The sequence below is a fragment of the Numida meleagris genome, chromosome 22, assembly GCF_002078875.1.
Source record: "Numida meleagris isolate 19003 breed g44 Domestic line chromosome 22, NumMel1.0, whole genome shotgun sequence".
Taxonomy (NCBI): domain Eukaryota; kingdom Metazoa; phylum Chordata; class Aves; order Galliformes; family Numididae; genus Numida; species Numida meleagris.
In genome coordinates this window covers 3,518,857-3,579,804 of record NC_034430.1, presented here as the reverse complement: position 1 = coordinate 3,579,804, position 60,948 = coordinate 3,518,857, and the positions used below count along the sequence as shown (strand labels likewise).

Below are 60,948 nucleotides of genomic sequence, written 5' to 3'. Positions count from 1 at the left end.
CTTTGCAGCTATAAAATAAGCTGCTTTCCTCCTCTGCTCTGTGAAACATTTGTCAGAAGGAATTTTTTCCACCTGCTGAGCTGAGCACGGTGCAGCCCCATGGAAATGGAGGTGTCCGAGGACCCATCTGGCCAGAGCCCCCTGAACCCAAAGCTCCAGGCTCCACCCTTGGGTCTGTACCAGGTTGGGGTCAGGCTCTGCAGGCTGAGAGGAAGAGCATCAGCGCAGCATCCATGCAGCTCAATGCACTGCTCACCCAGCAGTGATTGCATGGCAAAGGAGCCAAGGAACAGCATGAGCCTCACCATACAGGGCCTGGGGAGAAGTGGGGGGGTGCCCCTGGCAGCCTCCACCCCACATCCCTGAACGAAGCCATTGCGTGGGGATTTTCTTCCTTAGGAAGTGATGGAGCTTTTGCAAAAAGCTGAGACTTCCCCCCGTGGCCCTTGTGCTGGTGCTGGCAGGCACCATGTTGGAAGCAATACATCATCAATGGAAGGTACCTAATGATATATTGCCCTAATACATCACCATAGCAACAGGGCTCTAATAATGTATTATTCTAATGCGTTACCCAAGCGCACGTTCCTCCCGATGATGTATGGCCGGGATCGCCGCGCTCCGCCAAGCCCAGACGCAGCACTGCTCCCCTGGGTGCCACGTGCTGTCCCCAGAGCAGTGCCACCACCGCAGGGACAAGCCAAGAAGCTGCAGGGAGCTCAGCCTCCTCCACGGGTCACCTCTCACTGGGACGGGGGCTGCTGGGTGCTGCTGTCATCCTGCACAGCGAGGCACAGCAATGCGTCTGGAAATAACACAGAGCTTTCTCCCACCCCCGTGTGCACCCCTGGGTGGAGGTGGGGACAGGCAGCGCTCACCTGGACCGCCACCGACGGGTCCCCAAAGCCAAGTGACATTGCAGCTGCAATGTGCCCCTTCCTGGCGCTTGGGGAGTTCAGTGAGGAGATGCCGGCAGCTGTGAGCTCCTCCAGCCCCATCCAAGGTAGCATGGCCAGCCAGCACCCCGGGCTTGCTCCTTCGCAAGGAAAATGCCAGCTGGAATTCTCCTGCCACCCCTCACAGGGACAGCATTGTTCCCGATTCACACTATCTTTTTGACCATTCAAATGCCATTCATTCAGTCACCCCGATGCGTAGGACAGTTATCCGAAATGTTTTCCCAAACAGCGTCGTGACTATAGAGCAACAATTCATGGAATTGCTCGGGGACATCTGCGCGGAGCGGGGCGCAGCGCGGGGCTTGAATGCGCTCAGTGTGGAGCCCGGATTCCGCGGCCGTGGCTGAATGAAGGGCAGGAGGAGCAGCTCCAGCCGTGCCCATCCCCGCCGAGCTCCCTGCAGCGCTGTCCGACCGACGCGGGGAAGGCTGCATCGTGCTCCCTCTGCTCCTCTCGCTGTGCGGGGACCACGGGCGAAGCCCTCGCAGAAGCCACTGGAGAGTGAAAGCCAATTAGCGGCTTAACACTAATTACAGCTACGGCTTATTCCTTCCTCGGCCATCAAAGGAGCAGCAGTGCTGCCTGCACCGATCCGTGCGGGGATGCTCTGGGGATACGGAGAGAGCCCCGCACGGGGCTGGGCGTCCCCGTGGATGGGAAGCAGAAGGGAAAGCACGGCCCGAGAGCAGGGATCTGCAGCCTCCAGTCCCACACAGGTGCCCCAGCGAGGGGACAACGTGCTCCAAGGTGCTGTCCCACATGGTGCAGAGGCAGATGTGGGGTCAGCCCAAAGCCAGTCTGGGACATGGCAACAGCATTGGAGAGGTCAGACTGGGGCATTCCAAGCATCCCACCCAGGAGCCATCCCACCCAGCACAGCCCAGCAGTGTCCCTGTCACCCCATCTGGCCAGCACGGGCCTTGGGGTGGCTCACGGCCATTCCCTGCCATGCCCCCACTGCTGGGGGTACAGGAGCCCTCCCTGTGCCACGGTGCTCCAGCACAGCCTCCAGCATTTCAGGGGGACGGCAGTGACAAATTGCAGCGTCTGCAGCAGAGAAAAAGGGAAACAGAGGGACCAAAGGGGAAATGATTGCGTTATCGATAGAGCTTCCAGCAGGTGATGGATGAGGACACCCAAATGACTGCTTAAGGTTTCAGGAGAAGCCTTCCAAACAGCAGCGTGAGAGCAAAGCGGGGATTAACCAGAGTTCCCGAGGGAGTCCTGCAGGGATGCGCCCGCATTGTGCTGCACCACAGGCAGGGGACCTTCCCCTTGTCCTCAATGGGGACAGGAACAACCCTCGGGGATGCACACACTGACACACAGCTCGCTGGGACCCTTCCAAATTTCTGAGATTTTCACCACCTGAATGGTTTCTGGAGTCACCAAAATGAGAAGTAGAGAACGTCACCTTCTAGTCGGGGGAGCTGGGTTTACAGAGCACCAGCCAGCCCTGTCCTAAGGAAATGGGAATGCCCCCCCAAGGCAGGACAGGAGGGGTGGCCACGGCCCTGGAAGCCAGCAGGCAGCTCTGCGCTGGGATCTGGCACAGCTCCAGGCTGGGGTTCCAAGGGATAATTTGTAGATCGAATGTTAATGAATATTATTGCTGTTATCTGCAAAGGCTGCGCTGACTTCACTCTGCTGCCAATTGCACTTCGTGATTTTTACCCCCACCCCCACCCCGTAACAGAGCAATTCCAGCACAGCTGACAATTCAGGAGAAGCAACCAAAGGTAGATGGGAACAGGTGACCCCCACCACACCCAGCCCTAACACTTCCAACACCACTTGCTCAGAGATCTTCATTGCACCTGGATGCCATCTGCCCTTCCTCCTGCAAACTCATCGTGCCCCATGACCATCCCCAGCCCTGCTACCCCGGAGGGCCAAGAGCATCAATGGGATCTCTAACCGCATAAATCACACGACAGCTCTGTGGGGAAAGAGGCAGCCTGGGACTGCCATGACTGCCATGTAACCATGCCCTGTGCTTGGGATGGGGTTCTGCTGGTGGAGCCTCCTGGGAGAGCAGCAGGGAGGGAGGGTGCTGCAGCCGCCCCGAGGGGACCCCCACCCTCCCCTACCCTCCCCCACTGGAGCATCCCACCGTGATTTATGTGGCACTTGTGCAATTGATGTGCTTTGTGCCTGGGGACAGCTAAATGGTAGCTCTGTCATTAGTTTAAGCAGAGGTTAAAGGTGATCAATAACAAGGGTTTCATGCCCAATTGATCACCCCTTGCTATTTCTTTCTGGCTTTTGCTTTCCATCCCGGGCTGCTTTTAGAAATAGTAATTAAAGACATAACAAGCGTCCCACTAAGCGGAATATCAAATGCTCTCGGTATCGATCCCATTCTCTCCCTCTCAGTGCTGCTGCCCTGTGCCCATCCCTGGCTGCAGCTGGGGGCCGGGGGCATTCCCCCGTGGAGCTGGTTTGGCCACCACATCCCTACAGCACCCAGATGCAGCCCACGCTGCACCCAAATACATCTCCCAGAGATGACCTGAGCGCATGGGATCTGCTATCTGCACTGGAAAAGGAACAGCTGAGAACGTAACGCAGCATGGGATCAGCAAAAGCAACTGTGTGACTTTGGGAAGGGTTTCGGGTTGTGTGTTTCTGGTGGGTTTCTGGGGTGCAGCCGATGGCCCTGGCAAGGAGATGCTGGGTGGTGGGACAGGGCTGCTGCTGGGCCCCGGGTGGAGCAGAGCATGGCACTACACAGCCAGAAGAGCCCCGTAACCTGAAGGAGCAACGGAGTGAGAGCCAACGAAGGGATGCTTCCAAAGCTGGGAAACTCATTTCTTCAGCTCACCAAGTTACGGAGCAAAGTTGTTACACGTTCTCATTGCAAAAGCAAACGGCGCGTTGCTGCTGGGAGTCAATGAAGTCACGTTAGGAAAACAAAGAGCTAAGAGTCCTTCTATCAGGAGCAAAGCCCCTTTGTGCTGCATTGCCCACGGATGAGAACACGGCTCTCCCACCTACCTCTGCTCCACACGGGGCAGAAGGGACCGAGGGGACCCAATGCTGCGGCCGCCTGATGTGGTTGCAGGAGATGCTCCCTGGGAAGGCAGCGGGATTCCTCGGCGCGGCAGCGTGAGGTGACTCCAGCTTTGCTCTGTGATAACGTTTAAAGAAAGACAAAGCAGAAATCCCCCGACCCCACGGGAACGCACCCCCCCAGCGGTTCCCCTGGCTCTGCAGCGACGCGGGCCCTCTGCACGCCAGGGAGCTCGCCTTTGCGACTTAACACTGATGACACCGTGGAGAATAGAATCACCAGAAAAAAAGGCATTTCCTGCTGTCCGCGGGGAAGCGAGCAGGAGAACTGGGAGGAAAGCCCCACGGCTCCAGCGTGATCTGGAGGAAAGTCTCTGCTGCTGTCACCGTCGTATCGCTGCCCTCAGCACTGCAGTTCTGGGTCTGAAAAGCCATTGCCTGTCTCTACCTCGGTTTGTCGTAAAATTAACAGCAAAAAGCTTCTCCATTTTCAAACGAGACATACACGCAATTAAAGGACACCTGACGCAGCGGCCGGGCTCCGTGAAACCAATGTGCTTGCAGCAAACGTGGGAATGAGAACGCCGCTCTGATGGCCCGGAGTTTTGGCCAGCTGCAGATTTACAGCTCAGCGTCAGCTCAAAGCTGAGAGGCGCGACGCGCGGGGCTCGAGGTGAGGAAAAACCACCAGATAAATCTCCAGGCACGCAAGAAATAGGCGAAGAAACGAAGAAGGGAACGGGCTGCAAAGCTTCAGCCCCCAGCAGCCCTCCCCGAGCACGGGGACAGAGCAGCCAGATTGGAAACACCGCAGAAAGATGCTGCTGCTCCTCGCGAGCGTTGACTGCTGTCCTTTTTGGCCTCGTAGGGAATGAAAAGCAAAGAGACCCGGGGGTCAGGAGCAGGCAGGGGATCGGGAATGGGCTGACGTGATCCAACAGGAGCAGCAAAGAGGAAAATTAATAAAAATCCCTTGAAAGTTTGGACTGGACAGCACTCCCCTCTACATCAGGCGCTACCACAGGTGCACAGCTGGGGCACCGTGCGCTGGCAGCCCTTCCCTGCACCGTGACAAGTGACACCCAGCCCGACCAACAGCAGCGATAGGGATAGGGAGATACCCACAAGCTCTGAGCCATCGCACCTCCACCCGCCTTCACAGCCCCCTACCTCCCACAGCCAGGAGACACCAGGGCTCGTTGGTCCTCCCCAAGAGGAGGGGAAACTTTCACGGGTGAGTTTACACGGACCCCAAAGGCAGATGCCCGCTGTGGGTGCGCTGCGTGCATGGCTGCAGCAGGGGAAGGCTGCATGCAGCAGCAATGGGAGCGATGCTGAGCGCCCATGCAGCAGCTGTGCAGCGCTCCGTGGGCTTTGCATGAAGGACTTAGCGAGCGCTGCATTCCCCGTTTACACGCACAAGGAAAACAGGTGATGCTGAGCAGCTCCAGCCAAACAACAGCAGCACTGGCACTGAGTGAAAACGCATGCAAACAACGGTGGCATTAGCATAGAATTAAAATAGCTGCTCAACCGGACGGTGCTGAATCTCCTCGCAGGAGAGGCAGCGAGCAGGGCTGGGAACTGGCCCGGTGCTAACAGCGATGCTCCCAGTTTCCAAGCAAATCGATGAGAGTTTCTGCTGCTGTGTTTGGCAGTGAGGGGCTGCGGGCACCGGGCAGGAACCAGGGTGAGCAGGAGACCGGGTTCTGCTGGAAACATGGAGGGATGCAGCATCAGTGGCTCTGCCCAGACAGGTGCACTGCTGCAGGACAAGCACGCCCCGCTCTCCCAGTGGCAGCGGTCACGTTCTAAGGTAGGAAATCTCAGAAGGGAGTTGGATTTTGGCACCGCACAGCCTTGTCCCAAGCACAGAGAAAGCTGAGCAGCACCTCTCCGCCTTCGCCTTTTAAAAACTTAACATAATTTGGAAAAAAAAAAAACAAACGACGGCTTGCTGAATATTCCTCCAATTGCCAACAGCCAGCATAAAACAGAGCAGCGCGTGGACAGTTCCCAGCCCTGTCCTGTGCACCGAGAGCTCCGTGCCAGCGGGGACAGGGCACAGTGCTGTGCTCAGAGCATGAGGCCGAGCAGCCCCTGCTCTGAGGGGGCACAGAACTGCTCCCTGCCCGTATCTGCACCCCGTACCCTGAATGCTCCGCTGTCTGTTTGTTGGCGCATCGCTCGGCACTTCCACGCCTGCTTCTCCTTCATGTACCAACACCACCGTCCTGCGCTCCTGTGCCGCGCTCCCACTACAACCACAGCAGCTCCAGCTCCCACTTGAGAACAAAAAACAAATATAAGAAGTAAAACAAACCAACAGCAACAACAACAAAAAAAAGCAACCGTCCCCGCGGTAATCGCTGTTTAATCCCTGACCAAGAAGACGACAAGACCTCAGCGAGGCGACCCTGGGGGGCACCGCTTTGCAGCAGCCATCAGACGCCCCGAGCGGGGTTTCTTTTTGCTGCTCGGCAGCACGGGAGGCCTCGGTGCAGCTCACGCAGCGGCGCTGCCGGCGCCTGATCCGAGCTGACACCGCTCAACCCGGGGCCGCGCGCCCTCCCCCCGGCGCTCGCAGCGCATCTCATCCGTTCCAGCAACGCGATGTGAGCGCTGCCCCTTCCTCCCCAGCCGCGCTGCCTCAGAGGGCAGGAGATGCTGCACTCGTTCCTGGTATCGGAAAGCAGCGCAGGGAAGCGCTCAGCGCAACCAAGAGTTGCTTTCTAAAGAAGTAAAAAAAAAAACCGCCGCCTTCGCTGGTTCATTTCCCCTTTGTTTCCTCCTCCCGTGCACACGGAGAGCCCTGAGGAAGGCAGCAGAGCGGCAGCGGAGCACAATGGTACGTGTGTGTGAGACGCACAAAAGAACAGAGAGGAGAGAGTGCGGAGTTTGATAATCAATTTAAATTCCTCCACGACATGTTGGCTCAAACTCCTGCTTCCAAGAATTCATCGTCATCACGCTCCTCCACTTTTCTTTTTAAAGCAGAACACGCGACCCGAACCACCGCGGATTTCCCATGCTCTAAATTGCAGCGTGCAATTCAGCAAATCCCAGTGCACACAGCAAAACTTCTGCAATCCAAGACCTCGCTACCCCACGATTCTGAGCTTTCAGATCAAGTCATGCCTCCAAGAGAAGGCATCTCAGCCCACATTGCACCTGACAACACACAGCCCGGCACCTGAGCCCCTTCTCTGCTCCCTGTGCAGGGGAAGCCAGCACTGCCCCGTGCTGCAGCACTCCCAGCACCGCAGCGGGAGCTGCTCCATTGCACTGCGAAACCTCTGCTCCGAGTCAACTTTATTTTAAAGTCTCAGAAAACCGCTTGCTGGAACTCGGGATGAGCAACACTGAGCTATTTCTCTATGTGCTAACATAGAGCGCCTACGCGGAGATGTTGGGAATGCAGTGATTTATAGTGTGATTATTGCCAACGTGTTGTTGCTTTGGGAAGCGCTGCACGCGTGCACACCCCAAAAGCACAAGGCGCAACGAAATCAAGCTGCAAGAAGTGCAAGAGTTTTCATGTGCGAGTTTCCGAGCCTGAGTTACATTTAATATGTAAAAAAATACACATAACCAAATTTACCTGCAGGGCTATCCCTAGAATATGCCCTCCTCATCCCTAGAAAATCCCCTCTGAAGCAGCTGGGTCGTGGGATGGAATTGATGCCAGGACTCCAGCGGGGACAGCAGCAAGTGCCGCACCAGGAGGCGAGACCACGGGAAGTTCTCAGCCAAATTAAAAGGAAATCGGGCGCTTTACCCTCCGGCTCTCAACCGCGCATCCGAGCATTGCACCCGAGCAGTGCAGGCGCACATGGCACCGTTCCCTCCGCACAAAACCCCGCCGGACCCGAAGGACGCGCAGCGGCGGCCGCAGCCCTCGCGGTGCCGGAAGAGCGTTAGGAGACGGGTTCGGTCCTTCTCCACAGCACGGAGGAACTCAGTTCGCAGCCTTTCCCGGGGCAACCGCAACCCACGGGGGCACGAAGCCGTGAGAACCGAGAGGCAGCAGAACACCTCCGAGCAAAGCAAGTGCGGCGTCTCGAGCTCTGCCCCACGGACGTCGGTTCTTTCTGCGAGAAGCGGGGAGAAGTTCGATTTTTCCCACTCGCGCTGCAAAGCAGAAGTTCGGCGCAGTGTAACGAACACGCGGCGCGGCGGGACGCTCCTCCGACGCTCCTGGGGCGGACGGGGCACGGAGTGGGACCGAGCGGCCGCGGGGAGCGCAACGGGGGAAAGGGGGGAGAGGGAGGGGGGTGTCCCCGCGGTACCGTCGCTCCCGGTCCGGCCCGGGGCCGCCCCGCTCCCGAAAGACGACACGAGACCGGTTCCTGGGTAAATGGTTTATGTAAGTAATAAAATATTTACTATAACATAAATAGAAACGTACCCTCGCAGTCTACATTGGTTTTGCAATAAAGATACAAACAAAACAAACAAACAAAAAAAAAAAACAACCGAAACCAAAGGGGAAAGGGAGGGGCGGGGGGGTGAACCGAACCGAACCTACCAACGGGAGGGAGAGAGCTCCGCGCACGGTTAGAAAATAAATAGAAAGGGGCCGGGGCGGGCAGCGCCGCGTCCTGCGGCCGGGCCGGAGCCGGGGGCCCCGCGGGAGGGAATAAATTAGAGATCGCAAACCTTTGGCTACTTCTGCTGCGGCCACGAGCGGCTCCGGCGCCCGAATAAATAGGGCTGGGGCGGGCGGCCGGGCCGGGCCAGTCCGAGGAAAGAAGGAAGGAACCGGGGCGCGTCCCGCCGCCCGCGCCCGCTCCGCCGCCGCCGTCGGGGCCCAGCGGCGGGGCCGGCGGTCACGGCACGGCGCCGGGCAGCGCGTGGTGCAGCGGCGAAGTGTCCGCCTGTGCGTAAACGTCCTCCATGGGCGGGTGAGGGAGCCCGGCCGGCGTCATGCGCTTCTCCTTCTGCCGCCGGTTGCAGAACCAGACCCGCACCACCTCCTTCTCCAGCTGCAGGGAGTCCGCCAGGGAGGTGATCTCGTGCGCCGAGGGCTTGGGGCACTTGAGGAAGTGGTTCTCCAGGGCGCCCTTGACGCCCACCTCGATGGAGGTGCGCTTCTTGCGCTTCCTGCCCTGCGCCGCGATCTTGTCCAGGTTGGTGGGGCTGCCCGTGCTGGAGTCCGTCTCCTCCAGCCACTTGTTGAGCAGCGGCTTCAGCTTGCACATGTTCTTGAAGCTCAGCTGCAGCGCCTCGAAGCGGCAGATGGTGGTCTGCGAGAAGACGTTCCCGTAGAGGGTGCCGAGCGCCAGCCCCACGTCGGCCTGCGTGAAGCCCAGCTTGATCCGCCGCTGCTTGAACTGCTTGGCGAACTGCTCCAGGTCGTCGGAGCTCGGCGCGTCCTCGTCCGACGGCTCGGGCGGCCCCAGCGGCGGCGGGGGGGAGGCCGCCAGCTCGTGGCCCGCCGCCTCCTCGGCGCCCAGCGGGTCGCGCAGCCCGTGCCCGTGGTGCAGCGCGGGGCCGGGCGGGCCCAGCATCCCGTTGAGACCGCCGTAAGGCTGCCCGTAAAGCAGCGGCTGCCCCGACGGCGGCGACATGGGGGGCAGGTGGGGGGGCGGCCCCGCGCCCTGCGCCCAGCCGCCGGCCTGCGGCACCAGGTGCGGCCGCGGGTGGAAGGCGGCGGCTGGGGGGGGCAGCTCCTCGCGGGGTCCGCCCGGGCCGCCCTTGCCGTGCTCGGCCGCCGGCGGGAGGTGCGCGCCGCCTCCTCCTCCGCCGCCGCTGCCCCAGTCCGTGCCGGCGCTGGGCAGCCACTGGTGGTGCGCCAACCCGACGGCGTGCCCGGCGGCGGCGGGGGCCAGGCCCTGCAGGTACTCGTGGTGCATCATCTTCTGCACCTCGCGGTACGTGGTGCCCTGGTGCAGGCGGTCGCCGTCGGGGTGCAGCAGCGCGGCTGAGCGCGGGAGGTACTGCGCGGCGGCGGCCATGGCCGTCTGCGGGACGCGGCGCCGCGCCGCGCTTTAGAGCCCCGCGCCCGGGTGCCGCGCCGCCGCGCGCCGGCCACGCCCCCGCGCCCCATTGGCCCGCCCGCCGCCACCGCCGGCCCGCGCCGCTCCGCCATTGGGCGCCGCCGGCTCGGGGCGCCGCCCAGCGCTCGCCCTCCCCATTGGCTGCGGGCGGGCGGCCGCCGCCGCGGGATTGGCCGAGGACGCGCTCGTCGGGGCGGCCCGCGTGCGGCCGGCGGCGAGGCGGGCGCCGATTGGAGGAGGGCGTTTCATTCATGCCGGGCGGCGGGCGGCCACGTGGGCCGGGCGCGGGCGAGGGGCGCGGGCCGGGGAGGTGGCGGGAGAGGGGCACGTGGCTGGGACTGTGTGGCTGTGTATGGCAACTGTGTGGCTGTGTATGGCACAGTACGGTCCTGTATGGCACAGTATGGTCCTGTATGGCACGGTGTGGTACTATATGGCATGGTGTGGTACTATATGGCACGGTGTGGTACTGTATGGCGCTGTACGGTGCAGTGCATGGTGTGGTACTGTCACGTTTGGCATCATGCAGCCCAATAAAGCACAGTACAGTCCTGTACAGTACAGTGTGTTATGGCACAGTATGGCGTTGTATGGCACTGTACAGCATGTGTACATCCTGCACTGTACGGCACTGTATGGCTGCAGGGGCACAAAGAGCCACGGGTTGCTGCTTTCAGGCCTGGCAGACATGTACTGCAGTGCACATCTGTCTGTCATCTCCAATACATCCCACTTCCCCGGCCCCTTTTTGCAGCTCCCAGGGTTGGGAGGGAGCTCCTTGTTCTGGAGATACGCTTCGCTGCTCTCGCTCTGTCAGAAAGCATTCCTGTTCTGATGCTGCACTTGAACAAAGTGCAATTTGGCTCTATAACAGTTACTTGGTGCTGGGAGAAACTTCCCCCGCAGCTGCTTTGTCTGACTGTTGTTTAGTGACGCCCGGCCCATGGTGAAGTGGAGGCGAAGGGCAGCAGCTGCCCCGAACCGTGGGGAGGTGGGAGCTCTGCCTGAGACATTGGACAAAGCCCTGAGAGGTTGTGAGCGTTTGGGCGTCACGGGACATGTGGGGCCAGGGAGGAGAGGGAGCAGCCCCGGGGGAGTCCCTGAGCCGGTTTGAGGGCTGGCACGGGATGAAGGGTGGAGGAGTTTGTGGGAAAAGGCGATGACAGTGAGCAACGGCCGTGTCTGGCGGGGCTGGGAGAGGGGCAGAGGACACCTTAATTAACCCAGCTCCAGACTTCACCGGGGCTCGAGGCCCAACGTGAATGAGGATGGGCACCAGGAACATTAATCACTTCTGAAAATTAATCTCTTTGCCTCCTTGCTCCCATTTGTAACATAGGAACAGAGACAGTGACCTTTGCCAAGGGCTCTTGCGGCCGCCGAGGCAGCGGATCAATGCGGGGACGAGCGCAACATGTCAATGTCCTCACGCTGGTGCCCTCCTGCTCTCCTGGTGGATACGGACACTGGGAGCCGCCTCCCAAAGGCTTTTCCTTCCAAGGTGTGCAGCCCTTTGCTCTCTGTTGCACTTTGCCTTTTGGCTGCACCCGCACCCAAGGTGCGCTGCCCCATGCAGACCCCTCATCCCATTCATTCCCTCCTGCACAATCCCAAGGTGCAGGAGTTCCAGCCTTGCAGAGAGGCCAGGCTTTGGACTTTACAGGAGAGATGGGTTCCACTGATCACAGAGCACATTTCATTAGGAAAAGAATGTGATTTTATTTTCTTTTTTTTTTTTTTTTCCTTCCCAAGGAATCTTTGGCAAACGCTGCATGCGTTTGTAATGAATGTAACCCTTTCTGATGATTCAGTGACATGCTGTAAAGTATCACACTTGGATAAGCATTTTCTGTGTATTTTTTTCTCATCCGACTCATATTCATGTCAGCTCCCCGTGATGCAGTGCCACAATATTCAAATTTTTGGTAGCCAATTGCTCTTGATATTTATATCCATTTTTAAGGGAATCATAATGAATAAACGTGCCCAGCTCTAACTTTATGCAAAATAAGTCGTGTGTACATCAGTAAATCATTAGTAGAAATTAATCATTTCCAGAGGCTGAGGACGAGATCTCCTTTCAAACTCCTGTTTATGTGTTTCAGAATTCACCAAAGGAGAAAACACATTATGTGATAACTGGATCCCCACCACAGCTGAATTAGAAAGTAATATTGGTTTATACTCGAGCAAACAATCTTCTCAAAGCAAGGTATCATGCACGGATTGTGCTCCGGGCTTGCTTAGCTTAGCTTAATAGAAGTTGAATTTGAAGATTGGAAACAGCAACAAACTGAGGAAGATGAGAAATTCCCATTTATTGCCTTCCTCGGTAGCTCCACCTGCAGAGCTGAGAGCTGGGTGGCAAAGTTGCTCCTGTGAAACAGCTGAAGGCAGCGGTGACCCAAAGGAGAGCAGTGACCCAAGGCAGTTGGCAATGAGGGGCTGAGATGTGGCCAAATCCCAATGGGAGGGCACCCATATTTTCTAGCAAAACCTATTTTCCTCATTGAGCCCCACCAGGAATATTGGCCCACTGTCCATTCCCATTTCCAGGAATGAACAACCCCACGGGCGATGCTCGATGTGATTCATTCTCTGTGTGACTCTGACAGCACCACAGTGCCTGACTGCAGCACGGATAATAAATGGTACAACTCGTTGGCCCGCTCTATCTTTGGCATCTGTGGGCAAAATACTCATTTTGCTTTGCTGATCCTCACTTTCAGAATTCTTAATTTAGGGAGTGATAACCAACAAGCTAGCAGCTGGGACAACGGATTTAATCACAAAACTAGCAAGGAAGGGAAATGGAGAATGCTCAGTATGGATGTACAAGGTATGCTGCCTGCGATGGGCATTTGGTGTAGATGTTCCTGTAATTATCTGAAAACTTCCCCAGAGATGTTCTCACGAGGCCAAGATGAATGCAAAAAGTGCTGCTGTCATCTTTTATTGGATCAATGAAACTTAGACTAAGCGCTCACTAAATTCCTATTTACACCACAGCCCTTAATCGCGGCGAAGGAAGCACTCGAAAGTATTCGACAAATAATCCCTGTTTATGAAAGCCCCATAACGTGCATTTACATAATCCCCACTTTAAAAAGCTCTATCAGCTCTCAAGTCCTTCAGCTGGAGATGCATGCAGGGGTTGAGAGGCACGGAACACAGCAGAGGTGATGCCTGGGTCCCAGTGGGGCACTGGGGTGACCACTGCAAGGGGCTCAGTGCGTGCTGGGCACTGCCAGTGCATCCAGCCCCTCTCACCTCTCTCAGCCCGTTCCCCAAATATCGTACTGCTTCATCGTGTGTGCCCGCTACCAGAAGGAAACAACTCGTCTGCAGTGGTTCCTATGGGTGAAACAGCGGTGTGCAGTCCCGGGAAAGCAGGATTGAGTTCAGTCGGGCTAAGGAAGGGAAACTATGCACAGCACAATTCATTTCCAGCCTCAGATTGATGCGTGCCCTGCTGGTACACCCATAACCACGTGTGTGTGCCTTCTGCTTCATTATCCAGATGAGAACGGGGACCCACAGAAACGCTGGAATTTACCTGGCCAGCATTCCAGCGATGAGGAGTTTTAGCTGCAAAACCTCATCCCCTTCCATAGCTCCATGTCAGCCAGGCCCGAGCCTTGAGCTACAGCCCAGGTTCAGCCTTGACGCTGCCCCATCCTTCTCCAGAAGCCAATGGGCCCCGTGCTGGTCTGCCAGCACAGGGCAGGTCCCAGGTCCCTGCTTTGTTCTGCAGAGTCTTCTCCTGGGAGCCTGCACATCCCAGAGCTGAGCATGCTCCTGAATGAGGGGGACAGGAGAGCTCGGCCCTGGGCTGCCAGGACTGAGCGATCCTTCCCCACATAACACCAAAGCTCAGGGATTTTGCTCCGCGCGTTCCGAGCGCCGTTCCACCTTAATAACAAAGCTCGTGAGGGAAGGTTTCCATTTAATGAGGCTCTTTGCAGTTTACATAAAACAACCACATGAATAAATACCCAGTTTAGAAAAGATAAGACCTGGGGATGAGTTTGGCGTGGGTTCAGCACGGAGGGTTATGCATGCAGCTGAGGAAGGTGCCTACAGTCACACTGTCTCCCAATCTTGTCAGTCTGCAGTCACCTCTGATGCAGCAGCAGCTGCAGCCATGCAGCAGGACCTGCAGCTCCATGCATGCAGCACCCTGCAACCTGGATGCTGCAGAAGGAAGGTTGCATGGGAATGGTTCTCTACTCTCCAAACAGATCCAGCGTTGAACACCGTGTCCCTTTCTTGTCCCCACCCCACAGTGATTGCTCTGATGACACACAGCTCCAGACAGCGGTGTTCCACCCCACAGGCCGTGCTTCCCAGGCTGGCTGCCCCAACGGGATGGTTAGGGCAGCCTGCAGATGTGGGAGAACGGGGAGGCAGCTGTTTTCCTTGCGGCGAGGTTGAGGTGTGAGGGTTGGGAGCTGAAGTGATGAAACCCTGCAATTTTGTTGTTGCTACAAATTACGACTTGTTTGAGCCCTCCTCCTCGGGTTTTGATCTGTTGCGCTGGTGCTAATCTATATGTTTATGCTGTGCCAGTCTGGGTTCAAAGCAGTGTAGTTCCACCCATTGCCAGGACCACGCATCCTGCCCCGCTCTGCTGCATCGCTGCTGCCAATGCATTGGTGCTTCATGGGACCCCTCGCTGGCCCCCAGGCAGGGGGCAAGGGGCTGGGGGGAAGGTAAGCATCCATTTTGTACAAAATTATTTGCACCCAGGACCACGTGTTGCTGAGCACGGGCTGGTTTGTGACATCGCCACCAAATCTCGTTGCTCCATGCTTCTTTTTGAGCCAAGCACAGTGGTGAAAACGCCAAATCTGGTCATACTCTGGTTAAACTTTTGAATAACTCACCCAGTCTGTCTGCTCCTGTCCTCCCTTTGGCCTTTTCTTTAATCTTGTAAATCATCCTGTTAACCTTTTCCAGTCCTGTAGAGAGCCCCAATGAGATTACCAAGGGCTCTGCACCACTGACCAACAAGATACAGCCAGATGTGCAAGGTCCTACCCACAGACTGTGAGGTAAGGAGGTTTCTTACGCAAGCCAAGAGCGTGGAGCTGAGTGGGAAGTGCAGGTGCTGTAAGGGACAAACCCTTCTAGCCACAATGCTGGACACATTCACTCTGCTGTGCTGGGAGAGGAGGAGCTGAGGATGAGGAGCTCTGGCAGGATGCTCCATCTCTGAGTCACAGCTCTCCTGGAGCCACACCAGCCCCTTGGCCAGACAAGCTTTGCCTTCATTAACTCTTTCCTGCAGGAGAAGCAGAAGCCAATTAATTACAACTTAGACCTTTTTCCATTAAACTCCTCTGAGCTCCAGGGGAAGAGCCTTAAGACTCGACTCTGATCCTGCTGCCACTGACGCCAGTAAAAAGCTCTCCACAGACGTGGATGGGAGGAGGCGGTGATTCCACGGCTGCGTTCAGCCCTGAGCATGGCCACACTGGGTGCTGGTGCCCCTCCATCCCAACACTGTCCCTGTGGGGGTCCCTGCCCTGGGGGTGGCACTGTTGGAGGGACTGTTCCTCCTGACCCCAGCGCCGTGGGCCGAGTGCAGCCATCCCATCACCATCCAACCCTTGCTCTTGGATCTCATCGTAGGTGTTCGTTCTTCTTCTCCTCATAAAGAAAGACTCAACACCTCTCGCCTTCCAAGTCTAATGGGCTTAATTAATTGGATTTTGAAGAAGCAATGACCAGATCTGCGATGACGGACTTCGGCTCATCCCCAGTGCTCACAATTGTGTTCCCAGAAGAGAAATCTTCACAAACAAGGACCAAAGCACAGCTCCAGTAAGTGGGCGACCCTTAGGAAAGCACTGCTCAGCTGTGTTCTTTCAGTTCACAGGTAGATACCCCAGGTTCTTCGTGCAGAATAGGCACACCAATGAAAGCAGTGCACTATTTATCCAGCCTGCAACCAATGCAACTGCTCTGGATATAGGGCAGCACAGTTCAAAGTCAAGTTTTGCTTTGTTTCTCGTGCTGCAAGTCGCTCGCTGGCAGAGGCCCAGCACTGCTCGGGCTGGTGACAGGACTGTCTCACCAGGGCTGTGAGCTGTGCTGCAGCTTGTCACTCTTGTAATTGAGCCTCACTGCAGGCAGCAAACACCCACTGCACTCACCAGGCCCTCAGGGCCCGGCCTTTCTCCTGAGTCACAGCGCGGTGACGTGTCACCTCCTCTTCCCATCCCGCTTACTGGGGGCAGCGCCTCCCAGCACCCCACCAGCCCAGTGCTGAGGCTGCAGGAGGAGCCGTGCAGCTGCAGGTCTGTCTGCTGACATGCACGGCTGTCCGTCTGTCCATCCATCTGCCTGTCTGTCCTTCCAGGGGCGGGAAGGGGGCTCTGTGGCGGCCGGCGCTCCGAGCACCTGGGGATACAAAAGCGGAGGAGCTCTCATTAACAGGGAGGTTAAAGAAGTGAGGATACATGACAGAGGGTGGAAGCGAGGGAAAACAGCTTCGGCAGACATCACATTTCATCTTTATTCCTTTTCCTGTCAATCCATTTCTTATTGTCTGGTAAATTCTCTTTCAGGGGACCGTGGTTCGGCAATTCAGAACTGCTTAAATCCCCCTGGCTGAACGCGACCTCGCAGGCGGGTTGTTTAATATTCAGGGTCAGATTTCCAATGGCCTCAGTGCCTCAGCTCAGCTTCAGTTGTTTCTGCAAAGCTATAAAAGTTCACAGGAATAAAAAAAAAAAAAAGCCATGCAACCGCCCCGACCTCTGCTCAGTTTGCAGTTTTACCATCGGTAGGTGCTCCTAGAAGGGCTGACTGTTTTTGCACAGGTGCTTGAGAGCAGATTTCTACACGAACAAAGAGGAACCACGCTTTGCAAATGTGTCTCAGCAGAGCAGATTCCTACAGAGTGGAGTCCATACCTGCACTAACTCAAGTGGCTCCTGCACTGCGTGTCCCCCTCTTTGATGGGGTCTCCCAGCACATCACAACCCACGATCACAAGCAGCATTTCTCCATTTCAGCTGTCACAAGCAGATGCTCCATGCTTTGGAACAGAGGATCCAGGCGATGGTTGAGCACTTCTTCTCCTTGTGCATGGCCCCTTGTAACTGTACGCAGCAGAGAAAACACAACAACTTATTGAGACTGGGCAAAGTATGAGGTTAAGATTCATTGCCTGCTGCAGTCAGCAGCGAGAAGCACTGGGGAAGGGGAGACCTGAATCTGGCTGTTACCAGGACATTTTCTCTCCATGCCAGGAACAATCTTTTGCCAGAACGCGTTCTTCTCACTACTGATATTTTTCCAAATTCCTATTCCTGCTAAAGCCGTGCTCACAAACAGGGCAGAAGAGCTCTAGAAATGGTGCCAGCCCAAAGTCGTGCCCCCCCGCTGCACTGCTCCTGAGCTGCAACCTCTCCCCCCAACGCTAGGTATATTTTCATTAGATACCCAACCTCTGGTTCTGATTAAATAACTTGTATAATTAGATTGAGACATCTGCTCATCCCTGGGGGAAGAAATCCTTTTCAGCACTGGACCAAGTCTGATTTGGTTAATTACCTTTGCAGTTCTGTATTAATGTGCAGTTTCTTGATGGCAAGACTCTATGGTATCAGGCTTATTCCTCCTGGCTTTCACAGCACTACAGCGAGACGGTTCAGGGATTAGGAACCAGGCACCAAGCCCAGGATTTCCCTCCTCTCTTCACTCATCTCAACACTCTTCTCCTCTGTTTTTTGCTGATTAAAATATTTGGCTTTACTCGCCTGTTGAATACAGTTTCCAGGCTCTGTGATGTACAAGGACGACAGGCTCCCACTGACTGCCCCAGAGCAACGCATACTGGGATGCTTTGGAGTAATCACAGTTCTCAGGGTTCTTTGGAGATGCAAGTATTTATCAGTGAGCAATAATAGGATGGTTTGGGTTGCTCTGCTTCCAAATGCATTGCTGTTGGCACCGCTGGCTCCTCAGTTCAGACCCCAGAGGTGCAGCATCCACATGCAGACTGGCAAAGCGCAGCAGGCACAAAGGAGAGGAACACGGCGATGTGCTCAGCTCTGCCCACACTGCTCCTTTCCTTTGGTGACTGCAGGTGGCAGCTCCTGCAGCCAGCTGTGTGCTGAGCTCCAGCTGTGTGCCACGCTCCAGCAATGTACTGAGCTCCAGCTGCAGTGCAGACAGGGGCTGTCTGTCGGACAAGCATCACCAAAGCTGCACAAACCTGTGCTGCACTGAAGAAGCGATGGAGATTTGCATGCAGGCTTGGAAAAGCACGCCAAGAGAAGTGAGTGCCAGCAGCCCAGTGGGTGCCAGCCCTGGGGGGGCTGCAGAGCTGTGGGCAGACACTGCCCTGGGCACGGGTGGGTGCTGCCCACAGCTCCAGCATTCGAGTGCCTCCAGCTCCGGGGCATTTCAGCAGGCCCCAGTGCTGCTGGCAATGGTGAGAACTCAACAGGAGCAAAATGAACGTTATGCAATCGGGCATTTTTCTATCAACAGATGGAAACACCTAATAAGATGTAAATTGTCTGTTTGATAATCAGGCCGTAACACAACGAGAGATTGAGGCTTCCCAGGGAATCTTCCATTCTCAGAGGCACGTACTTAAGGTTTATGTGACTTGCCAGCCTGTCTCAGGGCTGTCTGAGGAGCTCTCCCAGGGCAGCCAGAAGGCGCCTTCACAAAGAATCGTCCCGGCTCTTCTCAAAGCAATAATATATTCAGTGCAGGACTTAATTGTAACACGAATCTGTGAAAAAAAAAGAAAAAATAAAAAAAGAGAAAAAAATAAGTGCTAGGGAGTGGAATGATGGGGAGGCAGAGGGCAGAAGAGCAGACAGACGCCCGCAGGAGCGGTGTCCGGCACTGGGCTGTCAGCAGCACGGTGCTCCCAGCAACGCCGCGGCGCAGCTCTGCGCTGCTCTGACAGGTTGCAGAGATTTCCCATGGCAGAAGTGATGTTTGTTATTCAATAGCTGGTAGGGTGTTTTGCTTGTTTTGTTTTCTTTCTGCAGCGGTGGCGTCCAGTTTGTTTGGTTGAAATTCATGCAAGCCTTGGACAGCCGCGATGTTCCGCGGTAGATAAGCGAAACGTTGTGCAGAGGGCCAGCTCCTGGAGTCTGGGGAAGCAGAGCCAGTCAGCTCATCTTTGAGCTGGGTGATGAGTGGGTTAGGGTGGCTTCTTCACGCTGCTCACAGCTGCAGAGACCGCTGTCCTTTCATCCCCCACCTCACTGAGGAATCCGTCTGTGGAGCTCTCCCTTGCACGGATGCGCTGCTATAGCCTGGCAACTACAACCAACTTCATTTCCCAGGTCTATAGAAGCTTTGATGGCAATACTGGATGACTTTCAATGGTCCTTTCCAACTCAAACGATTCTGCGATTCTGTGAATTTCACCTGATTTCTGTCAGCTGTGGCTTGTGCAACCAAGAGCGCTCAAACACCCAAAGTGGGGAAATGCTTTGAGCAGAGAGTGCTATGGAATCAGAGAATCACAGAATCACTGAGGTTGGAAAAGCCCTCTGAGATCCCCCTGCCCACCCTCACCCCCCATGCCCATTGACCACGTCCCCAAATGCCACATCCCTGCAGTTCTGCACACCTGCAGGGACAGTGACCCACCACTCCCTGGGAAGCCTGTGCCAGTGCATCACCGCTCGTTGGAGAAGAAATGTTTCCTAATATCCGACCTGACTTCCTGACATCCAACCTTTGCTATGTGGCAAATAAGCCCAGTTTATAAAGATTTAAAGGTGGTGCAACTCAGGAAGAGTTTGTGTTCAAATCTAAAGCAGCCCTTTGCTGGACAAATGGTGTGAACAAGCTCCTCCTGAGTAGGCAGGGGAGGCAGCAGCAGCAGGTGGGATTCTCGCAGCACCCCTCAGCACAGCACCTGTGGGCACTTTCCCAAAGACCAGTTGCAGTTTCAGCCCAGAAACTCTCCCCCTCCACTCCTTTTGTGGGTCAGGAGGTGCCTCCAGCTTGGATTCTGTCCTGGCTACTTTTCTTTCCTTGCAACTTTCGCACAGAAGCATGAAATACAAATACAGCCACCGACGTTTCCAGCGAGACGACGGATTACCTCGTGCCGACGTGCTGCCCAGGGTGTCTGTTATTTATAGCCCTGGCTGCCTTGCACCAAGTGTGCATGGCCGAGCTGCAGCGCTGACAGCATCACAGCCGTGGGGCTCTCAGGACAGCGTGGGTACAGTCAAACAGGGCAGCTTGGCAGCTGGGCATTGCTTTGTGTCACATCGCACCAGTACCTTGCAAAGCTGGGCTCCAGCCTGGCTACAGACAGAGAGAGGATGAATTTTGCCATAAAACGGAGCCTGTTGGGTGCTGGGGGATATCTCATTATTCCACCTGAGTGGTGCAGCCACAGCATTTGGGGTTTCAGCCCCATGTTGGGGACCTGGCAGCCCTCACGTGCGCGTTGTCACCGCTGTGTCGTTCAGCCTGAGAGAAGGCAAACTGCTCCAGGGAAAGCTAAGCACTCCCACACTGATCTGGAATGGAGATGCTGCCTGGTGTCATCAAGTGATCTGAACTGCTGATGCACCAGGAGCCCGCAGTGCATGCTTACCAGGGACTCATCATCTCCTTCAATGGTGACTTCCCCAGAGCGGATCTCAGGAGGCGATGCTTCCTGCTGCACGTGGCAGCAGAGGGGTGCAGCAGCTCCCAGGCTTCAGCTCAGCCCTGAAACCGAAGTCCAGGTGCCAGAAGGATAAGACAACAGGAAGGTGTGATGCACCCCTGGCAGAAGGCGTCCCAGCAGCCACAAGAAGCTGGCAGCTCCCCAGGAGCAGTCGGTGGCTTGTCTTCAGCGAGATTTAGTAAAGAGAAAGGCTGGATCATGAGGAGCCAGTGGGAGGGATGGGAGAAGACAAAGTGTCGCGTCTCTCTGGCATCCCTCCTGCGCGCGTTGCAGGCACCCGAGCCCCAGAGCTCCCGCAGGGCTCCTCCATCACAGCCCACCCTCAAAGAGAGGCCCAAGCAAAGCTGGATCCAATTGCACAAAGCTGGATCATGGATCATAAAGACAGCTTTGCTTAGTTAATCCTCTGATTGATTTGAAGGCCTTGCAGAGACTCAAAGACTATTAAGAGATTTGTGTTGGCAACGCTTCCTGCACGGGCACTGTCTCTGCTGTGGCTCACCCGATGCTTAATCAGGCATGGCCTCAGCCCCTACTGAGGACAGAGCAACCCCTGAACCCTTCATTTACATTATAAACCTTTCTCTAACCATTTGGTGAAACTCCCTCTGGAGGAGCAGTGCTCATGCACAAGAAAAGTCCCAGCAAGGTGCAGACCCCAGAGCCATGGTTGCCACGTTCCTGGGGCTCCCAGAACTTGATCTGGGGTTCTCTTTGCTTTGCAGCTTGGCTCTGCTGAGCTGCCACATGTCCTCCAGTCTCACCGATCCTGCTGCCCACGCGCTCGCCTTGCTGCGCTCTCAATTTGGCAGCAGCCCTGCGACGCATCCCCAGTTGCTCCCTGTCTCACTTCACAACCCCAGCACTGCCGGGACGGGATGCAATGTGCTGAGTGTGCAGACCTGGAGCGCTTGCTCTCGCTTTGACTGCAGCTGCTCATGTGCCTGCCTGTTTTCTGCAGCACCTGCCTCCTCATGTCCAGATTCAAACTGCAGATAATATAACCCCGCTAGCCTCCTGGGCAGGGTTGTGTATGCTGAGAGAAACGCTGCCCTTGAACATTGGGTGTGAGTCTGTGGGATTCTTCAGATAGTTTCTGCTTCTGGCTTGTCTGGAAGAGGCTGGAGCCTGACCCTCAACCCCAGCTTGCTGCTCCTTGCCAGGAACCATGCCCAGGTGACAGCCAGCAGGCACTGCTCCTTCTATCGTTGCCACCGTCCTGAAATATTTGTGTCCAACCAAAAGATGAGCAGTGCTGTTTCCTCCTGTTGGCTGGGCGCCTCTTTGCTGCAGCAGACAGGAGCTTTCCACAGAGCTGTTTTTTAAACAGCAGCCCAAATGGTTGTTCCTCTCTTCAGGCTTGGTCCAGGGCACTGGCAGCCTCCTGAGGTGAGCCCCACGGGCATTCCCGGGCAGGAAGAGCTGCTCAGCATAGACCACTGTTGGCACAGAGCAGTGCAGCTCCAGATGCCACCGATGAGGGTCAGGACGTGCTCAGCCTCCTCCCCAGGCTGGCATCCAGGCTGTGAGCGGTGCTGTTGCCCAGCGAGATGCAACCTCCTGGATTTCCTCCCTGGGTTATGCCACAATGACAGAGGTGGAAGCGTTGGACTGTGCCCAGCGCACGCTGTGAGCAATGCAAAACGCGCTCTCGAGCTTTGCTGAATGGTTTGTTTCACTGCAGGCAGATGCCAGGTGTTGCACTGAGCCCTCGTGCCAGCACCAAGGCAGGTTGCATACACGATACAGAGCTCTCAGGGCTGGGCTGCTGCTGCCAGCTGCACACGGGACAGCACGAGGTGGGATCAGGATGCTCAGGCCAGGCCTCAGGGCGTGCGTGTGCGCGGAGCAGGAGACCCACCACAGACAGCACCCGTGGAGCCAAATGAAAGAGAGGTTCATGGGTTTATTGCAGCAGCTTGAAAGAGGATGAAAAACTCAGGGGAGGGCTCTTCATGTGCCAGAAGCCTTCAAACGGAAAGATCCCAAACGAACAAGAGCTGGTTTGAAAGCACCAAGCCCTTTTCCTGGCTCTGCCACTGCTGCCTGTCCCCACTGTGGGGCTGAGGAGTGTCCCAGAGCTGTTCCCTCTGTCGGTGGGACCAGAAGAGCAGCCAGAGAGGATGGCACGGTGGGGGGGTCAGCACAGGAGCATCCAGCACCTGTGTGGGAGCGCTGGCAGCGAGCACACGAAGCAACTTTGCTGCTCATTGGGGTGACCAGGAAAGGGAGAAGCCAGCAACTGTGAAGCATTCAACCAGATAGACAACACAGAGAAGCAAAGAGCGTGAAGCCCCTGAGAATAAGGCCTAACAACAGCCAAGGAAAAGGGGCTTCTTAAAAATAAGTTGAGCCTAACAAGCCCAAACGACTCCTTTGCTCAAGAAACTGATGGTGCTGATGATAGAACTCATTTCTATTCCTCAGCAGAGCTGACCCATGGGCACCCAGCTCCCTCGGGCAGCAGAGATGGGCAGCGGGACGTCACGAGCCACTGCCTTCAGATCAGCGACCACGGTAGGATGGGAAGCTGCAGGAGCTGCCTTGTTTCTGCCTTTTTTAATAGGATGAGAATTCTGAAGCCATGAGACAGGAATGCGGGCAGAGACCTGGCAGCTCCATGGTGCTCAGCTGAGCAAAGAAAGCTCTGTTAATAACCCTCAACCCCCAGAGGAAGGGAGGGAGGGAGGGAGGGCCGGTTCTGTTTTTGCTTAACCAGGGTCTCCTGCCATTCCTGCATTATAATATCAAAGACCTGTGTGCTGAGAACTAGATACAAAAGCAGGAGCAGCCCCAAATGGACATGTGCCAAACCTGCGGATCTCAGTGGGGTTTGCTGCGGGAGGGCAGGATTGGAGACACAGTCTGGGGAAGCAAAGGCTCAGGGGACAGGATCAGTCTCTAATTATCGCGCAGTTAATGCGAACGAGCAGCAGGGTGAGGAGAGGGAGGGACAGCAGACACCAGATGAGAAGCACTGACCTGAAGCTAAGGAAGGAGAAGTTTACACTAGACACACAAAAAAAATCATCTTAGTGTAAAAAACAACCGGCATAAAGCAGACTCCTGCAGGGAGAAGCTGGAAAACTCAATTTCAGGGTGCACTTACAAGGAAACCAGGTGCAGGGCGAGCAGGAGAGGTGCAATGGTGATGGCAGCAGGGGGACCTGGTGGTCTCACAGCCTCTCTGCTGGTGGTTCCCAATGGCCCCAGGTGTGCAATGCCTGGAGGACGGGTGGGCAGCGGTCACCTACCAGCAGCACCACTGTCAGCAAGAGCCATTTGGGCATTTACCATACTGTTATATCAAAAAGAAAAGAACGTGGTGGTCAGAAGCACTCTAAAGGAGTAACGAGAGCCATTTCTCACAATCTCTTTCTCTAGGAAAATGTACCTGCAGCAAGCACTGGGTGCTGTTGCATTTTAATCTGAGTTCAGCGACTCCTGCTCCTACTCCAGTACTGAACACTCATTTACTCTCAATAAATGATGCTCAGCCACTCCATCCCATTAAGGACCCCCCACAAGCACATGTTTTGGGTTCCAGCACCTCGAGGGGCGAACTCAAACATCTCAGCTGCCTTCAGGTGCCACCAGGGCCGCCAGCTGGATGGAAGCACTGCAGATGGGCATTTTCTGTCAAAACCTTCCCAGGGAAAAGAATGGTTTTGACGTTTAATTCTTTTTCAGATTGTCATTCTGAAGGATCAGAATTTTTCTAAAAATATTTTGACACTTCCAACCAAAATAGTATCCGTTCTTCGGCGTATACATCGATGGTGTAGTAATTTTAATATTTCATATGTAGGCATTCTGACAACATAAATCATGTAGAAAACAATTCATATGACCTAAACCCCAAGTAACACGAAATGTGCTGAAACAGAGACGTTAATATGGATCCTTCTGCGTAATTAGAACAAACCTTGCTAACACTTGGAGTATTGTCCAACGAATTGTCAGGCATATCCCTCATGAGCCCAGCTGAGTATCTTCAAACAGCAGAGAATTAGAGCTTGGCTGCACTTGCTGTGGTTCGAGCCAGACAGAAAAACAAGCAACCAAACGGTAACGTGAACTTCAATGGAAATGTAATTTTACTCTGCTAGTTGACTAATGATTTTGGCTGAAAAAGTACATTCACCAAACTGCCCCTTTTGTATTGTAATGAGTCAAATCCAATTTCCTATCGTCAAACTCGTAGATGGCAGCCAAGAAAATCATAGTTAATTGAGCTGAATTATGACACTGAGTTTGTAACTGCTGGATGGGGATTGTCTTTGTCCAGGTTACTCAGCCAGGCTGAGGTTTCACTTCTGCATTTCAGATTCTAGCAAACAGGTTCTTTCCACTGAGAAATACCTGAAGGAATTTGGACCCAGCATAACAACTCTATGAGACTGGAGCCCCTTGGTCCCAACAGGACCCAGGAGGCAGATCTTCCACATCTAAGGATGAGAATCCATCAGTCTGTTCAAAAACATGGAAGCCCTGTTAATCCCCAGCTCACAGCGCAGCTGTGGCAGACCTCAGTGCCTCTTGTGGGAGGTGAGTGGTGGTTACAGCCACAGCAGCCTGACAAAAGCCCTGCTAGCAATAAACCCCTTATCTTTCCACCTGGCCTCGTGCTTGGCTGTGCCCTATCTCAGGTCAGGAGGAGGACTCCTGCCCTGGACGCTCAACTCATCCTTTGAGTTTCAGGAACGAGCCTGTCCACAACTCAGGAGCCCTCTGGTTTCTTCCCACCAAGAACTTGTTTGCTGCAGCCTCAGATGAATCCTTCCTACAACTGTGGTTAACCTCTTCCTATGGTTAGGTTCCTTATGATTCACCTATGCTAAACATTTTGCAATTAAACTCCCCCAGAGAGCAAAACAAGCCTTTATGAGAGCTGCAGAAGGCCTCTGTCTCTGGCTGAACCGGGTCTTCTGCTTTTGTTCCCATGGCTTTTTCGTAACTGCTTTGCTAGTTCTCATCCTTGGGTTGCAAACTGGTGTGACCATAAGCTTTCATGAGATGGTTTGAAAACCCAGGCAGAAAGGGTGCTGGTGCTGGTGGGGTCTTTCAGTCTACTCTATATGGACTGCTGTTCCTTGGAACTAATCCTTTTTGATGGGCAGAAACACAATTTGATGAGACAGGTAAACCCCTCCAGCAAAACGAGTCCCTAAAACACAGCAAGGTACGTATCATAGGACACTCCTAAATTCACAAATATAAGCAATTCACAAAAAAAAAAAGGGCATCATCACAGGGAGAAGAAACTGCACCATGCAAACAGCTCCAAAAAGAAATGCACAAAAGCAAGGTCTAAAAACCGACATCACCGTGAAAGCCATTTTTGAGTTAAAAATAACATTGCCAATACCTAATTATTGGTGAGATCTGTTAGGAATATTTTCCACATTCAGAGAGCGCTCACAGCTCAGCAACAATCCTTCAGCACTTCTGTATGAAGGTTTAAAAGCTCTCTGTAATTTCAGGGGGGGGAAAGAAAGGTTTAGCTCCAACTCCCAAGCCAAAGTTTGCTGTGCAGTTAAGAAGTAAATGAACTTGTGGGTTTGACTCCTCTGTTTCCTTCTCACAGTGTCTTCTACACTCCAACGACAGAGCACACAGCCTGAACACGGAGGCTTCATGTTTTATTAATGGTGTCCAATTCATTTCCTGTTTTCATGCTGATAACCTACCGAGGTAGAGGAAGGAATTCAGGTGGCAAGACCTCAGATCCATTTTTCTTCTACCCATGAACGGTTCTCAAGTGGGTATTTCACCAGCAAAATCTCTTTGCTGCATGTATTACTGCAATCCCTCCCCAGCAGAACCTGGGCTGCCTTCACTGCTGTCTCCTCAAGGTGAGAGCCTGCGGGTTCTGATCCAATCGACACTCACTCGCTATTTTCACTGCTGTCCTTTCTACATCACCAGCCTCGTAGTACACCAAAACCCTACCCCAGCAGAAGTCCCCTTGTCAAACCGAGCCTGTGTTAGCAATACCGTTCCCTGTTTGTAGATATGCCAAATAAATCCTGGTTAAAGACAAATCATTGCAGAGTTCAACCCAGTAGCTACAGACAGAAATCTTACTTTTGTCCGAAACAGCATTACCACTGATATAGGTTGGGATTTTGGATGACACCACTCGAATGAAAAGCGGCACTGTTAAGAAGCCCAATGCTTTGTGCATCCTTTTCCAGGCAGAGCTCTTATGTCCCATTCCAAGTGAGCTCTCCACACTTACGGTACTCTATAAGACACAGCTACAGCACAGTGGCAGTACTGGGAGGGGTCTGCCCATGTGGGAGGTAAGATGCACTAGGCACTGAAGATAAGCAGTAATCCTGGCACCTTGGGAAGCTGGAGCTGGTGCAGTACCTGCCAAGTGCTGTCTGCCATATGTGCTATGGGTGTTTGAAATGCAGACCTTGCTCGGGCACCTCCTGGGAAAGCAGACAGCTCCGCTTCGGCCCAGCAGCAGCTCCGAGCACCTCATTAGCTGCTTTCTTTCAGAGACATCAGCCAGGAAAGGTGACCACGCTAACAAGCACCACGTCCCAGAGCAGTGGCTCTCACGGGGAGCAGCAGGGCTGTCCAGCAGCAGCACTGCTGTTCGGTGCCGCTCTGCCCTGTGCCGCTTCACACCAGCCTTCACAGAGACCCACTTTGCAGTTCCTCAGGCTGGAGACACAACACAGAGGCGAGTCTGACAAAACGCTCCTGCAAACAGCATTAATCTCCTTTCTGAGAGATAAGAAACAATGACGTTTCCCCCCAGTTCCATACTGGCCAGAGATGCCCACTCTGTTCCAATGCTTCACCTTCCTTTTAAGCAGGAAACACGCTAACCACAATAACTCTCCTCCAGCTTCTTCTTCTTCCTGTGAAAGCTTCCCACCTAGCAAAGAGCAGATCCCTGCACAGCCCACACATGGCTCAGCACGGCCCTGCTCTGTGGGGCGGGTGGGGCTGTGCCACCGAACTCTTGGGGTTTCTTTTAGGACTTTTTTTCTTGGAAAGATAACCAGCGCTGCGATGGGATCAGTAACCTCCTCTGCGCTGGCAGCAGACGTGCATGCCTGAAGGTGTGAGTGTGTGGTCCTGGGTGTGGGGAAGGAGGGAGGAGGGGGGTGACCTGAATGTTGGAGCCGAGTTCAGAGCGGACTTTTTTTTGTTTTGCCTTCTCTTGCATCGGGAACCCCAAGCACTTAAGGAAGGAATTCCCTTTCCTGCTTGTGATGGAATAAAAGCGTTGCAGAGCTGAGCTGCTCCTTGGTGAGCAGAATCACTGTGGGGCTGAGGCTGGAAGGGACCCTAAGGGGCTCACACAGGCTCCCAGGACTGCATCTTCTGCCTTCTGAGCCTCTATTCCACACCTTCAATGCCGTTCTTGTGGTTTCAGAGGAGAAGAAAAGCCATTATTTTACAAATGGGAGCAAAGATTCTCAGGTCAGTCAGGACATTTGCAGCTAGGACACACAGGAATACCCACATGCCACAACCGTAGTTTGGAAATGGGAGAACTGGCCACTTCACAGCCCCTCAACATATTCCACACAGACATTGAGCAGATACACACAGATCCACGCGTGCCGTCAGAGTCTCAGTGCCCAGCTTCCTCCTGTCTCAATGATTTAGCCCCCAGACTGGCAGGGAAACAGGACCACAGGACTCTGCAATTCTTCCCTTACAGACAATTTTTGTTTGACTTGTTGTTAATCTGCGGTGACAGAAACTCCACAGCCCCCCAGCAATCTGCTCCAGCAGTGACCTACCTCTACCATCAGAAGGATTTCCTATTTTTTCCCCTGACTCTCCAGGGCCCAGTTTAAGCCATTATAAGAAGAGTGTGGGAGAACGGAGCTCTCCCTCCTCCTCTCTGCACCATTTTGCCTGTGCAACGGCAGCTCTGCTGTAGCCCGTTTGTCTCCCCTGGACCGAACGAAACAAAAACGCATTTTTGTCGGTCCCTCTTTGCTCATTGTGCTTTCTAACTTTCAATTCAGACACTCTTACTGTTCACTTCCAGACGTGCATCAGCTGGAGGACGTCTCTCATGAATTCCGCGTCAGGCTTTGCTGCCGTTCAGTAGCGTGGAAGAATGACTGCACGTCTTCAAGGGACACATTCGTACACCTCAGCGTGGTGTTGGACTGGTTTAATTAAAAAAAAAAAAAAAAAAGAGAGAGCTTAGATTGCATTTTCAAGCACCGAAGTGTGATGCAACGCCAGGCACTAAAGTACCTACAGCCCTGTAGGTCTGATGGGGCACAAAACAGGAGAAGAGCCCATGCTCCCATCCCCACGCCCAGTACAATCTGTATTGCTGATAACATCGTGAAGCATTTGATCACATGGCCCAGCTGGCATTGCTGGCAGATCCTAGCATCTGCTTTTTTTTTTAAAAAGCAAATAAGTTATCTAGTGATCAGTGCCCCCATAGGGGCGTATGGCACCTCACTTAAATACGCTGCAGATCAGAAAACTGTGAAGCCCTTTTTGGACCAGTTTTTTAATTGTCAATCCAATCATCAGCTCAAGAATGTTTCTGACCGTAGGCAAAATAAGCGGATTTTCAACCATTGGCCGTTTTTTATGGTCATTGGCCACTTTGCACGTGGGCTGTTCTGGTGCTGGAGGGATACAGGTGAAGAGCTGCCAACTGCTTGGGATCACCCAGCTCTGCTGGCGGGCACTGTCACAGGGTGGCACGTTATGTAAGCGCTCCTGCTCTGCATTCTTGGCAGCAGACCACATGAAATTTCCCTTCAGATGTTGACGGGATTAAAAAAAAAAAAAAAAAATTATATGTATGAAAATCACCTTATCATTTACAATGCAAATCTTGGAAGGAAAGTTGGTAAATTAAGTTAGAGAATCGCCTAAATTAAGCTGGCATTCTATTCTAGTGCTTCAAACTCTGAAGACATTGCTGGCTGACAAAACAAGCCCTGGAATGATTAGCAAAAACCCTCCTTCAGAGGCAGCAGACGAGCAATCCCTTTGAACCTTCGCAGCACATCATAAACGCTCAGCAGACTTACAGTGTGGCAGTCCCAGTGCTATCAATTATTTACCCTTTTTCTGTTTACCTTCAGGCAGCAAGTAATTATTTTTAAATATTAATTTAGTTGTGTCATGTACAGTTTGTGGTTTAGCTCTGAGATCTGAGATACAGAAAAGCAAACTGCATCTCAAATCACATTTAGCTAGTGACGCATTGATAGTCGGATCCCCACTCTGGCTGCTCAGCAGCTGCACTCAACTTCTTCCATCATTAGAAACAAAACACTGTTCATTGCAGGAATGTGAAAGCAATTTTCTTAATAGGAAAAGACACTTTTTTTTTTTTTAGTCAAGAAGTCCCAGAAATTGGAAAATCTAAATAGGAGAACATATTGTTCTAAAAAGTTTCAGGTTTATTTGGCTGATTTTTTTTCCCCCTCTCTTTTTGTTTCCCTCAAAATTTTCCCTGCAGTGTTTGGCTCTCTCCATCCTCAGCTAATTTAGGCTGGGAAGAAGTTGGCTGCTGTACCTGTAGCCCTGAGAGAGAGAGATCCTGGGGGACAGGAGCTGCCTTCCTGCACTGAAAACACCACTTCTTAGAACCTCAAAGGAGAAGATGGCTCTTGTCAGCTCACATGAATGTCTTTCCATTGGAGACTTGTTCTTTCTTTTTTAAAGTTCCTGCCAGGAAAACAAACGCTCCTTCTGACTCACTCGTACTGAGATACAGATGCCTGCCCACAGAGAGGTGGAAGAAATAGCAAGTTCAGGGCAAACTGCTGGTTCCAGAGAGAGCAGCAAGACTGGCATCTCCCTGAAACAAACCGCTGCTGACTTTTGGAGAAGCCTGCTGATGCTCAGATTTTGCACTGCGGCACTTCCAACTTTTCCTTAGCATAAACTCTTGGAAGAAGTCTTGACTGCATCTGCCTCCGAGACAGAAGCAAGGAGAAACAGAATCCCAACAGCAAAACTTGTGCACCTTTGCTAGTTCTCCCCAGTTGTGCCGCCATTACAGGCCCCAGCTGGCCATTTCTCACCCTGCAAGGTTCTGCACAACTCCATCAGTGCCAGCAGCACATCCTCCTGACAAAGAACTCACAGCCACTGTGTGAACTGTGATGCTGCACTGGAAAACAGATCTGAGAAAAAACACGAGCAGCATCACACGAGTGCAGGATCAAGCTAGGATGCAACACTGTTCCAGCAAAGGAACACTTGTAAAATGACTCAGAGAACAGCAGTGTTTCATAACGAGAAAAAACGGTGGTATCTGATCAAATTGTATTCTTCCTGACACCCCCCCCCTCCCAGCCTTGCCTCCTTCAGTCATGCCTACCTGTCAATCCTGCCCCATTATTGTTGCTGCTACAACCTCACTAATGTGTACTCATGTTTTCCAAGAGAGGGGCCATGTCATGCATCTTTTTTTAATCTAAGTAGGAAATCGCAACCTCTGGTTCACCTCCAGTTCACCTCCCACCTCCCCCACCACTGTAAATGCAGACAGAAGGGCCAGAACCAGCAGCTGAGATCATGCATGGTGTGATGGCAGAGCCACTGCAGCAATGAACTTCTTGTAGTCTGCAAAAAATCTGCTCCATCTGAATAGATCCCAGGGAAAGCCAGATGCTTTGGTTTCATTCTAATCCACAGTACTGCACATCATGGTTTAGCTTAGAGATTTAACTTAGTCATATGTAGGTGATGTTTTTTGTACTTTTTGTTAGGTTTTTTTTTTTTAATTCCATTATAAAAGACTTTTCTGGAACTGAAGCAATCAGAAGTCTCTCTCCTATTCCCATTCTGGACTCCTATTTGACTGTAGGGTCAGACATCAGTACACAGATGTACACATTCTGCATTCTGAAGCCTTGCTCTGGAAGTCTCATGGCACATGCTTAACTCCGTTCCTAACATGGGAAGAAAGGACAATGCCATCTAAGAGGAGGCGTAGTAAAGCAGCGAGGCAACCAGAAAAACATTCCAAAAGCAAAGCAAAGGCAATGTGGAACAGCAGCGAAGGAAGAGCAGCACAAAACCAAAGCTTTGTTAAGGCAGCAGTACTCTGCTTTACTGCGACAGGAACAAAAGCATCTATGCTCTTAAAACAAGGAAGAAGGGGAGAAAACTGGTTCCACAATGAAGGAATGCCTGAGCAGTGGGTACCTGGACTAGACTTTCCCTCAGCATCACTGCTGCTGGGGGCCCACTGAAATGGAAGGCTCACAAAAAAACCGCTGCAGCAATATTGAGAAAACTGAATCAGGGCTTCACTTCTATCTGTTAAAGTAAATAAAGTTGCAACTCTTGGAAGATCAGTTGTAGAACTCAACTCTTCAGACACAAGAGGGGTAACAGCATGGTCTTATTTCAACCTGTTTTTTATTCTGCCTCTGCAGATACCTCCCCAACAAAAAGACACAAACTGGAGCAACCAAGTGGGCCTGTTGTCAGAATCAGCAAACTCCTGAAACTTCTACCTGATCTATAGGCCTTTTATCTGATGTTAACAAACAACTCTGAGGCTGGAAATCACCTCCGCTTTGCTGGCTTAGCTCCCATTTACCTTGGTAGCAACATTGACCAAATGCTGCCTGGACAGATGCCAAGTTTCTCTTAACCTTGGCCAGCAGATTTAGATCACATCCTTTCTCGAAGTCATTTTATCCAAGGTGAATGAGGATAACGGCTGGAGAACCGACTCAAGTGTTAAGGGTAACGGTGGTGACTCCTCTCTTCCCACCAGGAGCCACACGAGTAGGCAGAAGGCCACAGACCCCAAAGGTGAATCAGTTCCTTCAAAAGTGCAAGTGGAATACATAAAGACACGCTGAGACAACATATATTCTACCCTACAGGGCCAATAATTTCTTTTTTTCAGGTTAAATCTGCCTCACTTTCTGATATGGATTTCTACAGCTGTGTGTAGGTCAGCCCTATCTTTGGCCTTCCGCGAGGTGGCACGGTGGATGTGTGATGATGCTTCAAGCTGAATGTGAAGACAGGGGAACTGAATGAATCACAGAATGATAGAGAAGATACCTCATTTTTTATAAGGATGGGAAGATAAAGGTTTCTCATTCTTACAAATTCACATTAATTCAGTGTATTAATGAGCAGCGCGCTAGTATGACACAGCTTTTTCTTCATGGTTCCCATGAAAAAAACTATTGACAGAGCCACAAACAGAACCAGCGGGGCAAGAGTAACTGGAACATAGCATTCATTAGCTTTGGTCACTGCGAGTTATAAAGGAATCTAAAGTCTAAAGCCTTATCTACAATAGCACTGAAAAGCAAGTCCCTGTCAATATAAATCAGAGATCATTTCAAGCATGGTAATTCCATACCCACATGTTTGAGCGTCTATACCATAATGTTGCTAAGATTTACTTTGTAAATGCATCACGCAAGTAAAACTGAAACCTATAGTGTTGTCCATGAGCTTAAGAATATAGGTGTAAAGGAGCTGAGTAGAAAAGTTTTTTAAATCCTATTTCTGGTCATCTATACATATCTCTTGTTAAAATTAACTGATTCTGTGTGCTATGCGTATCATAGAGATCCACATACCCAGGAGCATCCTGTCTAACCATTAGTCATGACTGATAATGAATGAAGAAATAAAAGTTGTAGCAACTGGACCTGTAGGTGACTCATACTGATACAAACTATTTTTGTCAATTATGTTTCTTTTTAAGCAAGAGAGCAGGCAGTGCTACTGAATCTCATACTGCGGGTTTCACAACAGCAGGTTTGTCAGGCAGAATTTAAATGAGGAAAAGTGTAATGCAAAGGACCAGAAAGAATTCTGCCTCACAGACTGAAGGCAGGAGATGCAATGATACAGATAGCTCCAAGTCAAATGCTAACTGTTTGCTCCTCCTGGAAAGCAGCATCCAAAATGGTAAAGCAAACCCTAAAAAATTCTGTGAAGACAGCTACTCTGCCTACAGATGCTGCACGGTGCATTGCTTTAAGCTTCCAGAAAGTTAGTTGCTTTATGCCATATATATGCACATAAATATATACATGTATAGATATAAAACACTGTTGCTGTACAAGAAAAAGACGAAAACGCTGTGGACTTCTAATCCCTAAACAATGATTGCTGTGATGAGGCAATCATCCTATCAGTCAGCAGATGAGAAATGTTGTGGATCTATTGTCTGTGCTGCTGTAGACAGGAGTGAAGATAAAGCACTACGGACCAGGTCTGGAATCAGCAAGAAGCATGAAACTCCACCTGTGTGTGATTCGAGTGTAACATGCCATGCTACATTGCTTGTAGTATGAGTGCAGCAGTCAGATACTCTGTGATTTCAGGTGGAAAACAGCCTGTTATCAATTCAAGTCCTACAACAGCCTGACAAGTCCCAGACACCACCAACAGCTGACTTTAGCCTTCAGCATAGCTTTTGATACTCTTCACAGTCACCAATCTCACAATTAGTGTTGCCATTATGAAGCAAATGGGAACGTGCGATGTCTTATAAATTTTATAGGGTCATCTGTTATTTTTGACACCATTTTTCTAAGGACAGTACGAACGCATATTTCAGAGGATCACAGAATGGCTTGTGTTGAAAGGGACCTTAAAGCCCCCCAGCCCCACTCCTGCCACCAGCTGGCTGCCCCATCCCACCAGCTCAGGCAGCCCAGGGGCACATGCAGGGATGGGGCACCCATGCTTCTCTGCACAGCAGCATAAAGAATTGGGTAAAGAATTTCTTCCTAATAGCTGATCTGAATCTGACCTCTTTTAAAGATGTCATCCCCTGTCTTATCACTACCCTCTCTCACAAAATCCCTCCCCACTGTTCCTGTAGCCTTCCTTTTGGTAATGTAAGGCTGCTATGAGGACTCCCTGGAGCCTCCTCCGGGCGGAACCCCTGCTCAAACAGAAAAGATTTAGACTGGATGTCAGGGGGAAGTTCTTCACAGGGAGCAGTGAGGTGCTGGAACAGGCTGCCCAGGGAGGCTGTGGATGCCCCATCCCTGGAGATGTTCAAGACCAGGTTGGATGGGGCATGATCTAGTACCAGATCTGGAGGTTGGTGGTCCTGCCTGGGGCAGAGGGGTTGGAACTTGATCATCCTTGGAGTCCCTTCCAACCCAAGCCATTCTATGATTCCATGATTCTCCTCTGTCTCTCCTCGCAGGACGGCGCGGCCCGGAGCTGTCCGTGGTGCTGAACGGAGCGGGGCTGAGCGCTGCACCGGGAGGGAACGGAGCGCGGGGAGCCCGGCGGACACCAGCACAGGCCGTTAACTACAAGGAACCCACTAGCGAGAAGGGAGCAAGCGCTGTCTGTCCGGCCTTCCAATGCTCACAGACGGTTTTCAGGGACAATCAGGGCAGCCAAGAAAACAGTGACATGCAGAAATGGCTGATAAAATTGCAATGAAACGTCTGTTGACATTGATTTTGAGCCCGCGGCCAGAGATGAATGATTGAAACACTAGGCTTGTTAAAGCTAGAACGCTTTTGATTTCTCTTCTCTGCACTGAACAAGATTTAGCTGGAGGGAAGTTAACAATCAGCTAATTGACATTGAATTAACCATGAAATGCAGTATAACTACTTTTCTTCTGAAGTACTCTTCAGCAATGCTTTAACAAGGCTTTTAATTAATGATTATTGCTTATAACACACACTAGATCTTCTTTTATTTGTTTTAAAATCTGGTGTCCTTCAAGGGTGTCAACCTAAAGTACTCTCTGTGCTCACCTGTCTGCTAATGGAGTCCAAACAAATGATTGAAATAAAAGCAATACCTTCTCGCTCTTGCAAAGCGTAACAACACATTACTTTCCCCACTTTCCAGATCAGGTTAAGAAAGATAGGTTCCATAAAAATGAGGTTAGGAAATCCACTGCATTCTTTGGCAAAGGTGGAGAAATTGAGAGAGAACTATGGCACATTTTCAGATAATTCACTGAATTCCCTATTGCCTTTGGGACAATAATAGCATTTGAAGAACTGTCACTTGCATGAGCAAAAAAAGGCAAATGCTTGTTTGCTGCACATCTGAGAACACGAAATGGCACTGACAGCAGTGGGCACAATTATCATCAGTGCAGCTGCATATGATGGGGAGATGGCAAAATCTGTGTTGCTAATGGCTGCAGCAAGCCTGTGAGTGGAATATTGCTCAGAGAATAAAGCTGAATGCATTAGAAAAACGACCAGGAGTACACAGGTAAAAATCAAATACAAGACAGATTTCTGCATGTAAAGAAGAGATTACTACAGCAGCAGTGGACATCAGTCTTTAAGGTAACTTCTCTCTCACCTCTGAGATGTTCTCCTTTATTTTACAGAAGCACAGGGACGTGGAGGGAACCAGTAGCTTGTTTTCTACATATTCTGAGAGAACTCTACCCTTTAGGTAATTTTAAGACAGCATTTCTTCAGTTTCTGATGTTCCTTGTCTCATTTTCTCCAAAAATACTGCCTTGGCCCTGAGAAATCTTCCTGATCAGATGTTTGTCACTGTAGGAGTATGCTCATCACCACTATCAACACAAAAACTTTTTGTAAAAGAAAACAATCCTAAGAGCTTTCAAGACAACAGCAAGGCAGGCACAGGCTGCCTGGAAGGAAAGGGCTGTGTGCCAGCAGGGCTGAGGCAGATGGGGCACTGCGGGATAAATCTGTTGCACTGAGCACACGAAGGTGTGGTGTGCACAAGGCAGCAGGTAGAAAGCTTGTGAGAATTTCACTCCCAAGTCGCTATAAATTGGGCAACGAAAACTGCAATATCTATCAGATGACACTGCCTACAGACTTTAACCCTTCAAGCGACAGTTTATCAACTGCATCCTCTTCGTTTTCTCCATCACTGCAGTGCTTTCCTTCCATCCTCATTAATAGCCAGGAAACAGGGTAAGTTTCAGAGATTCTTTTTTTTTTTTTTTTTTTTTTTGGTCTTGAAAAGAGGAAAAAAAGGGTTGTAAAGCTCAATTTATCAAGCAAGCAACTCTGCTGGAGGGAGTAAAGTGCTGAAAAGGGGAGAGAGACAGTATCGCTTAAAGCTTTGAGTTCACACAAAGCATTCCCATTCAGCAGGTGTAGACATCAAAATAAATAGCCCTCTGGCAATCTTCCAGACGGCCTAAATCTCCAGGCATATTCAGCCCGATTACCTTAGATTTTTTTCAGGCTTGCTATCTCTGCATTTACTTGTTCGACATCCCTTGCCAGCTACAGGGAAACAGCTGTGTCTGGCCTAGGGTGTGAACATCTGGTTCTGTAATATCCAGCTGTGAGTCTTCTGCAACAGAACTCCATTACATACTAGTATAGACAAGTGCAAGAAATGAACACTGAAGGAAACAATTTCAAACTACTCATTAACAGGAGAGGGGCCTACACAAGTTCCAGCTTCTCAGAAAGAGAACACAGCACAAGTGAACAGAGAAGTGAGAAGATCTGGCGAGTACTCTAGACTGCAGAGGCCAGCAAAGTTGTCTACACCAAAAGGAGAGAGAGTGGCCATTATTCCTTTCTCAAACGAGTGTTGTAATCTTCAGTTTGTTTCAGCCTGTATTCCCAGGTGCCATGCAGGTGTACATCCCGAGTTTCAGTCACTGCTATCAATAATATCAGTCTCCTAAAAGAACTTTAGTATAGTTACTATTCAATTTCCCCTCTGGTGAGTGGCTGATGTAGAAACTCCAGACAAATTATTAGCAGCCATAGGTTGTTAGCCATCTGGTTGATGCCCCGTCCCTGGAGACTTTCAAGGCAAGGCTGGATAAGGCCCTGGGCAACCTGATCTAGCTGAGGTGTCCCTGTTCACTGCAGGGGAGTTGGACTAGATGGCCTTCAGAGGTCCCGTCCAACTCTAAGGATTCTATGATTCAAATAAGAAACAGCGGCACACTGCCTTCCCACATCCTGAGACCAACACAACATCATCGCATGGAAGCATGCAAATGGCAGGGAGGGGAGAGCTAGAGGATCAAGTTCGTCTCCCACAGGAACCAGTAGGCCTGGAAGAGTCAGGCAGGCTGAGCAGGTGAGAGGCATGACAATCCCAGGCCTCAGGAACAGCAAGTGGGTTTCACACAGAGGTGCTGGTGGCGTTACATGTGCTGTCTGGAATCATCTGTCCGAGCCAGGCTGTGCTCAGCCTTTCAGTTGAGGATAGGTATGAATTTGGAAGAAAGAAGAGAGAAGAGAGACAAGGGATATTAGTGCTTCCCTGCACACCTTGGCTCCAGTAAGGATCAGCCAGGTTTCCAGCACCTCCCAAGAGACCATGGCTCTACTTGGTGGCACACACAGCTCACATTCTGCCACAGAACTTGCAAAATCTCCCTATGGCAACGTGAAACCAGGGCTTTTGGGACTATCACGGGATTAGACTGTGAGCCTTGAAGAACTCTTAGGGATAAAAGGGAAGAAATAAACGTTTACCAAAGCAGCATTGTCAGGAAAATAGAACTAGGCTCAGTTGTGCCTCACATATCAGTACAACTGCTAACCAACAGTGAGGTAGAGGTAAAGCTTCCAACCTGTGCAACTTCATCACAGGAGCTTACTTTTACACTACACCTTCATTTTAGCTGCTGAGCCTGGTACAGCTAGCACAGGCTGGCTCCCCATCAGGGCATGGCCATGGTGTTGGTAGAATTTGTGTTGCACAGCCTCTGAAAGCCAGCCAGTGAGTGAAACTGCCTGTTACCTTCTCCCCTCACTCTTCAGATGAACACACACAGTCACGCACATCACGGTGATGCTCTGACTCCGTGTTCCCACGCAAGAACTGCAGGATGCTCAGACAGAGCTGGAGGCAGTGCTGCTTTACCCCATCCTTCCAGCTGCAGCACTGTTCCTCTCCCTGGGGAAAATTACAGGTTCTTCTCAAAGAGGACAGTTTCTTGTTTCCCAGACATTTCTTGGCTAGTCATTCAGGCTGCCAGTCTTCTGGAGAAAGTGTTCCCAACCCATCACTCCTCCAATGTCAGGCTTGGCTGGCGGAGCTGTGGGTTCCACAGGTTCCTCCATCCCCCATTCTCTGATTCTGGATGCATTGACTTGTCAAAAAACAAGGAGTGTAATTAGAGGGAACAGGTCCCAGGATGCCTCTTCCACTTTTGGCAGCTGACAGAAGATGTGAGCTCAGCACTGCTGAATTCCACACCTCAGTCACACCCTTTGGAAACGCTGCAGCACATCAATCACACTGATAGATCACAATGCCACCTGTGACGGCCACCTACGATACTGGATCACAGAGCTGGAAAAAACAGCAGTACCTTTTTTATCACCCACAGAGATGAGTCTCCATCACCACCAGCACCGGCATTTTCATTTCCTCCCTGACCATTGCTCCACTTAGGCTTATTCCATGAGCGTTCCCCTCATAGTCTCCCAGGTGTTTTCCTTTAGATGAGTGGGTACTGAGGCACACTTGGCCAGCTGAAGGCTTTCTCAGCCTTCCTTTGCTGGCAGGCTCTCCTTATTTCTCCCAAGACCATGCTGAAATGGTCTCCTTCACTAACCATCATTGTTAGCCCATCAGGTCCCCATTACATTAGCATATCTCAATACTAATAGTAGAGGAGTTATATTTAGTACAGAGAAAAAACAGCTAGATAAATTTGAGAGTTTAATACGCGTTTCAGTAGGTTACGATGCTGTCAGTTGCTTTTGCTTTCATAGATTTTCTGCCAAATGGGAATTTTCCCTCAAGGAAGCTCCAACAACCTTCTCGGCCTCTCAACAACTATTTGTTTGGCTCAGTTAACTCAGGATCTCTTAAAATTTTGTCAAACACATCAAACCAAATGGCTCCAGGCAAAGATCTTGCACAGCAAGTTTCAACCCACACAAACTTCTAGCACTAGCTTGTGAACCCCTGGGAGCACAGGCTTACAAAGGACACTTTGTGTACAGAGGAGGACCTCCAAAAGGTTTTGATCCTCCATAGTAAAATGAACATGAGCAGCTTCACTGCTTTCACCAAATCTGGTGCTTTGGTTGTATATTGCATATTCCTGTTTTCTAGGTAACCGTAAGTCTTTGGGGTACGAGTGGCAGTTCAGGTTATAAAGTCCCTCATGAAACAGGAGCCCAGCCCAGGCTGGAAACAGCTTTAATACTGTTAATCACTGTAACTAGCCTCAAAGCTTAGTTATCTGTCCTTTTATCCCCCCTCCTTCACAAACCTTTTTGCATTCACCTTTCCAGAACTCTACCTTGCTGCATAGCGCTTGCACAACTGTTGTGTCCATTGCTCTCAATGGTGTCTTGTGGGAAGCTCTGAACAGAGAATGCCCAATGCAGGTGAAAAGAAGGCTGACTTTCAAGGGAGGCTGCTGCAGGTTTTCTTGCATGAGCAGCCCCTGCACCACACCACACCAATCCAAACTACAATACTATGATCGAACCTGGTCACAGGAATTTCTACGGATGCTACGTATAATCCAAGCCGAATGTCCATTTTTCATTATGTAACAAAACAACATCAATGGTAAATTATTCAAAACACAGAACAGTGTCTTACACACTCACAGCTCTGTTCATCTTATTCGCAGTGCAGAGTGAGCTCAGGTAAGTTGAAGGACGAGAGTCATACAGAGATGTAGAGCGGCATGTCACAGCCTCTCCAACGCTCACATTTGTCTTTTCTGACAATACCTAATAAAGCTCAAATGACAAAAGGTGACATACTGTATGTGTTTTATCTCATTAATAATTAAGCATATTTATCTCTTAAATCAGATGTGACTTGCACCACAACATCAGTAATTAAATTAAATATTGATGTGTGATGGTTGTGTGCCGAGGCTGCATGGGTAAGTGGAATTGCCATATCTAATTAACATCCTGCAGAAGTAGCCCCATTAGGGTTGTTAGTTAAACCTCCAAATCGTAATAGTACCAGAAGCATTACTAGTGTTTAACAACCCTAATTAATAGGAACTTCATCAGATTTGATGAATATCTTCACCCATTTTGGGGGCCATCGATTGGACTTTTGTTGAATTACTGCAAAGTTGTGACCTGTTTAGAACCGCTACCACTGCCATGCTTCATCTTCACATCTGTGAGGCAAGGCTGCTTGTTTGGTCTTCTGAAGAAACACGTGGCAGCAGCACAAGGTTAAAGAGCAGAAAAACACCAGAGATGACCCTCTCTGCCATTCTTTTGGTCATGGCTCAGATCTCTCTCTTCTCTCCCTGGCAGAGCGTTCCATGCAAGAGAACACTGCGTCTGCCTGGAGAGCCTGCCTGCCCTCTGCAAGCCTGCAGGCTTGGCTCGTGCCCCCAGTATTGAGTGCTACCTTCTGCCTTACTATATACAGCATTTCTCCTTGAAGAAGGCTACAAGGATATATTTTTTTCTGAAATGCTCATTAATTTCTAGTGTTCTATAAGCAGTTTAGTGACGCTGTTGCAATCCTGATTGCTGTTCTCCTGTGTGCTGAGCTGAGAATACAAAATTACTTCACTTGGGATTAGATACGGATTCCAGCCAGGATTTCGGGATGAAATGCAACTATATCACTCCTCACAAAATAGAATTCAAATAGTAGTTGTTACGTGGTCTGGGTATATTGCATCATTTGAAGTGATTAATGCTCATGTTCATTTAACTACGACATGTTACTCTCTGCTGCCACTGAGTGAACAAAAATCAAGTGCGTTACAAAGCCGTTCCCCAATTTGTGCTTTAGAAGCAGTTCCAATGCCAGCCACCCTTCCCAAGAGTCAGGGAATAATTCTCTGCTGAAAAGATTCCTTCTGCAACTCCTAAAAGTAAATGACAACGGAGGGAATTGTGCCCGACCAACTGCCTCAGGGCTGCTGCAACTGCACCCCAAGGTTCTGGTCATAACGAGAGGGTCCGATACTGATTTTCTTCCCATCTTTCTCATTACAGCCCATCTGGGCTGTGCTGAGGTTATTTATTGCTCTCTGCAGCGAAAAGCTTCAAATGCTATTTCTTATTCCATTAGCACCGTGTCTCACTGCCCTTCTTCCTTCCACTCAGCTCCGTCCCCCTACAGCCGCTGCCAATGGCTGCATTTCTTGCTTACTGCATCAAAACACAGACCCAGCCCAGCATAACACACACACAGCTGCATTAATACTTTGCCTCACACAGAAACCACGTGTGCCACTAAATAAAACCTCGTGGAGTCTTGCTGAAGACTTCAGGTCACCCCAAAGCCGCAGTCACACAAATTCATGCCACAGTGTCATCTGTGTCCCACCCTCCCCTCCTCAGGAAGGTGCCACCACTGAACCTCTTGCAGGCACCACCTGCCACCATGACTTGGCCTAATTACTCTGTTAATCAAGGCCAGGCAGCTTCAGCCCTTAAAAACAGCGTGGCTGCATACAAAAGGCTTCAGGTCCTTCCTAGATCCTCCTTAGCACGAAGAGTTTGAAAGAAACTGAAAGTGCTGGCCATCATTTCAGCTCTGCTCTGCGTGGAGCACGGTATCTAGCCAGGGGGAAGAGACTTCTTTTGGTCAGACACAAATGCTACCTGTGCCTGTTTGGCAGGTAGGAGCAGGCTCTGAAGTTCTCACCATGCAGATACCGAATGCAAATGTTACCTGTGACAAGTGCAAACATATTGCTCATGTTTCAGGGGAGCAGCAGAACGAGCTCGCTCATTTTTTTCTATGAGGCCAAAATCACACCTGCTTACGGGATGGATCTCCCTGAGCATTTTGGGATGCAGCGTTGGTAGCTCTTTTCCTAACACACTCAGGGCCAAGTGAGTTACCCCTTGTGCTAACCAAGTAGACTGCCTGTCAGATTTACTGACATTCCAAGCAATGTATCAAATGCATTTCTAGAAACATGTGCAGCAGCTGAGTGTTTAGCAAACTTTACCATCCTTTAAGTGTCAGCTTACATCGCTTGAGGAGCCTGACTGTATCATTTTGCATTTAGGATCTTTTTTTCTTCTTTTCTACTGAGCAGTCACATTCCTGGTTGAATAGGCAGTATTAAGACATTATAACATTTGAAAGCTACTGACAGTTTTGTGGCTACTTCTTCTTGAGGGATGTAATTTCCTTTATTAAGACTCAGACAAATTACAACATAGATAAAGGTGCATCCATTTGAAATAGTCAGTTCCAAGCCAAATCTTAAAACACATGAAGTGAAAGAACCTTCACCATGCATTTATGAAATCATATTGCTGTTCACTGTTCCTCTCTCATCTTTCACCCTGGTTGTATGTTTATTAACAAGAAGTCAGATAGTTAATAGTAACTAGATACATTCTTCCATGTGTTCCGAGTTAATGCTGTTACTCCCCTCACCCAAATCTTTGCTTCCTGGGAAAAGTCACAATGCTAACTCAACCAAGCGACTTGTGCAAACAAATAGATATTTCCCACTTAGAAAAGCTGCCTGCAAAGAGCTCTTGTTTTATGATTGACTTTGCCAGGTATGACGCAGAACTGATGCAGTTATAGAACTGAGCTATCCTTACCTGGTTTCTTAGCCCTATGGCCAGATGCTCAGGTTAACTGTGCCATACACTAAGAGAAATGTCCCCTGTGGGCACACCCACATGACTGTTCTGCATACTGTATATGGAACACAGATCTATCTTTCTGTAATGCTACTGGTCACAGTTGATGGTATGACTCAGAGAGGCCAACAAAAAAAAAAGCAATCTAAAAAACAGAAGAGGAGCTGGAGACCAAGCGTGGTCCATAAAGGACAGCATCTCAAGGCAGACAGGCAGAGGACCAGCAAGGGTTAAAGAAATGACTCTGTCAGATCACCCACATTTCAGAGCACTTTGGGACCCGAATTGCTGCTAGTCTGAGAGCCTGCTCCATAACAACATCACTGCCCACAGCTGCCCCGTTCTGCTGGTGCTGACCAGGTGCAATTCGGGCTCCCTCTCCTCGTGTGCATCATTGCTCATTCCAGCAATGCTGAGCTCCTGCTCCTCTCTCCAAGCCATGCGAACTTTGATGGCAGTGGAACTATCCAGATTTCATGCTTTTAAATAGCACATGCTGTATTCAATGAATTTCAAAGACACGCTAAACCCAAATTACTGCTATCCATGGATCTTGAGAAGCTTTTATAAATGGCTGCATTACAGTGCAGTACAAAGCAGTGATTTCCATAATGCTTGTCTAATGTATAGAGCATTTTACATAGAACAGGCCCCGTTTCATCTTGAAATGCTTTTTAATTAATTCAATTCATTAATACTGCTTGTCATGGCTAAACTCTTGAGACTTAACAAAAACTTTACTTCAGCAGTTGTCAACACATTTCATTAAAACATATGTTTTTGAATGCTTTCTGATAACATCACTATTCTTCATATGTAGAGTGCAGTACTTAAATGTATTAAATAGAGAAGAAGAGGGCGAGCAGAAACCTTTGCTCTGTATTGACAATGCTGCATTTAGAGATTAGAAAGGGGTGTGTGCCATCCTGGGTGACAGCATGGCCCTTAGCTTACCAAAGCTAAACCTCATCCAGTGCTCCAGAGGGGCACTCTGCTCCCCCAGCACCCTGGGGGCTTTTCAAGAGGTGTCCAGTCCTTCTGTCCCCATCGTATTCATGGAAGGAAGGCAGAGACAGAGCTGGAGAGGCCGTCTAAGCTCTTTGGATGACTGTATGTTGGACAAAGGGTGGGGGTGGATTTTGTAACCTTCTCTGACAGGGAAAAAACTATGAAAATCACTGAGGAACTTCAAAACTAGTAGCAAAATCTGGAAATCCATGCAAACAGATGGAGCAGGAGGGAGATGGATGGCCAAAAGGTGACGTACTGGGATGATATGAAAAACCTCTTAAGAAATCCAGTGAAACAAGAATACAATGAGTTTGGAGCAAATTACCAAGAAAGGCTCTTGAATTTCCATAGATGAGTCCCACCTGCCCTTCTCAGATTTGCAGCAATCTGTAGTTGTGTGGTGTATTTAGCCTGACCCATCACTGGGAAGTGTTCCCTCACGACCCCACAAGGCAGCCCGCCTGCTTTCAAGCCCTCTTTCCACCTGAAAGCACATCTTCCTCTCCTTTTATCACCTCTGAGACACATGCACACAGCTGAGGCAGCGGCACTGGGAGCAAAGTGCTCTTTTCCTCAATACAGCCAAAGCCTTCTAAAGCTCGCAACAAATTACGTAAAATTGTCCAGGACAGGTGACAGACATATATATTAATATTCAAGAGTTCAGAACACTTGACCTCTACATCAAGTACCAGGGCAGAACGATGCCTTGTAGCTCTGCTTCTCATTGACCAGAGCACGGCGCTGACCCATGGATCCAGGAATATCCCTCCCAACACATAGACCTCCTGGGTTATACATAATTCCTCCTTCCAATGCATCAAACTGCTGGGGGAAGGAAAGACAAAGCTGCCATCCAAACTCCACCAGAGCTCTATTCTGAGCCGCCCTGGGTGGGTACATGGCTGGGAAAGGCTCCTTTCCAAACCACAAACCCCACACCTATCTTAAACAATAGGAAAGAACCATTTGTCTGGATACCAATGAATTATTATTATTATTTTTAAAGGCAAAACGTTGTCCCAGGAGAGATTCATTAAATGGCTGAAGAATGTAAAACACCAAAAATGCTTTCTGTAACGTTCCCTCTGATTATTAGTGTGTCCTGCCCATATCCCAGGCCACGCTGCCCATCTGTATTGTAAGCCACCTTCCTGTCTTGCAGGCTACGGGTTCTAATGTTTTTTAATGTTGTCTCCTGTGTGTGTTTTGTGTAGTGGAATACTTTACAAATCAAAATGTTATTGGGGAATAAGCCCAGGATCTCCAGCGTAACATTTCCTGGCTCTACTGCACACACATCTATTGTTCAAGATTGAATTGGTCCCAAGAAGCATCAGAGCATGTGAAAGCCGCTATGAATTTTGCAAAGTGGCTTCAGGGCAGTAAAACACGTCAGAAGAATAAGGTGCAAAATCTGAAAGTCCAAATTTAGGAATCTCAGTCAATATTAAAGACTGAAAAAAATAAGTCAGTGCCCTCGGTTATAAGCTTATGCACTTTTACCTTGTGACATTCTTAATAAAGCTGAAGACAGCACACATAGCCAGGAAACAAAATAAAACCAATTATTAATAGGCTTATGTGCAATTAAACGGTTAGCCTTTACTTCATACACCATGTGATTCACAAGACTGATTTTGCTAGCTTTTTTTAGTAGTTGCTCCATTCCTCATATTCAGGGCTTTGTAAAAACCAAAACAAAGAACCTCTTGTGATGCTACTTCTATTTAGTTCCCACAAACGTAGGGTCTTCTCCTTGAGCTTACTGCACTGAAACCACTCCTATTCAACCTTACACAGCCTTTCTCCATACAGATACCGAAATAAGGTCTGCCAAAAACAAGAGGCACCTTCCTCTGTAAGCAGACCGGGAGGACATGCCTTTGGCACAACTCGTCTACGCCGTTCCCCACGCTGATCCCAAGAGAGCTTCTGATGAGTCCCCAAGCAGGGCAGTGACAGAAGCCCTTCTGATTGCTGGGTCCTCTGGGCAACCAGTGGGACAGGGACTGGCACGCCAGCGCTCCCAGCATCGCCTGCCTTTGTTACAAATGGGATTCCATTCCCTCTGTCGGAAACAGTAGGATCCTTTGCTACATACAACTGCTTTTTCACTTTGTTTTCTTTTCCCAAAGCTGTGGTGCACGATGAGATTAAACTGCATGTTTGATTAAGGTGAATTAATTGCATCGTTACAATAATTACTGTATCTTTTGTCTATAGTTTTTAAATATATGAAACCCTTTTGCACTGAGCAAATCACCTGCATCATCCCAATTTACTCATTTAAGGTCCGTGCAAAACAGTCATGAAACCAAAAATTAACAAAAAAGAATAACAATTTTATTTAGAATTCCCCAAAACGAACAGAAGTTTCCATGTTTACTGAGACTGAATTCCTCAAGGACATGGTTCAGAGATTTACCCTGATAAAACAGAAATGAATTATAGAGAGAAGCATATGTGAGGGGGGTGGGAAAGAATATTTTATGTGTAACTAAGCACAAGAAATGGTAAAAAATAAAAACTAGTAACAAGGAACTATTTCCAAATTTGCTATGCATACGACACACAGCCTAATGCAAAGTTATACGCTGCAGTTATTTAATATCTTTCTTCAAAGGTTTTGCTAATAAGTCAATGACTGAACATCTAAAGGGAAAAAATATTTCTCTTTATAGTTTTAGATAATTGTCCCTGAAAAAAATAACAAACCTTTAATTACAACTCAGATGAAGAAAGCTTGATTTGTGTGCTATGCCCAAATGCTGAGGAGTCTGATGTAAAATATTTGTAATATTTAGGGAACCCTGAGTTTTACATAAAAGTAAACAGCATTGCCTGAAGGCACAATTTCCAGCAACACAATAAAATGTGCAGTGAATTTATGGTGGCCATCCATTAGCTCTTACCAAGGCAACGTCGCCCATATCTGTCGTCCATCATTATAATAGAGGGTTAATGCACCGAATTTACATAAAAAAGTCATATTGTCTGCATGAATTATTTACACTCTCAGCTGTTTTTACAGCTTGGTTTCAAGCTGGATTCTGGGAGAGATTCTGCCAGTAAATTACTCTGTGGAGACCTGACTGTATAACTACAAACTGAGCTTGCAACGGAAAGAAAAGAAAAGGAGATGGGAACACACAAGGTAGGAGGCAGGAGTTGGAGCGGGGGCTGTTCCATGGGCACAGGTGGATGGGGCAGGGCAGGCGAGAGCTGGAGGAACTCACCCACCACTCTCTGTACACATGGATGCATTCCATTCTTGGTACCACGCAGTTACAGTAAAAGTGCAGAAATTGAGGGCAACACACCAACACAGGGCAATCTGCACACTGACTGCAATCGGCACCTACTTATTCTCTCCATTAAGGGGTAAAATTTAAAAACACCAGGGAAAAAACACTTTCTCCTAATGCAAAATATCATGAGTACGGACACTGAGCGCTCCTCCATCTCAAAGGCAGAGCTCCTGTTGAAACAGAGCATCTTTAAGGGCCTTCAGGGGCATTTTCTGGCTTCATGGACAGGTTGGCCGAGCAATCTCAAGTCTCTCAGCTTCTCCAGATGTGCTGAAGAGCTGGGTCCATGATGCAAGTCCTACATCTAAGTCTGGAGTGATGACATCTGGGTGAAGATTCCAGTATGCATAAAGAGGTTCTTCTCAGTTTGATCCGATTTTAGAACCATAGGTTGGAAAAGACCTCCAAGATCGTTCAGTCCACCATCCACCTACCACCACCATTTCCCACTAAACCAAGTCCCTCAGTACAACATCTGAATGTTCCTTGAATGCCTCAAGGGATGGTGACTCCAGCACCTCCCCAGGAACTTAGCACATACACAGCCTTAAGAGAAAGCTAAAGAAAAGGAAGACACCTAAAAGCCAAAAACAAACCCCATAACTCTTTGGAAACACATACAGTGGACACAGCCTGGGCTGAGCAGTGACACCCTGCGAGCCCTGGGACACAGTTATTTGACATCAGTCAGTGAATGCCATCAGCAACCACAAAAGCTACAGCATCACGGGGGGCTTGCTGTTGAGTCCCACTTTCTCCTTTAAAAAGGCAACTTTAGATGTTGTTTTGGGATTTGAGTTTGTTTCCTACCTGTTTTATGGTTGATCAAAGCTGGGATTGTCCGATTCGGGTTTACTAATAATTTCCATAAGCTGTACCTAGCTTCTTGGTCCGCTATTCCATAATAATCAAGCACTGTAGTTACCATGGCAACTGACAGTTACTGATGTAAGGGATACTAACCACATTTCTTCTGTTTCCTCTACAGCACATCACCCATTTCGTGTAGGTTTGTGACTTTGGATCCTGCTGCTCCAGGCTGGGAATCATGCTCCATCACCTGTAGGATGGAGCCCAGCACCTCATCAAGCAGAAGGACTGCATGCTCCAGCCTTGTCACCAGCAGAGCTTCCCCTTCCACACCAATCTCACTGGCTCCAAAAGCCATTCTTCCCCCTACAAAATGGGGCAGGATCTGTGGCCTAGCCGTGCTGTGAAAGAGCTCTGTACAACAGCTGCATGTGGCCTCACCAAACTCCCAACAGACTGCACCAGCAGAGGTAATTCTTCTTCCTGATTGTTTACACCCCTTAAATATTTGCAGACTTACCATGTACCATCCTCAGCTGCAGGTAAGCCAAGCTATACATATTTATCTCACTTAATCTTCCCTCATAAATCAATCTCTCAAGTCAATCTCTCCACTCCCTAATTATTTTTGTTGCTCTTCTCTGAACTCCCTCCAATGTGTCAATCAATATCTTCCTGGTAATGAAGTGCTCTGCAAGGAGCACAGTATTCTAGGGGCAGCTGTTCTGAAGCGGTATACAGTGCAACGATGCAACCAATATGGATTTTCAGTCTTCACAGGAAGGATGATCTAATGGTAAGGACACCAGCCTGGGGCTTTGGAGACCTGTGCTCAAGTTCCTGCTCTGACAGACTCTTTGTGTGACCTTGGTCAAGTCACTTAGTTTGTCTGTACTTTACTCGATCATCTGTAAACACCGCGGTGTCTGGTACACACAGAGTGAAATACGATGTTCATGGGGCAGGATAAGGTCTGGGTGTGTAGATGGGAAATGCCAACACTCAGCCAACCTGCATCTTTCTAGAGCAGCTTGTTGGCCACTGATATGGAGGTATGTGTTCCTTGGTACAGCATTTTTAAACAGCCTTGTCAGTTATTGTACCTGTGACTTGTTGGCTACATTGTGATCGCATCCTTCTGTCTTTCTTTTAACTAGTTTCATGTATTTCATATTCGTTCCAGCATCAGGGCTGGCTTCAGCCACATCTGCCAAAAGGTGCCCTCTGAAAGCCCAGAACTTCAGTTTTCTGACAGTTCGAGCTGCAGATTTCTTTCTCATGGTACAGAGGGATGAAAGCACGAAGAACCAAGCCTTCATACAGCTCTAAGCACAGTGCTGTACCCCAGCACCAGGTGTAGAGTGGGCTCTGGGTGCTGATCTGCTGCCCCAAGGGAGCTCAAAGACCGTGCAACTACAACATGCAGAGGGGCCTCTTTTCCCACACCTCACACTGTTGGCTTCCAGAAAACATGCACAGAAACCTGCCTGATTCGATCACTGAGGTCTTACAACAGAACACAAGTAGTAGGAGACTCCATGGAGTGTCTCACACCGTGACTTGTTCATAAATTGCATAAACATTTTGTACCATGAAGTACATCCAGAGATTTGTAATTAATGCTTGCTTAAAACTTCTGTAAGCTACTGCAAGTTTTTATTTTAAGAACAACTTGCTTTCTTCCTTTCTCTTTTTAAAAAAAAAGAAGGTGGGGAATACCAAAGTAACCAAAGCAAGCAAAGAAATCTGAGGATTGCAGTTATTATTCATCAGGCTCCCAGAAATGCATTATAATGTACTATAGGCTGTAAGACTAAAAATTATTCCCCACTGAAATGGTATTCACACAGCTTCTGCTGTACCGAGGCGTACATCGTAATATAATCATAATAACTAAAGTAAGTTTCCCTTGGGGATTATACCTCTGTGTGATTTAATCCTTAAATTTGTTTTGCTTTCATCCCCAGGAGAAGAGAGATTTCAGTTATAAAGTATTCTTCCTAGAAATATCAGACACCGCACATGCATTCATAATCTGCACTTACATTTACAAAGCCCGGGCCAGGGGGTAGGCGGGATGGGAAGCCTAAGTGCTGCCTTTTTGTCTGAAGAAACATCATTTGTGTTTCCAGAAAAGAAAGGCAGGGCAGCAGGAGGAGTCCTGCTCGTGGGGAAAATCACCAAGTTGTTCTCTGCTCACACCATGGAGGAGATGAGTCTCCTTCAAGAGAGCAATGGCGCACAGGGCAGGTGAACAGGAAAGGTCAGAGAGAAAGGGATTTGCTTTGCAATCAAGAACGGAGCAAAACGGAAACTTGGTGTAAGAGCTTCAAGGGTTTCTGTTTAATTCTGGGTCTTCGTTCCTGGTTAAGTGTCAGTGCGGGCACTTCTGAAGGTTGGTCACGGGGCTCTCACCACAACGTGTCTGTGAGCTCCAGGTTTCCACTGAGTTCCGCATCCAGAACTTGAGGTGGCCCTCAGAAGAGCTATAAACCTGGAGCTATGAAGCCCAGTGTGATTCAGAACAACAGAACAAGAGTTCCTAGAGCCCTCAGCCTTTGCAGTACTCATTGCTGTAACGGCTAGATGACTGGAAAAACACTAAATCTCAAATTAAGTCTCCTAATGATTTAGGTACTTTGTAAAACATTACCCTTAGTGATCTCATTTTAACAGATTTACTTCCTCACACCTGGGTCACAAAACAACCGCCACAGTTTGCCAGTTACGTGCACTGTCCCTTGATTGTTTATACCAAAGCAAACAGACACTTCCATACTGTTCCGCGTCCTCCTAATGCATAGGAGAGAATGGGAGAGGGGGAGCATTTCTTGGCCCCACAGCCACTATTCGTACCAGTTGTGATGGTGAGTAGTGACACAAGCTGTAACTCCAGGCTTTTGCCTTGAAACATAAGTTTCCACGTCTTTGTTCACAGCTGTGACACGGGATAGCCACAGACATTTCCACATGCATCAGCACATTCCCAGTACCTCCTGGTGTAACAACCCCTGGGCTTCTGGGCTCCACAATAAGCCATTAACAGCAAAGAGCCCAAAGTGGCTTCAGCAGTTTTTCCTTAAAGTCTCAATCATGAAACCCAAAGGCTGAACACCAAAACTCTCTGACTGCAGCTACCCATCAAAATCCATGCTACTGAAGCCATTTGGAAACAGCAGCTTAAGGTCCAATAGCAATTACATTTGGTGAATGATATTCCAGCCCCACATGTAGTAACCACCATCACAAAGCAGAGGAAGGCAAGCAGCCAGCAGTGTGTTGATAAAGCAAAACTGTGATCTGTTTCCTCCATTACTGAGACTGTTATGAAACACACCAGTCCCTTACTGAGTGATTTTCCCAGTAACAGAGATTTCATTACCAGATGAACCATTCATTCCCTGGCTCACCAAACATTTCTTCTGAACACTTCTGTTCACGACCCATTTTCATATCACTGAAAAGGAACAGACACACTTCTGTTGGGATAAGGAGTGAGCTCTCCTTTACACAACGTCATTCTCAAGTCAGCTGCACAAACCAAAGGGTAACTACAGCCATGCACAGAGCAATCCATCTGCATCATGCTGACCTTTGTGTATTTGGTTATTTTCAATGAAGGTGCTCCTGAAGCACCAACAAATTAAACCGCCAGTCAACTGCTTTCACCTATAGGAAACTGCTGCAAAAGTTTAGGTTCTGTTACAGCTTCATCACCTTCTGCAAAAGCGATGAAAATAGTTTGTTTCCATGTCAGTATTTAAGGAAGCTGCTCCAAACACTTATTTGAAGAATACAATTCCAATTAGCCACTAGACACTAAACCACTACTCCCCTTTTCCAAACATCCACAGGGGAACAAAAACTGCGTAGTCATCCAGGGGTAGTAACACATGCATTGCCACTGAGCAATGCAAAAATAGCCTGATAAATAAAAAAGGGCCAGTTTGAGTCATAAACATGCTATAAACGGTGAGCTACATGTCAGCTAGAGTGCGTAGCTATGTAGAATCATGGGCTGCAGCCACACACAGCGACGAGTGGGGTTTGTGTTGGGCTAGGGATGCACTGCTGTCCTGGATGGCACGGTCAGAGGTGCAGGAGCCCCAGAGGATGAGCAGCCCCCAGATCTGCGAGTGGTCAACTCTTCTTTATTGTACACTTGCCAGATTGTTTAACAAGATATTCCCCGTTCTACTGAAATCACCGCAGAAGGACAGGTGAAGCAGCTGGACTAGCCCAGGCAGAGCCACCCTCATCATCCCTGAGATCAGGACCGTAAGGGACTTCCCCTCCACTTTCAGCATTTTTTTTCCTTGTAAATTAGTCTGGCTGCAGAACAGCAGCAGCCTGGGCACGCTGACAGCAGACTGTGCCACCCTCAGGAGCTCCCCTGACTCTTCAGAGTGGGTGTCGAAGCCATGCAGTGCCTGTGCAGCTCCGGAAGAAAGAGGTCACGGCAGGAAAGTGGGTCCCAGACAGTTTCTTGGAGGCAGGTAATCAGATCATGCTTACAGGAACATCAAACCAAACACGTGCTTCTGCTTCCTCCTTGCGATGAGCGTGGAGTCAGGGCATATGGGATGGGAGTAACCTTTCGATATGAAAATCTCCTGACAGAAGTCAGAGCCGGGCACGACGCCCCATGGGCTTCCCAGACCCCACCTTGGGGTGCAGCGTGGTGCAGGTTTGGGGCTGGGTGCTGCAGCCTCCCACAGGGCCTCCAGCACAGCTCAAGAGCTCAGACATACACTGCTGGAGCTCCACAGGATCTGCTCCTCCAGGGCCAAAGCAGAGGACTCATGCCTTCCCTTGGAGGAAGCGACTCACACAGGTCGCTTGCTGGTGGCTCAGGAAGGCAGTTGTATGCCTACATCCACTGTCCTCTCCTGGTTTGGGTACGGCAACCCGGGGTCACATTGCCCACCCAAGCCTGGGGTCCAGCATCACTGTGATAACTCAGTACTAGACAGCAGACACGCTGCAGAGGTAACACAACAAGCCTTTGCAAAAGAGGTGCATCTCCCGTTCCCACAGTATGTGCTCACAGGACTACAGTGACACACTGAGATTCCAACAGTTCTGGCCACTGTGCAGCACTCAGAGCCATAAGAAACAGAATCCTCCAAAAAACTCTAGGCAGTCACCTGGACAGAAGCACTACGGAGCAGTACTGCTGAGCAAGAGCAGACACCCGTGTTTCCATGTTTGTCTGATCTGTCCTAGAATTCACTTCTGAGAAGATGTCATCTTGTGGTATTGTCTTAGGACACATATGTTTAATGACAGATACAACGTCACACTGAAACAGCCTTTGGCAGTCTACAAAAAACAACCTTAGGATGATACCGTGTCAGGGCTGCATGGCACCAGTAGCAGTGACAGGCTGCCCAAAAGCACCAAGCTGCTGCAGGATGCTCTTGACAGCCCAGCACCTCTCCCAGCCCCCACTGGCAGGTGACAGCACAGCCTGTGGGACCCTCCGTCCCCACGAGGAGCACAGCCACTCTGCCTGCACACCAAATCCAGGGCAGGATTCACGTCCGCAGGTGTTGGAAGGACATCACTTGAGCAGGGCACACCATCCTGATCTCACACACCAGAGTAGCTGCATGCTTGCTAACAGTATTTACTTCGAGCTGGTCAACACAGAATTGATAAAGATGAGTCATGATTTCAGTAGAGAAAATGAGAAAAAATTAAATTGTGATGCAATCTTGCAGTGATTGGAGGAGAAGGAACCCTTGGAGCCTCTATCATTTCTAGAGTTCTTCGTGCACTGCTCGGCCTGCAGCGGGTGGGAACAGAAATCCAAGGCACAGCAAAGATCTTGTAGAGAACCCAAATCCAGCTCTGGTTCTAGTTCTGTGGGTATTGTTTTTTTCCTCCCTCACAGGTTGCAGTGCAGGTCTAAGCTGATGCACAGCACCAAGTCACCACACCGCAGCTGTGTTATTAATAGCACAGCTGTATTGATCCTGTAAAGCTGCATTTCAAAATAGGGTGATTTGAATTAATAGCTTTTACCTCGTTGCGCTGGGGGCCATGCAGACACGCTGCAAATCAGACGGTCCCTGCCCCAAAGTGCTCCCAAACCAGATCAGAACAAGCAGCAGCAGGTGGAGGAGACGGACTGCAGGGGAGGGAGGAGGAGGAAGTGGAAGGCGAGCAGCGCTGTGCGCAGCAAGCAGAACTCTGCTCAGCAACAGCCCGACACTGCCAGCTGGCAGGGACTCGCAGGCATCAAAGATGAGTCTTCAGAAGGCCTGAGAGAAGGGTAAGGAAGAGATTGTTTGAAGGGAGTTTCCCTTGTGTCTGTGTAACAGCCCGCGGGAGGAGCGCACGGTGCGGCAGACAGCTCTATCTTCATAAGGGCTGGGCGCTGCCACATGGTCAGAACTGCTCCATGAGGTGTGCCCGCCTCTCTGCCATCCAGTCAGATACACTTCTGCCTTGGAATCTCTACCCAGAGCATTTAGAAGATCATGAAATAGACTTTAAAGGTGCTAATGATGTAATTATAAAAACACACAAAAGGCATTTCAGCGTTTCAAGACAAATTCAAACCAAGTGCACTGCCAACATGCCACACTCTGTGCCACCCCTTTGAAAAAAAAGAAATGGCTTTCTGCACTTCAAAGAGGGCTTTGCTTCACTTGTTTAGCACCAGATGCAAATACATTGTCAGATAGAGCAGGAGGAAAAAAAATGCATTTTGCACCACAGGGAGCAAAAATACCCATCAGCCACTCAGACGGGAATGAGCTCAGGTTTGGGAGGCACAGCAGGCAGGGGGGGAAGGGAGGGGAGCACGAGGTTTCTTCTATGTAGTTTATTCCATTTTTAATTCAACAATTAAAAAAAAATATACATCAGATCTCCTTGCAGCAAGAGGAGCAAGCAAATTTTAAACAGACCAAAGCCAGGGTAGAAGTGAATGGAGAAAATAACGCATGGCCATGACACAATCCTCCACCTAACTGCGTAGGAGCTCAATTCAGTTGTTTCCCCTCCCCCTTTCCCACCCCCGCAGGGGAGGATGGAAAAACCACCACTTTCTGCCCAGCTGACACATAGCAAAGAACCTGCTTGTGCTCCCTGGGAGAAGCACAGCAGCTCCTTTCCCTGCTGGATGGTGTTGGCTACCGAGCAGAGCGGGGCTGGATGATGCCACTGACTGTAAAGGATGCGATGTGCAGAGATGGCTGTGGTGCGTGCTCCGATCACAGTGAGAGAAAAACAGAACTTAGTTTTTCAACTTAGTGACTAAGAAATTTTCTTCCTTGGATTCCCGTTTGGATTGTGAGCTCTTCTGAGGTGGGAATTACAGCAAAAACATTCCTAACACGTGAATCTCTAGGGAAGCTGCAAAGTAGAGGCCCTTGAGAAAGCAATTTGGCTTTCCAATAGAAAACCCAACACGGGGAAGTTTGGGCACATGGGAACAGGACAATGGCAGCACAGTGGGGCCAGGCAGAGGCCAGGCTCTGTTTGCCACCCAGCTCAGTACAGCACCCAAGGGAGCCCCACACTGCTGGGGTCTGATCATTCCTGGTCTGTGCCCCACTCCCACCCTCTGCTGCTGTCTGCGCTCCGGCACTGTGCTGCAGGTAGGCGAAGTCATGTTCCTCCCCTCAGCAAAGCAGGGCAGCGTGCAGTGTTTGGAGAAGTTTCATCTGGGGCTGTCTGCAGAGAGGCTGGAAGGGGGTTGAGGCTTTTCATCCTTTCATCTTCAATTTAATAAGGCAGCGGCGAAGGCTGGCACCGCCTGCCCTCCCCGTGCTCTCCAGGCATTTCACTCCACACCTACAATTTACTGGAGCCTTTCCACGAGCTCTGCTGTTCCCAGGCGCACAGGTGGTAGAGCAGAGGACAAAAGCAAAGAGCTCAGTGTTGCTTTGAACAAGCTCCCGGCCCGAGCCCCAGTTTCGCTCCCCAGCTGCCCTCTGCATGATGCAATGGCCACTGCACAGGCACAGTGGCTGCACTCCGAGCTCAGCTCCAGGAATGTTTGCCCTACCAGGAACTGCCCTGGCCCCTGCTGCCCCACAGAAGGGCAGGGAGTTCCCCAGCAATGCCAGAGCCAACTACAGCTTCCTTATGAAACATGGGAACGTTTCAAACTTCCTGCTCCAACTTTAATTTGCACGTTAGAGCTGCCGCAAGAACTCAGTTTATCGTAATAGAGGCCCTTATTTATTAGTTCATCCACAAACAAAATTACGAAAATGGATTTAAGGAGAAAGATGCATTTAAGGAGGAGAAGCACCGCCACAGCACACCACTGTGCTGGGAGGAGTGCTGAGGTCCTGGCAGATAATGGGAGCTCAAGGCGGCACTTCGGTGCAGCTGCCACAAGAATACAGTCAGGAACAGAGCAGAAATCCAGCATTAGACCCTATTTCTTCCAGTCAAAAGCTTCCTGTGTGTAATCCCATATGGCAGGTAAATGCTCCAGGTCAAGTTCCTGAACCTGTACCTGGTGACTTACAGAGAACCCACAGAAAATTCCACTTCCTATGCACTGCATCCAGACAGCACCTTCTGAACCTCCCACTGATAACCCTGAGCAAAACAGGAGCTAAATTCCCCCAGGACAAAGCATCACTTAGCAATCTGCATGAAACCAAGCTTTGCCTCTTCGCTTCATTTTGTAAGTCCTTAAGTCCCTGTAATGGATGCTGTTAGGTGCCCCTCAAACCCGGGGTCTGAGCAATGCTCTCCTCATGGCCACCAACACCACACCCTCACCGGGAGACACGCACACACCCTCATGGAACACCTGAGAAATTCTCTGGCCAGAAATAGGTGTCTGGCTGATCCACCCTCGTGTGCTGCTTCATCACTCGATACAGCTTTCAGATCCATTCCATATTGAGTTCCAAGCTGAGGGCCCTGATCTGTGCCCCTTCATGACTTTCAAAATTGCTTTCTCAAGAGGAAAAACAAGAATGAAGAAGTCTCCCCTTTCTTTCTTCACTTAGAACATACTCAGTTGATCTTATTTTCCATTGTATTATTTCTCACAATTCCTACCCCTACCTGCGTTCCTAGGCACCTCCAGTTCTACGCTTGTTCTGCAGCACGCACCATCAGCTTGAAGGCAATGGCCAAGACCTCAAAGTTCGTAAGTAAAGTAACAGCACATGTGAACATGGCATCAGAATGGCAAGAGGTTGATGCTTATACTCACTTCCCCAAAGGCCTCTCACAAGGGTTTACAGAAGAGCTTATCCCACCCACCCTCCTCACCCATTTCACTGCGGGCTCAGCCCTGGCCCAGCAGCTCGGGGTTTCTGCAAACAGGAGAGCACAGATCCAGCAGCTACAGAGAACTTACTTATCTATTGGTAAATGTGACCCTATTACCATTAATGTATGAATGCTTTTGGCTTCTTGACCTGTGTTCCTGAATAACCTGGGTCACTGGGAACGAGAGGAAAGGTTCCTGCTGTATGATATTCTGGAATACAGCACGACCTTGAGGACAATTTATTTCCAGGGGAAAAAGCACAGCAAGCCTTCTGACAGAGCGCTCAGAGAAGCAGACCCTGCTCATTCCCCAAATATATTCAGAAGAGAGGCAAACGCTTTGCACTGCAATTCAAGGCTGCCTGAGTTCTCACCTGTAGATACGCAGATAAACTTATATCATCAGCTTCCAGGTTTCTGTGGGTTGGATGTCAGCAACAGCTACTGTGATTTAGTGCAACAGCTCCGAATGGATTAAATCACGCAGGCATTTGAATTTTACCCAGGCTAGTCCCACAAATCTCAGAAACCACTGCCTTGCATAAAAACTTCCTCTCCATCCCCCTGAGGAATCACAGCAAAAACCCAAAAATTAGGTTGAAAATAAGAAACAAAGATTTTTAGCACAGAACACAGAGGCAGCACCAACAGCAGGTCTGAAAAATCTTCATTGCATTAAGGTAGAAAGCCCTCCCTTTGCCTCAGCACACCTTGCCCATTTTTGATGCACTACCATCCATCTTAGCATACTTCTTAAATGAAGCCAGTTTCCATCTGATTTCCATAACACATACTCCTCACAAGGAATAATGCTGTACTTTAACTACTAGACCACTTTAATGAGCACAATACCACTAAAACATTCCCCGTGTGGCACGCTGCACAACCAATGGTGTTTTCTATTTCACAGCCTCCTCAAGGAGTGGAATAGCAAAAAGAAACTTGCTACCAACTACTCTAAAGTTGGATTTCACTTTCTATCTTGAGTGATAGAAGTGATTTCCGAGTCGATGGTCTCCAGAGTTTGACTATATCTTGCATTTATTTCAGCATTGCCTCTGCAAGGAGACCTGAACCAAGGCAGTAAGCACAGGAGAGCAGGCAGCTCTCTAAGAACCAACTAGAAGGATGCACCTGATGCATGCACTTTTCTTCACCTGTGTTTGTAGCATTTAGACTGAGAAACATCCACCTCCAAACCACCAGTTCTTCTAGTGGTGTTATGACTCCCTATGGGGATTGCATCTACTTTTTGGTCTACAGAGCTGCCATCCAGATCCCAGCAGCTATACAACAGTATCCTTGTACACAGGCAAGCAAGATAGGTCAGCTTACTTACTGTTGTACTCCAGGCTTTCCTTCCCATTCCTATCACATATCCCAAAAGGAGTAGCACTTACAGAACAGCTCAGCCCATCTCAGGATAAAGCACAGAGCTTCTCCATGCTGCTGCTTTTATTCCAGCAAGGCCAATGCTGGAGGATAATCTCAGGTGTGGGCAACCTAACGTAACTTCACAAGGACAAATCCTCAGAGAAATGATGCACAGGTGCGAGTGTTTCCCCAGTGTCACACCTCTCGGGTCATTCAAAGGCTCTTCACACTCAGCCTGAGTTCAGAAGATTAGCAGCACATGAGATCAGATAGCAGCTGATAGTGCACATACATCAGCATAATCGTGTAATCTCTTCCCTTTGGTTTTTGAGGCAGATACAACTGTGCCTAAAGAAGATACCAATCTGTCTACCTAATAATCACAAATACCTTATAAAATATGTCTGAAATGAATAAATTGTGAAGGTAAGAAGGGAAAACATAAATATCCTCATTAAGTCATACATACATACACAAAACTTTACATAACATACGGAGCAGCTGGAAAGATGCCCACAGACATAATTGCATTTCTGTGTGAAGAGCATTTACACTCTCTCATCTCTGCTTTCCCCATTCATTTTAGTAATTACATGGAGAGAAGCAGCTAACATGCTTGTAATTAAAACCAGCAGCGGAGGATTTTGAGGTGTTTTGATACAGGAGAATTGACATGGAACCCGAGCAGGGCTGGCAGGAGGGGATCTCTGCAGTCATCCAAAAGAAGAAAGAAGGAAAGGTCAGTGCTGGAGGGTCTGCACGGTGCCTTGGAGGACAGTACATGGCAGCAAGCGAAGGGAATAGAGGTCCCAGCTACCAGCACCCTCCACATTTAATGTCTGCTGAAGGATATGGGATCACAGGACCCAGAGTCGCTTTGCTGCTGCTGGACACCTCTCGTTCCTGTCTGCTTGGCACAACCTGCGGTGCTCCATCTTCTGTTCACTTCCCTTGGTGGTTTAGTGGCAAAGGCTGTAACAGTTATCTCAGTTGGGTGGGTGGAGCTGCGATGAAAACTCCACTCTCCAAATTTCGGTGATGAATATTCATGATTGAAGCCATCTGTACCAGGCAGACTTTGTTGCCCTTTCTTTCTCTTCCCTGCTACACAAGTAGTGGCTGTGCCCAGTGTTACAGCCCATGTGCAGACACTCAGCTGTTCCGTTCTGAAATGAAAACTGGACGATGTGCGTGGTTAAGCTGGAAGGTTTGCATGCGTTGAACTGAAGCACGGCGTGCCTGTGAGCCAGGGACCAAGAGCTCCCTTGAAGAACCAGATGGATGGCAGACAGCAGGAGCAGGCATGGAGGAGTTGAACCTTTTGCTGGGACCTTCTGCCTCAGCACAGTCCAGAAAATGGCTTCTGAAAGTGATCATGATATTTCCCTCGGCTCTCTCTGCGGTCATCTGAGCATTTTTGCAGTTTCTCGATAACTTAGCAGACAGGGAAAGATCTAACTCAACACTGTTCTTTCAGGCAAGAATGGAAGCATTCCTCCCAGAATGACACCCTTGCCCAAAACAAGCTGTCAGCAACACCACGCAGGTGACAACAGAAGTATTACGGTGTGGTAAGTCACAACCAGAGGACGAATCTCCTTCTAGGAGAGTGATTCCCCGAGGTGTGCATCAGCAGATACATGCCAGGACAGAGACACTGAGAAGATTATCAAAACAGTTACATGAAGATGGATCTTCTAAAAGCCTCAACCTTAATTAACTCTTAACGCTGCCTTGATGACCTCGATGTCTTTGGAACTCCAGCTTGGTCAGACGCTGTGCTGGCTCTGGACTGTCATCAACTGTCTGGATGGCACCCAGCCAGCCAGCCCAAGTGCCAACCACCCCGACCACACTGCTGCTCCCTGGCACACTGCTCTGAACGCCACATTCCTCCCTTACAGATATGCAAATTTGTTTCTTTTCTAATACGCAAAAAAAAAATAATAATAATAAAAAAAAAGGAAATTACAAACAGCTAATTAGGGTCAAAGGAACGCTTCATACCAATTAGTGAAACCAAGACCCTTTCAT

At 49.8% G+C, this 60,948-nt stretch overlaps 1 protein-coding gene and 1 long non-coding RNA gene across 2 annotated transcripts; both read right to left on the bottom strand.

The window, feature by feature from the left end:
- POU3F1 (POU class 3 homeobox 1) lies at nt 8,770–9,966 on the bottom strand. The gene has a single exon (XM_021375479.1). The coding sequence runs from the start codon at nt 9,926–9,928 to the stop codon at nt 8,801–8,803; it is 1,128 nt and encodes a 375-aa protein (XP_021231154.1). The 5' UTR covers nt 9,929–9,966; the 3' UTR covers nt 8,770–8,800.
- LOC110387518 lies at nt 18,427–58,971 on the bottom strand. The gene is made up of 3 exons (XR_002432548.1): nt 58,880–58,971; nt 28,653–28,789; nt 18,427–18,725 (listed from the first exon to the last, which is right to left on the bottom strand). It is a non-coding gene; the product is annotated as an uncharacterized LOC110387518 (long non-coding RNA).

Bases quoted from the DNA above. Each gene is read 5' to 3' on its own strand.
- POU3F1 (XM_021375479.1), bottom strand. From the start codon at position 9,928: ATGGCCGCCGCCGCGCAGTACCTCCCGCGCTCAGCCGCGCTGCTGCAC.